This window comes from Podarcis pityusensis (genome assembly GCF_964106645.2).
Source record: "Podarcis pityusensis genome assembly, chromosome: 1".
Lineage (NCBI taxonomy): Eukaryota > Metazoa > Chordata > Lepidosauria > Squamata > Lacertidae > Podarcis > Podarcis pityusensis.
In genome coordinates, this window is record NC_138028.1 from 114,189,591 (window position 1) to 114,254,616 (window position 65,026).

The 65,026-nt window shown below is 44.0% G+C and overlaps 2 protein-coding genes across 7 annotated transcripts in view; one reads left to right on the forward strand and one right to left on the reverse strand.

Annotated features, from left to right (window-relative positions):
- Positions 1–2,545, forward strand: part of PDE1A (phosphodiesterase 1A) — a 135,888-nt gene extending 133,343 nt beyond the window's left edge. For all 5 annotated transcript variants that reach the window (XM_081024168.1, XM_081024172.1, XM_081024170.1 and 2 more), the window contains 2 exons: positions 800–914; positions 2,384–2,545. In XM_081024168.1, coding sequence (XP_080880294.1) covers positions 800–870 — 71 coding nt within the window. In that variant the 3' untranslated portion in view covers positions 871–914; positions 2,384–2,545. The remainder of the gene's footprint in view (positions 1–799; positions 915–2,383) is intronic.
- Positions 2,546–18,677: 16,132 nt separating this feature from the next.
- On the reverse strand, positions 18,678–59,920 carry PPP1R1C (protein phosphatase 1 regulatory inhibitor subunit 1C). 2 transcript variants are annotated; one of them, XM_080973232.1, is made up of 5 exons: positions 59,402–59,920; positions 56,231–56,288; positions 39,481–39,521; positions 35,241–35,312; positions 18,678–19,909 (listed from the first exon to the last, which is right to left on the reverse strand). In XM_080973232.1, exons 1-5 carry the CDS (start codon positions 59,480–59,482, stop codon positions 19,895–19,897), a joined length of 267 nt encoding a protein of 88 aa, XP_080829358.1. In that variant the 5' UTR covers positions 59,483–59,920; the 3' UTR covers positions 18,678–19,894. The 2 variants fall into 2 exon arrangements, with proteins under 2 accessions (XP_080829358.1, XP_080829357.1); XM_080973231.1 differs by having other exon boundaries at positions 35,252–35,312; positions 59,402–59,911.
- Positions 59,921–65,026: the final 5,106 nt, after the last annotated feature.

Sequence of the window (65,026 nt, forward strand, 5' to 3'; positions counted from 1 at the left end):
GGGAATGGACAGACAAGTCCCAGGTCCCTGTGGGGCAGTGTGAGGAGGCAACTCTCTTTGGGGCAGGGAGAGGACAGCTCAGAGATCGGGGCAGCAGTAGCGGCTGCCCAGAGGACTTCCAAGGAGAGGGGAGAGGAGACTGAGGGAACACTCCACAAGGGAGGGTGTTCAAAAAAGGGTGAGAGCCTGTCAGTTCTACAGGTGAGGAGTGACATAAATGGACTCCTGAGCCCCACAGGGCTGTTGCAGAAAGAATGTAGTTGGTCAAGGGAGCATGGACTCAGAAAGGTTGAAAACCTCTGTCATATATGATGGCAGGTAGGCATGGCTTGGCCAATATGGCCTATGGGCCAAATGGAGAGGTCTGCTGGACCTAAATAGGCCTGCGGACCAGAGGTTCCCCACCCTGATTTGCCCACTTACCTGGGAGTCAGCCCCATTGTGCTCAAACGGGATTTACTTCTCAGTAGACGTGTATGGAATTGTGCCATAGATGTGCTTAACTGTGTCTGCATCTCCTGGTTCTCAAGGCTAATGCAGAATTTAAGTAGCATATACAGTTCTCCACCCACCACCACCATTTGCAGCCATCTTGTGAGGTGCATTAGGCTGAGAGGCCCTAGGCCAGCCAAGAAGTTTCATGATTGATTGGGAATTTGAACCAACCCAGGCTTTCCTGGACATAGTCCAACACTTCAACTGCTAGGCCACACTTAGACAGTCAAGGCCACATAATAGCTGGCTCACGTGACCTATGTGGAGACTTTTTTTTTAAAAAAAGCTTTGTTTTTCTTTCCAGGTGAGCCTAACCTCAATAAGACCCCAGAAGTGACCCCTGAAGAACAGAAGCAGAAGCTGCTCCGCAACTAGATGAGCTGCATCCTCAAATGTTTCTGCTGTTTTGAGAAGCATAGGTAATTGTTTTCCTACCTGGTTTTCCCCTTGCGACAGAGCCCTGAGAATTAAGTTGCCACGGGGTCGCGAAATGGCTCCAAGTCACATTAAAGGCTTTGCATCCCATCACTCTGTTTTCTGTATCTGGGTGACTGTTTTATCTGAACAGTTAAAAGAAGAAGCCTCATAAAGTTGTAATGGGATGGAGCGTGTCCAAGAGAAGGAAGTCCGGTTGCAGGAGAGACATGTATCTCAATTGCTTGGGATCCAAGTATCCCCATGAGGCAAGTTAGCGTTGACCGTGGGGGCCAGTTTTGCCAATGCAGTGGCTCGAATTATCAGGAGGAGACAACCGACGACACTGTGTGGAATTGTTGCCCATGTGTGCTGAGGCTGGGAGTGAAGAGGGAGAGGTGGCGCTAGGGTACTTTTTTTGGTATTACAATTCATCACTGCAACTTTCACATTTTCAAAACTTTGGAGAAAAACAGGAAATAGGGCGCTGTTTGCCTATCGTGCCCCCTTAGTGGAAGGATTTCTGCTTCTGCCATGGGACTTTCTCCTCTCTCTTCCCTCTGTGTGTGCACCTCTCACCCTCCCCGAATCTGCTCTGCAGGATTAATGGAACCCATGGAACAGATTTAGGGGGTACACTGGGGGAGGAGAGGTGGGGGGGACCACTCTGTTGCACAAGCAGAAATCCTTCCACTGATGGAAAGTTCACTCGGTACTATGTTGGATTCTGCACATAGCCAGTCATGCTGCCTTTGTTGGAATGAAGCCACAGAGTTTCCCTTCTGACTCCAGTGTTGCTGCTGCTTACCTGGATAGGACTGGGACAGGGCACAGTGGTGATGGTGAGGTTGTTCCCATGGTACTGCCTTCTTCAGCACCCTGCTTGGCTTAGCTCTGCCCAGGTAAACAGCATCAATACTAACCTTGGGAGGGGGACCTCCATAGCTCCACACACACCCCCTTCACCACACCTGGAAATAACCCACTGTACTTTCATGTCCTTATTGTTGTAGCATGTGGCATACCTTTCGATTTTTAAAAATCCACTCTTCAGTCAGTGTGGTGTAGTGGTTAAGAGTGGTAGTCTCGTAATCTGGTGAACCGGGTTCGCGTCTCCGCTCCTCCACATGCACCTGCTGGGTGACCTTGGGCTAGTCACACTTTGTTGAAGTCTCTCAGCCCCACTCACCTCACAGAGTGTTTGTTGTGGGGGAGGAAGGGAAAGGAGAATGTTAGCCGCTTTGAGACTCCTGAAGGGGAGTGAAAGGCGAGATATCAAATCCAAACTCTTCTTCTTCTACTTCATCAAGCAGGTGCTACTTAATGACACTGGGAGAATCAGCATCCTTCAGTGTGTAGTCCATTCTCCTTTGTAACCTTCAAAATGTTCAGTTTCATTACTCCACAGTTAAATGCCTTGAGTTTCGCACAACAGCAAATCTCAGCCTCCTCCCTCCTCCATTTCTGTTTACAGGATGAACAGTGCAGCACTAAGACATCTCCATTCCCCACGAGGCTGTTACCTTCTGTGCCAAATCATCCTTGGACCATCCTATCTATAGACGCAAAACTGATGGATACTGAAACATTAAACGCTACAAAGCCCTGAGCTGGTAACTCAAGGCACTTAATAGCAGCGCTGGATATGTGGAATTATTTTGTTCCTTCTTCTGGTCCTGCTACCCCTCAGCTTTGCTGGAATGCATTTCCAGCCAATTTCCTTTGAAATCCATGAACGAATGTTGCCATGTGCAATGTGGGCTGAAGACTGACTGGCTAGCAGAGACTTCTGGACAGCCTGCTTGGGACAGAAAGCACAACCACGGCTTGTAGATGACCGAGGGGTGCAGTGGGTGGGTGGCATATCAAGCTGAAGTCGCTACAGACAGCCGCAGCCTTTCCTTCTCACAGCCCTGTTGCATAATGACGCTCATGTCTGCATTTATGCGGGTCCTTTTCTTTTTCAAAGCGCGGGAGAGAGATTCCGAAAAGCTGTACTGAAAAATTCAGGAGTCGCGGAAAAGCCTCTTGAATGAGCAGTGAATGTATTGTTGACACCATTCTGTGTTTAGGTGGTGGGAGCAGGTGTTTTATTTAACCAGCTTTTTTAAGAGAGAGAGAGAGAGAGAGAGAGAGAGAGAGAGAGAGAGAGAGAGAGAAATGATCTGTTTAAAGGTAGTGAAATAACAGTAGGTCACAAGTTCAAAGTGTTGCCCTTCTTCTTGGGCTCTAGCAGACGAGGCATTGCCTGCTGGTTAAGCATGTGCTATGCATGCAGAAGTTCCCAGATCTAATTCCCTGGCACTTCCAGTTTAAAAATGAGCTGTGCAAGGCCTCTGGCTACAGTCTTGGAGAGCTGCTGCCAGCCTGAGTAAACATTACTAGGCTAGATAGGCCAATTGCCTCCTTAAGGCTGCTTTATATGTCTGTTGTTCAAAACTATCTTGATAGATATGCCATGAAATTGCATTGTGTTTTTTTAAATATATACATATACAGAGAGAGAGAGAGACAAAAGAACTACCAATGATTGGGGTACGTGGTCTTAACTTGCTCATAAACCCCAGGCAAATGGTCTGTGGGCACCACTGAGGAGATAATTCAGTCAAAACCTGTCTGTTGTACTGAGGACAGCACAGTGACTCTGCATGCTATAGCAGTTCCTCTTCTTTTTTTCAGGCCTCTCTCACATTTTGAACTGGGTACATTCCAAAATATCAGGGATGGTATAAGATAATACCAAGAAGTCATAACAGATGCCAGTTGCCATGGAAGCCATAGCAGATCTGCGCAGTTTTAGTACGGATTATTTAATTTGGGGTGGGAGTGATGCAAAAGATTTGGGGGTGGGGTGGGTGGGGTGGGAGAGAGAAGCATTTTAAGATATTTTATAAGGGCCAGAGCTTGCCTTCAGCATGGACTTTTGTGTACAGTACCGTAAACAAACAACATTTCAAAGAATAAAAACGTATGATATACTGTATAATGCAACTTGCGGTTTGGCTACTCTCACTCTCTTTCTCTGTGGGTGCGCATGGGAGCATGTGCACATGCACAAACTATGGCTGCCAGGTGACTCCCAAGAGTCTGTGCCCTCATGTCCTCTTGCAGAATTGCTTCTCCATTCAAATAACTGTCACCGTGAATCATCTGCTTTAAAATGGGATGCGAGAGGTATATCCAACATGTGTGTGTATATATAATTGGGCTAGTCTTAAGGAATTACTCAGGAAAAACACCAGAAGCATTCGAGTCCAGAGCCCGGGGTGCAAAAAGAAGCCATGATTTATCTGCACTGAAGTGAGTGATATGGACTTTACAGCAATGAGAACTCAGTGAGGACAAAGCACCCCAGCCTGCCTACAACAAACCATAAATCTGTGGGACACTGATTTTCCAGTGTGTTAAAGATCTAGGAGAAATCCCTTACACCAACTCTTTCTGCAAAAGTACGCTAGCTTTGTGCTTGCATTCGGCACGCCTACAGATGAAACTCTGCAGTCTGTGAGTCTAGCCACCAGCCAGAGATCTTTGGGCTGAGATTGCCAAGACTTTGGGCTGAGATTGCCTCTTGTCAGTGCTAGGAACTTGGCTCTGGTGGGTGGAAAGCAGGGTTTGCTAATGCCTTTTTGTGAAGCAGCAGACATAGTATATGGACTGCAGATTTTGGAACTGGTTGTTTGAAAATGGAAGGAATTCAATATCGTGCTAAGGCAATCGTTCTGCAAGGCAAGTATTTCAGCTTCCGGTCAGAACAGCCTCCCTCCTCTCCCCTGCTTGGGCTGTTCCATGGGTTCTCCTGGGTAGGGGTCATATCGGGAGGAGAGGAGGGGAAAGCCCTATTGGGCAACTGGAAGTCCTTGCGCAGGATTTCCACCGACAGGGCTCCTCGTTTGAAACCCACCCAATGAGACCAGGCGGCATTTTCAAGAGGTTTAAGCACCCAAAGCAGCTTTGAAGGTGGAAAATTGCATGAGAACCTGTCAGCTCATGCAAACAATGAAGCCAGTGGAGGACAATTGTGCATCCTCCTTTTACACTACTTGTATAGTATTCACTGCTATAAGTGGTGGCAGAAGTGGGTTTAAAACTCCTAACAATCACTGGCCCACCTGAGGACAAATGCAGGTGAGGACAGCTCTGGGACATTTTCCACAACAGGAGGGATAACATCATCTACCAAAGCACCAAGGCAATTTGCAGGCCATCTTCGCCCTAGCAAGCAAATGAGGTGATAACGAGGCTTTCAAGTTTTGCTACGGTTTGTGACGTGAAGCCATAGAATCTGTTGAGGTTGCTTTGAAAAATAAAATCCCTGAAAGCATGCCTATTGGGGGGGCCTCCTGTTGAGCTCAATCCTATAACTACGTACAGTGGTACGTCTGGATACAAACGGGATCCGTTCTGGATCCCCATTCGCATCCTGAAGCGAACGTAACCCACGCCTGTGCTGGTCGCAATTCACCACTTCCGTGCATGCGTGTGACGTCATTTTGACCATCTGCGCATGCGCGAGCAGTGAAAAACCCAGAAGTAACATGTTCCATTACTTCTGGGTCGCCGTGGAGCACAACCCAAATGCGCTCAACCTGAAGCATATTTAACCCGAGGTATGACTGTACTTCAGAATAAGCCCCACCAAAATCAATGGGACTTGCTTCTGAGTAGAGAGGCATACATTTGCACTGTGTACTCACAGTACAATAGAACTATTTGGCCATTTCTGGTGCAGGGAATGCCATTTGACTTTAAGGACTGAGTAAAACTATGTTCATGCGATACATAGTTTTCATGTTGTGTGTGTGTGTGTGTGTGTGTGTGTGTGTGTGTGTGTGTTGAAAAAAACCCTAACCAGTTTTAACTACTTGCGTTACCATTCTAAGCACTGTGGAAGCTTTCAATCTGATGGTCCAGAGAAGCAGGCCTTTCTTCTGCATGTCTTCTCCCTCCCTCTCACAGAGAGAGCAACTGAGACTGGGAACACATAGACACCAATCACTTGGCTTTGCAATGCTTGGCAGCAGGGCTGGGGAACCTGGTGCCCTCCCTAGATACCAGCCTTGCATACTGGCCATGCTGGCTGTGGCTGAAGGAAGTCTAACAATATGGAGGCCACAGGTTCCCCAGCCCGACTTCACAGAGCATTGCCTCGCCTGCTCTTTCCCGTGCACACGTATTCCTCATGCACAGCCACCTACAGGGGCGGCCTTGCAATGAGGTGAGGCGAAGCCATTTGCCTCTGGCAGCAGATCCAACCCACTCCCACCCTCACCACTGAACCATTGCCCTCACCTCTGTGCCCGTTGTGGCTTTGCTGCTTCCTCTGTGTCACAGCAGCAATGCAGGCCCAACCGCAAGCGAAGTTGCAGTAGTAGGGTTGGTGGCAGCGCGAGAACAATGGCAAGGGCGTGGAGGGGAAAAAACACACCAAGAACTCAGGCCAACGTAAGTTTCAATAGTGGGAGTGGTCCCTACTCACAAGTCAATAGTCAATAGTAACAAAAACTAATCCATTCAAAAGTATGTATTCTGACAAGAATTGCAAACTCAAGTAGAGATTACAAACTCAAACTCATAAAGATATGTATAACAAAATAATTCATTACAAAGATTTTCTCTTTTTCACTCGACAATAATGTTGATCCTTATAATTTATCAGCTTGCAGATGGAGACTCAGTTTCAATCACAGGGCCCTGTTTTGATGTATTCACCTTCATCAGCTAGAAGTATCAAATATTACATGAAAATACATTTAGATTCTAAATTATCATAAATTATAAAACAATATTATATACCATTTGATTCCTTACCTAATTTTTAAAGGGTTGTGTTACTATTTTTGTTACTATTGACTATTGACTTGTGCGTAGAGACCACTCCCACTATTGAAACTTACATTGGTCTGAGTTCTTGGTGTGTTTTTTTCTCTTGGTATATTTAATAACAAGAACTCCAACTTATTTAAGGGCATGGAGGGAGCCTGGTTCTGTAGAGGGAGAGGTTGTGGGGGCGGGAGTGGCATCAGCATGCTGGAAACCAACAACAAACATTGAGATCTTGCTCATCTCCCTGCTTTGTTGTTGTCCGTAGGGATTATGGGGAGCTGAGCAGCAGCATTGCAGAACTACAACAGCAAAGTGCTGGGTAGCGCTCATCTCTTGAGTGAGTAGAGGCATCTCTTCCTTAAGAGACATCCTGCTTTACTCTGTGTCTGAGGGAGAAGCCAGCTGGAAGGACCTTTGATTCCCAAGCGATTTGAGTGCAGATCAGATAATAACAATCAATAATAATTTTATTCTTTGTACCCCATCCGTCTGACTGGGTGCTCCTAGCCGCTCTGGGCTGCTTCCAACATATCTAAAAACATAATAAAACATTCCACATGGAAAAGCTTCCCTCTACAGAGCAGCCTTCAGATGTCTTCGAAAGGTCATATAGTTACTCATCTCCTTGACATCTGAAGGGAGGGCATTTCACAGGGTGGACGCCACTATCGAGAAGCCCCTCTGTCTGGTTCCCTCTACAGATGTGTATTGCAGATGGCTCAGAGCAACCGCACACTCAGACACAATAAACAGCCAATACAGATCAGGCCTTGGTTTAGCATTCCAAGTTTATATGTCAAATGCAAACTAAGTGGGGATCACCAACAGAACTGTTAACTACAACTCCCAGAATCCTTTGGAGGAAACAAGGACAAGTCACAGTTGTATAAACACAACATACATTTGTAATATATCTAGGGCCTTATAAGGATGCATATGTCCATAATGTCCCAAGGGCCTGTTGAAAATACCGTCCAACAATTATTTTGTATATTTATCTTGGGAGAGCAGGTGTTCCCTGTAATTTAATAATGGGTTATGATTTCTGGACGTTTTGAATTTTCAATTTTCAATGTGGCAAGCATCATGGGATGATCAGGGTTATTTTTTTCTGCTGTACTTGCCTGCAATAAGAAGGCGAAATAAATTATATTGGAAAGTAACGTTTGTAAAATGTTGACATGCCTTTGAGATATATAATGCAAAGCCTTTGATCACTGCCTATAGCTTTGTTTGGCAAAAACTGATGCACCATAAAAAAAATATGCCATTGATTTCTATAGCTTGTGATTCTGTAGTTTCTGGTGTTTCCCCCTTTCTTCTCCTTGCCTCCCAGTGAGGAAAGCAAACACACCTTGTGCTATGTCTCTTTTTTCTCCTGGGTTCTTTCCCTCCCCAAAAGAGAGTGCAGTATAGATAGGTAGGACGATCACTTAGGCCTTGCCAAAATATACATCACAAATAAAGTAGATTAAAGAGAAGCCCAGTCTGCATACAATGTGCACGTGCAAATTTGTATTTCTAGATCCATATTTAAGAAACAGTAATAGGATAATATTAACAGAAACTATAAGCTCAGTTGAGTTTTGGGTCCTGAGATGCTACTTTCAAGACATGTTGCTGCCTGAATCTGAGCCCCAGTGGCCCCTCCTGCTAGGGCCAATATTTGAAGAAGTCTTGCTGTACCATTAAGACATTGGTTTCTGCCTTCATCTATCTCCTGACCTCCCCCGGTCCTGCCTGAAGCAGGTTACTTGGACTTGATGCACAACAGAATCCTAGCAACTCTAGAAAATGCCCCCTTTATGAGAGAGAGAGGTAGAGATCCTGTTTTCTGGGTCTGGTCCCTATGGGGAAGCACTGGAAATTACTTTTAAAAAAAAATTCAAGAGGTGGATGTATCCTGTCTCTCTAGAGTATGTGTATGCCTGTTAGGGTGGAAATCGCTGAATGTCTGGACCAGGCATAGGCAAACTCGGCCCTCCAGATGTTTTGGGACTACAATTCCCACCATCCCTGACCAATGGTCCTGTTAGGGATCATGGGAGTTGTAGTCCCAAAACATCTGGTGGGCTGAGTTTGCCTATGCCTGGTCTGGATGTATGGCAACAACTTTGCCTGAAAAGCTAAACAGCTTTTGTGTCCCCTTTCTGAAATGTGGCAACCCTGTGTCAATGCACGTACAAGACCAGTGGCAGATCCAGGGTTTGGAGGGGTTTTGACTGCCCCCAACCATCTTTGATGAGCCTGCCTCCTCTCCAGCAGAATCCTTAGCTCTTCCTCTTCTGCCTCACCATTGCTGCCACCTGCCTTCACACCAGGCAGAGAGCCAATGAGCAAGCAGGCATTGGCAACGACTGCTTCTCCTCTCTCCACCATCATTGTCCAGGGCTGGATCTATACTGATTAAAAAAAAAAAAAAAGCTATAGAAGAAAACGCCGTAAAAGCTCTCGATGCAAAATCCCATCGGTGACGGAACCACTGCTCTACATTGCCATCTGGTGCCACATGTTTATAACACAGTTTGTTGTTTAGTTGTGTCCGACTCTTCGTGACCTCATGGACCAGAGCACACCAGGCACGCCTGTCTTCCACTACTTCCCGCAGTTTGATCAAACTCATGCTGGTAGCTTCAAGAACACTATCCAACCATCTTGTCCTCTGTCGTCCCCTTCTCCTTGTGCCCTCCATCTTTCCCAACATCAGGGTCTTTTCCAGGGAGTCTTCTCTTCTCATGAGGTGGCCAAAGTATTGGAGCCTCAGCTTCAGGATCTGTGCTTCCAGTGAGCACTCAGGGCTGATTTCGTTAAGAATGGAGAGGTTTGATCTTCTTGCAGTCCATGGGACTCTCAAGAGTCTCCTCCAGCACCATAATTCAAAGCATCAATTCTTCTGTGATCAGCCTTCTTTATGGTCCAGCTCTCACTTCCATACATCACTACTGGGAAAACCATAGCTTTAACTATACGGACCTTTGTTGGCAAGGTGATGTCTCTGCTTTTTAGGACAATTCATGTAGCTGAGTCTCAGGGCAGATTAAGAGGCAGATGAACAAGCAATTTGTTTCTTGGAGTCGCAGTGGCTTCCGGTGAGCACCAGGGGCAGGTGGGACGCCATCTCATAGGATTGTGCCACCCAAGGTGGCTGTTGCAGTCTGCCTCATGACCAGGCCAGCCCTTCCTATCAGAACAGTCTAGAAAGAGGCTACAGATTTCTAAGCTAACTGAAAGCCACTTCCCAGAACATGTGCACACTTTTTCTGTTGCCGCACAGTAATCGCTGCACAAACAGGGTGGTGTTTTTTAAGGCTCTGTGAAACCAAGCAAACCCAGTGAACAGAGATGGCAGGAGGATTTATCTATACATATTGAACAACGGAGGCTCTTACTATACAGCTCTTAGCATTCTGAACTGGGTGGGCTGAGAAGTGTCAGTCTCCAGTTTCATTTTCGCTTCCTGCAGCAAAAACTTGGCACCTCTAAAACTGTTTACACTCTGTGACTTATATCAAGACTGAATGCGATTAGCTGCTCCAAATATCTAAGAAGATACTTAGCAAAGAGATACAGAACTTCCTGTTCTCTCGAAGATGACAGAAGTCTGCATTGTTCATTTGCATGAAATGAACATTTTGTTTCTCACTTGCCAGAGAACTTCAGCTTAGCATCAGCAAACTGATGAGCAACTCTCTCTCTCTCTCTCTCTCTTTTGCACCCTCTTAATGGTAAATGACATTCTGAGAGATGATTGACATCCTGAGCAAAGTAACTGGATCACTGAGAAGCCACTACAGTATTAGCTTATTCTCAGGTTCATTTTGCAAATAAACTGGCATTATTAAGAGAAACGAACATTGTGACTCTTGACTGCCCCCGTCTGTTCAGTTGCCAACTTGCGGAATGTAAACTGCATAGTAACACAAGAAGTAATCTCATTTAAGGCCATTATTACAGCAATCACGACAAACACTGGGCTGGGAATCTCAGCTGTTGCTTCTCAACAGCTAAAGGGGGGGGGGGAGTGGAATAATTTGCAGAGTGGTTTGGTGCATGGGAGAAGGGATGCTTAATCCTTCCTTTGCTGCTGTTTTCCCCCTCCCTCAACTAGGATTTACAGATACATATTTGACATTTTAAAGGGGGGGAGGAGCTGCACAGAGATAGCAACAAAGGGTTAATTCTTAACTCTCCTGTTGCTGTTTCTCTGATACAAAATAATTCACTTCTTCCAGTTTACTGGGCGGGGGGACTGTCTGTGCTACATTAAAGAAGACACTCCCCGCCTCCAAATATTTATACTGATATAAAGCCTCTAGCTTCTGTGTTGTGATCAGAATACATTTTATTAGACTTAGCACTGACATACTGCTCTACAGCACCATCTTGTACACATTTACTTAGGGATGAGTTCCACTGAATTCCTCCTTAGTAAAGTTTCACAGGTTTCAAAGTCTTAAAAGTGATATTTGCCAACTAGGTGCCCTTGAGATTTGTCCGGACTGCAACATCCATCATCCTAGGGCCACTGGCTAGTTGGGACAGAGCGAATGAATCTCTACAGCTGGGGAAGGCTACCTTAGAAGGTTAAATCTATCATATTATATATCCATGCAGGTCTATCAATTTTTTTATTTAATACCTTTAAATTTTGATTTCTTTTAAAAGAGGAAGTGTCTATATAACATTTTGGGCAAGTGTAGATGATATTTGCAGACATGGCTACTCCTTCTGGAGCAGGGGAGAAATCCTCCCAAATTTCAAATGATTCCCTGTGGGCATGACTTGGGGAAATCCAGGGCTTTCTTGACACAAATCCAGATGATCCCAAATCAGTCTGATTCAGTTCAGGCTTCAGCCAAATCTGGAGCACAACCCTACAAATTATGTGCATAATTATGAAGTGCAATAAATCCAAAAAGTGAGTCCTCTCCAGCATTCTGACAGAGAGAGAGAGAGAGAGAGAGTACACACACATACAAGAGGAAAACATGAACGAGCCTTTCAGCTTAGTTAAAATAGAAATTTAGATGGACTTTCACCTCATATAGCAAGGGAATTTTGTATGGAAGAGTTACGTTACTGTAGTTAAATGATAACTCTACTGTTATCAAAGTGAAGAAGAATTGGTGTGTTTTCATTTAGAGTTTTCAGTCTACCTCAGTGTAATCTCTGGAAGTTTTATCTGCTCCAGAGCCAGAATAAGGAGGCATACAAACAACCCCATCACAAACTAGTCATAACAACATAATGATTCCAACTGCATTTATTAGATACTATATATACCTCCCTTTTAACAAATAGTGAAAGCAGATATCAGCTACTCTTTTGTGCTGAGAAGAATAACGGCTACATATCCTGTTCCAAAGACATGAGTCACTCATTAGATTGTTGCAGAGGTCAGATCAATGAGTGACTAAGTATGCATTACCTCATTAGCCAATCTGGCCATCTGTCAGCTCAGGATCCCACCTCAGTTCCTAAATTCTGCCTGTTGATTTTTGAACCATAAGCTTTAGACCTGCATTGACTGTGGGGTTTAACAGTAGTTTGCTAATGAAGTGCGCTAATGATGTCATGTAGCCTGTAGACATATGTTGGCATCCCTCACCAGAGATGAAAGCCATAATGGTGAAGAATTTTCAGGCGCAAGGGAAGGGATCAATTACACATATAGTCACATGCACAAACCCCTATCTCAGCGGTGTCAAAATTTAGCATTTGAGACACAAGGAGATGCAAGCCCATTGGACAGGGAAGCAAGGTGTGCAGGCAAGAATGCGTTTCTCCCCTCTCATCTAAAGATCTGAGAGGACAATATAATCAAGAATATTATGTATAAGTGTATCCATTCATTTCTGGTTTTTTTTTTTTTTCCTTTTCAAAGCTAAGCAACTGGCTTATAAGGCCTACTGGCAATAAGGAACCTATCATCATTTGGCATTGCTGATTAAGTTCTGCCTCTGACAATAATGAAAAAAAGTATAAAAGTAAGGGGTCCGAGCTTACAAAAATAGACTTGATTGTTGGACACACAGACCTACCACTGAAAACAGCAACAGCAGATCAAGTTCTCCCTCATCTCCCTATAACAAGCCAACATGTGTGTGTTACGGCATCATTACACAATGTTTTTCCCTGGCTGGGCCCGCAGAGTGGCTAACAAAGGCGACGCCAGGAAATGTGTGGGAAAAACACTGACAATTATGCCTAAATTCTACTGCTAAGCCAGTAAGCAAAACCAGCAAATCAAATGGGGCTTGTTCGTTTTGTCTAATTAAAAAACACACACAACCCAACCAAGAACCAACCTCAGACATTTTGAAATTGTCTCTGGAGGTTCACGTTATGGCTACGTCTTTTTAAATGCTGGGGCTCATTGCTGTGCTCCTTTCCCCCAGGAAGCAACAAGGGCTCCTACTTTTGTATCCGAGGAGCTATATCCTGGGAGAGAAAACTATGCATCTCCTCCAACTTCTGTTCCCCAGCTACAGCCCCACCAAAATGGCCTCTTTGTGTTTCCCCTCCTCATCCACCTGAGTGCCACTCCACTCCTGAGCCCAGTAAAGCCTTCAGCTTGTATCAGCTTCTCTGAACCTGGGCCCCTGCAGATGTTTTTGGATCTGAATTCCCACCACTCTTGACTACTGGCCATTCTGGTTGGGGCTGAGGGAAGCTGCCACCCTATACATCTGCAGTTTGTGGAAGACTGGCTTCTGCAGCACACTGTCCAACTTTTCCAGGTCAAAAACTGGGACCCACGTCTTTCAGGATGCGTTCCCAGGTGTGTCATGTGCCCCACGTTACCATCTCACCCCCAAAAAAGCACTTGGGGGGGGGGAGTGTGATCACAGTTTTTTTCAGAGTGAGAACATGTCAGATTGTGACACCTAAAATGGCCGCCACAATCCCATGTGAAAAAACAGAGTGTCCCATTCCCCCCCCGGGACACTTGGTGGGTATGATACAGCTGATAGTATGGAGTTGCGCAGTGGGCCGTTTTGTGCAGTGTTGCCTTGCATCTTGTCTCATAGCCCATGATGGCAAACTATGTGGATTTGTGCTGATTTGGTTTATATCAGTAGCAATAAGATGAAATTGGCTTTAGTCCCCAGCCTTGTGGCTTAATATGGATGGGTGAGCCTGATTATCCCGCCACTATGTCATGTTTTACCTAAATGTTTTCTGTTCAGGCTCTCGCTGGCAGCTAATGACATTCTCTGCGTCGTTCCTAACTTTGATGAGCCCTTTAAAATGTAAAAGACATTGTTCATTACTGACATCTCTGGGCTGTGGGATGAATTTCGTCTCCCAGGGATATTGCTTGTTCTGTTCGCTGGTTTGACAGAACGCTCCCACGCAATATAAAATAACACTTTGCTTCCGCAGAATAATAAACAGTAATTTGGAATATCAGCTCCACGCTTCACGGCTCACAAAGCAATATGACGTTGTCCGCAGGCCTAAACAGTGGCTTTTCATTTTATTCAGTAATTAATCGCAGCACAAAAGAGGACATTTGTTGCAGATAATATCTTATAGTAATAAAAATGCTGTCAATAATGGAGAGGGGGAATGTATTTGTCAAATATGCTCCTGAGGAAATTGCAATGATAATAATAAGAAAAACTTCTGCTCTAAGCAAAATGAGATACAAGCCTAACAAATAAATAAATAAATAAATACTTAGGATACAATCTAGTCCCACTTTGGGTGCAGTGCTTACATCTAGACTATTTCCATAGGCTAAATAAATACAGGAACCCCCAAGTCACATCAGGACTATACATTTAAACCAGCATCATACCATTTTAAACAGTCACGGCTTCCTATAAAGAATTATGGGAGTTGTTTTCAGCTAAGAGTTCTGAGAGTTGCTAGAAGCCCCTATCCCTTTCACAGAGCTACAGTTCTCACAGTAGTTTAACAATCATCCCATCTTCACAGGGAACCCTGAGAATTGCAGCTTTGTGAGGGAAATAGGGGTCTCTTCACAACTCCCAGAACCCTCAACAAACTTGGCGATTCTTGGGGAAAGCCATGGTTATTAAAAACGGTATCATAGTACTTTAAATGCATGATGTGAATGAGGCCTTATAGTACACAAGGGCAACATACCCCACAAGTGTCCCAGATAAAATGAGACTTCCCATTTTCTTGTGCGATAGCGTGGCAGCCATTTTGGTTGCCGTGATTTGGCAACAAGATTTCGCCCCCCAAAAGCCGTGATCTTGTACAGTACCTCAAAATGCATGTTTTTGACCCACTTATGCCTTTCCCCTCCTGCATAGGGCAAGTTTCATGGGTGTACAAGTTGACAGCTTTTTTTCTGAATTTCAGCAGTTTTTGAAGGAGGGAACATCCCCAGCCCTACCTACAAACTGAACCTAGAACTTCCCCTACAGAGCCATGGGAATTGTAGTTTGGTGAGATCTGTGTTGACCCAGTGTGCTATGGCCATGAAAAAGACAAATTCCATGCTAGGGATCATTAGGAAAGGAATTGAAAATAAAGCTGCCAGTATCATAATGCCATTATACAGATATCTGGAGTGCAGAATAGGAGAGAGGAGGAGGTATGGAAATAAAGGTGGTCTGTGTGCAAGGGAGAGTGGAAAAAAAGATGGAGGAGGAAAGAAAAAGGGAATGGGGGTGATAAGGGTATGCAGGGCTTTTTTCCCAGCCAGAACTCACTGGAACTCAGTTCCAGCACCTCTGAGGTGGGTTCTGGCACCTCTCAGGTGGGTGCCATTGCCATTCTACGAGAACAAGGTGAATTCCAGCAACTCTTTTTCTAGAAAAATAACACTGAAGATATGTGCGTATGCAAAGGTGACTGCAGAAGAGGTGAGAGGATAAGGCATGGAAATGGGGTAATCTGTGTGCAAGGGAGAGTGGAGAAAAGTAAGGACAGTGGAGGAAGAAAAAGAGAGGAAAGGTAAAAATGGAGGTGCCAAAAAGGAGGGAGCAGGTGGCATGGGAATGGGGTTGAACATGAAAGCAGGTGTCTGAAGAGCGGATGGTGGCTTAGTAGTTGCCAAGTGTGGGCAAGGAAGATGCAGGGGGGTTGCCATGTGGGTGGTTTGTGCGCAAGGGAATTCGGCCAGAAGGATTACAGAATTGCAGAGTTGGAAAGGGGCCCTGAGGATCATCTAGTCCAACCCGCTGCAATGCAGGAATATGCAGCTGCCCCATACAGGGATCGAACCTGCAACCTTGGCGTTATCAGCACCACACTCTAACCAACTGAGCTATCCAGGTTGCTGTGTTGCGCAAAAGGAGGGGTGGGGAGAGGCATGGACACAGTGTAAAGGTGAAAGCAGGGGTGCAAAGCATAGTAAAGAGGTGGCTTCAGGTACCGGGTTCGAAAAGCAAGCTTACTAGTTCCATGGGGTGGGAAGGGGAAACTCTAGGGGTTTAATGTGGGGGGAATGCTGCGGGTTGGTGAGTGGAGAGAGCAGCAGCAAAGCTCCATGTATTATATTGTAGCCGTTACATGGATATATTAGAATAAGCTTCAAGTTTGGGGGCGGGCGACAGCAACCAAACACCCATCTGCAATCCAAATGTTATTTATATTTATGATTGGTTGTTGACCTCCATGTCAGTTTCTTAATAGTAAGTCTGCCAAGAGTTTCGAGAAGCAATTAAAAGGCCCATATAATGTTGAAGCCCTTGATAAATGCAATAAACAAATGACATATTCAAAGGGTGGAATCAGTGTCCCATTAGAACCGGAGGAGAAATATGAGAGAGACATATGGCAGTATAATTAGCATGATTAGAGAGACACAGGAGAGAAGAGTTTATGCCACAGGGAGCATGTAAGAAGAAACCAAGATATCTAGTTCACTGCTAAAAAAACTATAAAACCACACTTAAAAAAAAAGAGGGCAAAAAATTGAAAATACACCAACCAGCCCAGTGAAACACTTCGAAGTTCCATTGATTTCAGTGGGAGAGACTTAAGCAGATACTTAACGTTCCATAGAAACAATGGAAATATATTTCCTAAATCTCTACTGCAGCCCTTACCCCATCCATCCTTAATATGTGCTGAGCCCAACCATTTCTTCCAAGAGCTCTGTGTGACCAGGAACCCTGAGTGTGTATGCTGCCAGTTGTGTGATCAGCTCACATGAACACAGCTGTATGCACATAGGCTTTCTTTGCAGTTGTCATCGCTGAATGCATAGAGGTTGGGAAGCAGGGCCAGGAGGTGCACAGATGTCTGTTTCAAACCAGCAGAAGAAAGGTGAGACATCAACAGCCCCTCTCTCCATCAGTCTGTCTGGAATACGTTGCCTCCTCCCCTCCCAGAAATTACTCCACCAGCAACCAATGTGTCTTCATCAGGGCGGTTCAGATGAACCACACACACACACACACACACACACACACACACACACACACACAGTGTTCAAACGTGACTCTGAACAGATGTGTTTCACTCCTATCTTATTAATCTCTTATCTCTTATCACTTAGCAATCTCTTACCTATCCCTAAATTCTCTCTAATCAGTCTCTTATCTCCGATCTCTTATCAATCTTGTATCTCCTATCAATCTCCTATCTCTTATCTAAACTCTTATCACTCTATTATCTAGGGTTGCCACACGTCCAGAATTTCTCATACATAGCCAGAATACCGCAGGAGGGAGCAGTGTCTGGGTGGAAATTGCTAAAAATGCCTGGGGAAATCCGGACATGTTGGCAGTGTCATTTTTGGCGATTTCTCTTAAAAATAGCTGGAAAACTTCATTTTTTTGCTCAACAACTTTGGCTAAAAACAAAAGGAAACTCAACAACTTTTGTGTTTAAATTTTCAGTTTTTGAAATATGTATATCCTAACTCTTTTCTCTCATCAATCTGTTACCTCTTAACAACCTTTAATCTTATCCCTTAACAATCACTAATCTTATCTCTTATCTCTTATCAATCTACCATCTCTTATCTATCTCTTATCTCTTATCAAAGACAGCTGGAGACCCAAGTTTGGGAATCCCTGCTCTACTGCATCCAGCTAGAAACCATAGATAGCCCTCTCCTCCTCAAATTTGTCTAATCCCCTTTTAAAGCCCTCTAAGGTTAGTAGCTAGGGACACGGGTGGCGCTGTGGGTTAAACCACAGAGCCTAGGACTTGCCAATCAGAAGGTCAGCGGTTTGAATCCCCGCGATGGGGTGAGCTCCCGTTGCTCAGTCCCTGCTCCTGCCAACCTAGCAGTTTGAAAGCACATCAAAGTGCAAGTAGATAAATAGGTACCACTCCGGCAGGAAGGTAAACGGCTTTTCCGTGCGCTGCTCTGGTTGGCCAGAGGCAGCTTAGTCATGCTGGCCACATGACCCAGAAGCTGTACACCGGCTCCCTCGGCCAATAAAGCGAGATGAGGACCGCAACCCCAGAGTCGGCCACGACTGGACCTAATGGTCAGGGGTCCCTTTACCTTTACCTAAGGTTAGTAGCTATCACTTCCATATGTGCTGCGTGAATATGTCCTTCATCTGTCCTGAGTCTTCCAGCATTCAGCTTCATGAGGCCTGTGCTTCAACTCCTCTGTCAGAGGCAGTCTGTCTCTGAATGCCAGCTGCTGGGAAGCACAAGTAGGGAAAGTGCTGCTGTGCACAGATCCTGCTTCCATATTCCCCATAAGATATCAGCTTGGCCCGTGTGAGAACAGAATGCTGGACTAGATGGGCCACTGGCCTGATCCAGCAGACAGGCTCTTTTAGTGTTCCTTTGTGGATGGTTCTGGACCGTGGCTGCTGATGCTTCATTTTCTTCAGAACGAAAAGGTTGAGAAGCTGTCCAGGAAATAGCCCTTTATGGAGGACAGATGGACCAGGTACTGTGTTGAGAGTCAGTGTGGTATAATGGTGAGAGAGTCAGACTAGAACTTGGGTCGACCAGGGTTCAAATCCCCACTCAGCCAGAAAGCTCACAGATGATTTGTTAATTATTTTTATTTGATTTATGCTGCATTTATGCGATGTTCTATTATGTTACTGTTATTTGTTGTTTGCAAGCCGCTTTGAGATTCATTGGAATGAAAAACGGCATAGAAATACAATAACTCAAACCAAATCGCTTGGTGTGGCCTTGGGCCAGTCACTGCCTCTCAGCATAATCTACCTCACAAGGTTGTTGTGGGGATTAAAGGAGGAGCAGAAAAACTATGTGCACCACGGTGAGCTTCTTGGAGAGAAGGTGTGATATAAATGCAATAAATAAATAACAAATATTTGGGCGTGGCCACTTATGGAACCCCCAAATTCAATGGCAATGGAATATGTACCTCTCCATTTCCCCTCAAAAAACAATGCCAAATGTCTCAATGCTTACAAGATCAGAAAAGCGGCAACAAAAGCATCCCATTATTAATAAGCCACAGATCAATAAAAACAGCATGAAAACAGTGAGGCAAAACACATAACCTAAAAGCGTATTCATAAAGGCCCAATCCATAATAGTATCCTCAAACAGAAGACCACTAACATTGTTGCCAAACATGATTCAAATGGAAGACTGTGGCAGATTAAGCCCTGTGGAGGCCCCAGGTAGTCGAAATCTCGGGTGGCCCCCTGTGAGACACCCTAGTGGGCTAATATTGGCCTAAGAAGGCTTGGTTGTAATTTTCTTTCAAGATCAAATCAATATTATTTTGATTGGTTGTCATGGGGCCCTTAAAAGGCATGCTCTGCCTATTTAGCACAGTTTTGTAGCATTCGAATTTATAATATTTACAGCTGATCTTCTAGACTGCAGCTCACATTCAGAAATTAAGCAACAGCAGCACTAAAGGACTCGACATGTTTGCAAACGACATATTTGAAGTCATTAAAAACAAATGCAAGGGGGAAATGGCTAGAAAAGAAATGGAAGAAACCGTTATCTTCAGTTATGAAGTACCACAAGGCAGATTCTGCAAATTGCTGTAAATTCCACCATGAAATCCTCCTGCTGTTGGGTACTGAGGTGAAGACAGGTTTGGGTCAGGAAGACAAGCAATAGAGTTCCACGTTAAGTACAGAAAGTTTAGCAGTTCAGTTATTGACAATAAGGGCTTTCCCACAGATGCTCGGAGCCAGTTAGGGGCTCCACTCCTCATCTCTTTCATTGACTCCTTCATCCTCCTCTGGGAAGGCCACGTCATTCTGGTTTTTTAGATGCTTAATCCCTGTAAATATAAAAGAACCACATTTAAGGCCACATGCAGTCAAATCTAAAATCTTGCCTGTTGTGCTGAAGGAAGAAATCAATCAGTGACAATGTTGCTGTTTTATTAACAACTGTTAAGGGTGGCAGCTTACAATAACATGAACGGTGGGTTTCCATTACATCGGCAAAATAAGGGTCAAACGAAATATGTTGCTCACCAACCCTGCCCACCCCCCACACCCTTGCCAAACCCCCATTCTTTACACCCCATGCAAACCCCCCAACACTCCTTCCATCCCATGAGGGTGAAAGCCTTTCTCCTCCTGATTCCCCTTTCCTCTGCTACTGGCAAAGGGATATATGAGATTGCAGGGAGCTGTGAAGGGATGGGGGCAGTTTGGGGTGAATTGTGGGCAGTGGAGACCATGGTGATGGGGAGTGCATGAACACCTGCAGGTCTGCCTGGGCCAGCAGCCTTGGGCCTCCTGCCTGTTTGAATCCCAGGTTTCCCTGTTGTGCACACATGCAAACAGGCAGGCAGCTGGTGGCAGTGGTGACACAGAACATGTGAATGCTGCCTGGGCCACACAGCTGCCCACTCGCTTGCTCTGCCCACATGTGATGCTGGCCTGCCTGCTTTTATTGCTCCTTCCAACCATGATTTTTTTTTAGAGGGGGAGTTGTTGAGCTTAATTTTTTTTTGGGGGGGAGAGAGGACATTATGGGGGGAAGGCTTTTGTTGTGGGGGGAGGCTTCTGCTGGGGGAGGCAGAACCTCAGTTAATTGGCCCATCACCTCCTGGGAAATAGAAGGGGAAGAAATGGAGGCAGTGAGAGATTTTACTTTCTTGGGCTCCATGATCATTGCAGATGGTGACAGCAGTCACGAAATTAAAAGACGCCTGCTTCTTGGGAGAAAAGCAATGACAAACCTAGACAGCATCTTAAAAAGCAGAGACATCACCTTGCCAACAAAGGTCCGTATACTTAAAGCTATGGTTTTCCCAGTAGTGATGTATGAAAGTGAGAGCTGGACCATAAAGAAGGCTGATTGCCGAAGAATTGATGCTTTTGAATTATGGTGCTGGAGGAGACTCTTGAGAGTCCCATGGACTGCAAGAAGATCCAACCTATCCATTCTTAAAGAAATCAGCCCTGCGTGCTCACTGGAAGGACAGATCGTGAAGCTGAGGCTCCAATACTTTGGCCACCTCATGAGAAGAGAAGACTCCCTGGAAAAGACCCTGATGTTGGGAAAGATGGAGGGCACAAGGAGAAGGGGATGGCAGAGGACGAGATGGTTGGACAGTGTTCTCGAAGCTACCAACATGAGTTTGACCAAACTGTGGGAGGCAGTGGAAGACAGGAGTGCCTGGCGTGCTATGGTCCATGGGGTCACGAAGAGTTGGACACGACTAAACAACTAAACGTCTAAACAACAACAGCAACAATGCTTTTCAATACTTTTTGAGGATTTGGAGAGCAACTGCCCCCCCCCCCCGGCAATGCCCATGCTTCCACCTGTTGTGTCATGCTGCAGTTTGAATGGCTGCCTATATCGAAAGCTACACACACAGATATGGGTTACATGATATCATTCTATTCCTACATCGCCTCCACCCTCCCATTCATTTCCCTGCTATAATTTGAAATGGTCCTCGGGTTGCTGGCTCCGAGGGTGTTGTGTTCTGCTCACACCCTTTGTCTGCTTTCAAGTCACTCTCTTCATGCTTGGCTACACCTTTTGTGTTCAACTAAGCTTGCCTTCCTCATTACTGAGTTGAGATCTGTATGCCCAGGCTGAGTTCCCCCCTCTGAATCTCTGCTTTTGTCTGCCAGTGTTTCTCCTCTCTTGCCATCTGTCTGATAGTAAGGCTCATCTATTTCTCCTCACAATGTAGCAGTGATTTCCCTGGGTCTGTATTTCTTTTTTTACCCAACAGAAATCAGTTTGTACCCTTCAGTTCACCTGCTCCAGAGTTGCCTTCCGTCCCTTGATGTCACAATGCGAGGAAACATGCATACATATTTGACTCTTATTTTTGTCTTCCTTCTAAAGTTTGCTGTTTTCTCCTTTCTCCTTTCCCTCAAAGGCTCTGATTTCACTGCAGGTAATTTAATTCAATTAATGTTGACGAAGAAAGCCTGAATGCCAAGCCATTTTCAGTAAGCATGTACTAATACGCTTTGAACTGGTAATGCATTTTAGATTAAATCATCGCCTCAAAGCTTATTTGCAGATTCAGGATAAATTATCTGTGCAAATGAGGCAACTTTCTGACATTTCCACAGTCACATCATGAAAATCTCCTGTGGGGAAATGAAAACTTGACATCTGGTTTAATCCATCCAAGCAAAGTAGAAGAAATTTGAAAGCAGATACGTATTCAACAAGGTTCCACAACTTTGCAAAATACTTGTGGGGGATTCAAACATTTAACATGCATCCATGTCATGGGTCAATTTAATAAATTCAAGTTGTCCATTTAGAATAATAGAATTGCAGAGTTGGCAGGGACTTCAAAAAGACCATCTACTCCAACTCTAATGATGCAGGAAATCCAGTTCTGCAATATCCCTGATAGGTTGCTATCCATTTAATGCATTCTAAAGAATACGTCCACCTTCTTCTAAGCTTGTATCACTAAGGAAATCTTCCTTCTGTTTAGTCAAAATCCCTCTTTTTGTCATTTGAACCCATTGGTTCAGGCCCTGCATCAGAAGACAAATTATCTCCATTATCTCTGTGATAAGCCTTTCACCTATGCGAAGATGGCTACAGTACTGCATCTATTCTGCAGGCTAAATGTACCCAACTCCTTCAACCTTTCCTCATGAATTTAGTTTTCAAGCCCTTCACCTTCTTTACTGACCTCCTCCGGACACTGTCCATACGATACACCTCTTGTTAGATGCAGACAATCTGATCTAAAGATTTATTATTGGTTGCCAGAGTTCTAATACACATATGGAGCTACCCTGCTTATCATTCATTTCAATGGAGGAAGTGTGTGCATTGCATTGCATTGCATATGGGGGTCTATTCCCTCCATTAAAATGAATGGGACAAGCCACACCTACAAGAGCACAGAGAAAGCTCTAAGCTGTGATATATATATATAATGCTTAAGGTCGTGGCTAAAGTTAACTCGGATTCTGCCTTATTGTAGATGTTGCATTTCCTTTGAATGATGCAGTTTCTAGAGCAGGTGTAGAAGAAGAAGAAGAAGAGTTTGGATTTGATATCCCGCCTTTCACTCCCTTTAAGGAGTCTCAAAGCGGCTAACATTCTCCTTTCCCTTCCTCCCCCACAACAAACACTCTGTGAGGTGAGTGGGGCTGAGAGACTTCAAAGAAGTGTGACTGGCCCAAGGTCACCCAGCAGCTGCATGTGGAGGAGCGGAGACTCAAACCCGGTTCCCCAGATTATGAGACTACCGCTCTTAACCACTACACCACACTGGTGAGTGGGTACTGGTGATGAGAGATATGTTCCTGCCCTTTTGGTCTATGAGCTGATTTTCAAAATCGCAAGAATCCCACTGATCCTGGGATTGCACAACACCAACATGAACCCGGGTGATTTCATGCTCTCCACATTTCAAAAGCTTTCCACATCTAGAATCCTAGTTAATTGGGGAGGTGGTGAGACTACAGCTGATGCACGAGTATGTAAATACTGTGGATGGGGCACAGCCATCCTAAGACTTGTGCTATATTTATACGTTATGCATATAAAGGTACCATTCAACTGGTAAATTGGAGCAAGCTTCTGATGCTGGTGCCTCATAGACAACAGATCCCAAGGCTGCTGGCTGAAAGCCAATGGGACATGCCTCTGGTTCCCCCAGGTTAGCAAAACCTAAGGCAGGGACCCTCACAGGTGTTGTTCCCTAAACCTGACTCACCAGAGGAATCGAGTGGTTTCCATGCTACTGCACCTGCCCAATAGTAAAGGAAGCGTGACAAACAGGATTCCACAGAAAAACAAGGAAGTGCTTTTTTGTGCAGGTCATGGGGCTGGCCCTCACCTTTAGGACAAGGGATTCAAGCCTGGGAAAATGGACAGGAGGAAGAGGCTTATGAGACAGCAATTCACCTACAGCCTTTGTTCACTTGGAGCTATCCATGGTGCTGTAAAACCGCTGAACTGGCTTGCCCCCTCATGAGTACCTGGTGCAGATAAGGCGAGACCAGTACCCTCCAGGGACAACCCTGATTTAGAGAAGCCGTCCCAGTTTCTGATTTGATCCCAGAATGTCCCGCTTTGCCTTACAATGTCCCCATTTTCATTGGAGAAATGTTGGAGGATATGGAGTTATCCGACCCCCGAGCCGTCTGAAGGCAATCCTGTATAGGGAAGCTTTTGTAATGTTTAATGTTTTATTGTGTTTTTATATATGTTGGAAGCTGTCCAGAGTGCTGGGGCAACCCAATAAGATGTGTGGGGTGTAATTATCACGATGGAATGGGACGTCCCTGTTTTCATTGGAGAAATGACATACAAATGTCAAAGAGGTCCATCTATCCAGATTCATGTCCTATTTATGCTTCTTCGTTCAGATACTATTATTGGATGCACATTCCCAGCTCTGTACAGAGAGAGGGACATCTCCATCTGCTTATGGGAATGTTATATCTATGCTTATGCACACAATGGAAAAAACATAGCCTGGGACATTGGCCCTGAGTAATCAAATCTCCTTAGATAAAGCATTTTAAAATTTCAACCTTGCTATATTAAGGTTTGCCATGAAATAGTTTAAAGGGTCAGACAGTGCTGGGTCAGTAAGTCAAGCAAGAGAAAGGAAAATGTTGATCTCTCAAGGGTCTATTTTTATCCTTTTCTTGATTTCTTCTTAAAATAATCATCCTTGTCTATATGTGCAACTTATTCTAGGAGGGCCAAGTTTCTGCAGCAGGCTAGGTGGGTGGTAGGTTTCTGCATTACTGCTTATGTTTGAGCAAAACTGATCAGTGTTTATATCTGTCGTTCTTCCAGATTTGCATTGCTTAGTTTAATATGTATATATATTATTACAAATAAAGGTAATATACATATTAGATGATACTGAAAGAGTCTTAAGTAGCTTTTAAAAAGACCTATGTATTTTCTTATCTATTTGTAATTGCACTTTTGAAACAAAAGAACGGGAACCCAGAAAAAAGCCCAAATTTCAGCATTTGAAACTCTCGGTTGTTTAGGTTACCTGGGGAACTTTGAGCTCATTTGGGTGTATCAGTTTCTTGTTATCAGAATGAGCTTAACTGATAATTGGGTTCGTGCTTTCTCCCTCCTTCAGTGTTGATGTTGTTCACTGTTTCCTCCAAACCCAAACAAATTAAGGTTTGCCTTAGCTACAGTTCAAGAGAGCAAGCCAACTTTAAACCTTGGTATATGAAGCTGGTTTGTTTTAACTAGACATAGTTATGTTTAGCCACAGTTTAGGGTTTGGATGTAAAGCTAAACTGTGGTTAATCAAATACAGAAGCAAAAGCTCATGGCTGCTCTGGAGGAGTGGGAGGGAGGGAGAAGTGTGTGAGGTTAAGGTTTGATCAGGCTTGTTTAACAATAAACCCTACATCAGAAGGCAGTCTGTGCACAACCCCTTCGACTCCATAGAGAGAAAAGCCAAGAAATAAATTAGTAGCAATGAACTAATCATTGCCCTCCAATTTTCCTACTTTCCTACTGAAAGCACAGATACGGAGTTACAACTCAGAGTCAATAAGCCACTGTTTACACTGTCACCACTCATCAGCCATGAAAACAGTAAAAGGCTGTGTTCAAAATAGTTGGCTGCTTTCCAGTTTATTATTTCATATCACACGACTTCCATTCCCTTTTCCCTTTCCCACATTTAAAAGGTGCAAACAACAGCATTGGCTCAAGATCAGTGCAGAGAGATGTTTCCTCCACACAACTGTGCTGTCACATCACTGCCTCCCCCCACCCTGACTGAACAAAGCATGCTTTCAATGGGAGGCTGATTTCGCTAGTGTAGAATCACACCCTGTAGAAATCTTCTGCTGACAGCATCCCCCCAAAATGTAAGCAGCTTTTGTAGTTCCAGGCAAGCCTCACTAGCATGTAAACATTTCAGATTTGCTGATTCCTTAAGTCTCTCCCTAGTCTCCGACTAGAACTTGTCAGCCAAATCAAAAGACTTCAGATGAAGAGCAGAAGCCCCTAGAAGTCAATTCGACGACCACAGTTTCGGTCTCCAATCATCACAGTTTATCTTCTTCTTTTGTAAAATAGCAAAATAATAAAATAAAATAATGATTTATATACTGAAAGGAAGGTGGTGTTTCTGAAGGGATGTTTCAGGTTGTGCAAAAGCTTTGGGTGGGCTTCTCTTAGTAAGGGAAGGGAGAGGGAGAGGGAGAGGGAGAGGGAGAGAAAACCTAGTTTATGTGTAATTAAGTTTGGCACAGTTGCGTCAGGGACTGGCTGGATGTGAAAGAATGGTGGGAGCCACGCACCCAAGAACCCACCGTGGAGGACACAGAAGATGACGACTTAGATCCCAGATCATGGTGGTGGTGGTGGGATGCTGAAGAGCAGTCTGGGGAAGGAATGAGCTGGGAGGCGCTAGAAACAGGGGATTCGAGGAATCAAGGTGGGGATCAGGAGAAGGAAGGCCTTCCAGGACAGGTTAGAGGCTGAGAGTCACAGTGGGAGTGCAGACTCAGACACAGAGGAGTTAGAGGTTGCCTTTTCTACCCAGCAGCAGGGAAGTCTCGGTCCTGCTGGCTCTCCTCCCCCTCTTACACCCCGCTCGAGGAGAGTCCTGTACGTAGCTGAGCAATAGGGCAGGCAGGTCCAGAGGAGGAGGAGGAGACCACCCCCTCAATGCAGGCTTTGTCTGCTTTGGGAGGGATCCAGAGCGAGAGGCTAGAGGGGGAAGGGCGGGGCTAGTGGTCAGTTTCAGCAATGTCTTAGCTGGTTTAAGATGAACCAGAGGACTGTGGCGATCACACAGGGTCCCCAGACGTTTCACCGTCTATTGATCTCTATGCCACCACTTTATTTCTCACTGCCACCACCCAGGCCCTACCTGGGAAATTCCTGAGTCCAGTCAGGGTTAAATTGGAACATAAACTTCTGTGTATTTATTGCAGTTTAACAAGTGTGTGGTTTCATAAACAGTCTCAGTCAATTACAATCATGGGGTGCCTATCCAGACCTATAACTTCCGCTACCTGCTCTCACTCACTAAACCACCTCTCAGGTATTTACTTGTCTTCCTAGTTCCTAACTGTTCCTGACTCAGCTTATTTCGCTACACTAACTCAGCCTACCCACAGACTCTATCCCAATTCACTCCCGCTCCAACCAACCAACCAACCAACTCCCAACGAACTCTCCCTCATCCCCTCCCAGAGTTGGTTTTATAGTCCCTCTGACTCCACCCCCTGGGTTCTGATTGGGTAACCTGTTTAACTATTTCGCCTCCAGCACTCTCATATGTTAACGTCACAAACACAAAGCTAATTGCATTCTATGCCTCCTGCGTTTCCCTGTCCTGTGGTTCACATGTTGTCACATAAGAGCGTAAGGAGCTGCCCGATAGCTCCTTCAGGCTATTTGGTCAATCTATTCCCGGACTGTTTATTCTGACTGGCTGTAGCTCTCCGGAATCCACAACTATCATACTAACAATGTAATAATAATTTTATTATTTATATGCTGCCCATCTGACTGGGTTGTCCCAGTCACTCTGGGCGGCTCCCAACAAAATATAAAAAACACATGGCTTGCTTCAACCTGAAGAGTGGAAGGGGATAGTTTACTGCCTACCAGAAGATGAGTGCAACGACAAACTTCTTATGCAACTGTTGAGGTGGAAAAGAAAGAGATGAGAAAAGGGCTGAGGACTGGAAAAACGAAGGTACTAAAAAATAACTAATGTTGTGATCCTATTGACCCTGGGAGGGCATCCTAGAACCATAAAGGTAAAGGGACCCTGACCATTAGGTCCAGTCGCGGACGACTCTGGGGTTGCAGCACTCATCTTGCTTTATTGGCCGAGGGAGCCGGCGTACAGCTTCCGGGTCATGTGGTCAGCATGACTAAGCCGCTTCTGGTGAACCAGACCAGCACACGGGAATGCCGTTTACCTTCCCGCTGGAGCGGTACCTATTTATCTACTTGCACTTTGAGGTGCTTTCGAACTGCTAGGTTGGCAGGAGCAGGGACCGAGCAATGGGAGCTCACCCCGTCACAGGGATTCGAACCACTGACCTTCTGATTGGCAAGTCCTAGGCTCTGTGGTTTAACCCACAGTGCCACCAGATCAGGAGAGAGAACACTCCAAACTTGGTGAGGGAGATCTGATGTTGCAATACCCCTCCTTGCCACCATGGGAATGTCTAGGTTCCTGGCCCTATGGATCTTGGAGCCCCAATGTTTGTGGAGTAAAAGAGGGCGTATGCTGGTGTCTATTGGAAAAGGACCAGAAAAAAGGTTGGAGTCAAAGAATTCAATGACCCGGGAGAATCGCACCCTAAATATGGTTTGCAGGTGAATGAAGAGAGTTGAATGCAGAAAATAACACTGTTTCGTAGATTTGTTTGTTCCCTTAAAAGGTACCAGGGGAATCAAATGATATAAATCAAGGCTGACAGATCTCAGAAATCACCCCACGAGTGCAGTAAAACAACCCTCTGCCTTTCTTACCAGCCTGCCAAAAATAACAGCCACCATTGTTCTCTTTTATTTCTCCCTATAAAGCGTCCTTCCCGAAGATATATTTGCAGAGCCACTTGCAATAAACAGCAATGTCAAAAAATAAATGTATACAGTCAACATAAATAAAGTGAGGATCATTCCATTCCCGTGGTGGAAACCAAATATTTATCTCAACCCATGCTTGTATATCTGCCTGGGTTTTGGGTGGGAAGGGAGGCATGAAAAAAATCCCACGTACATTTATGGAAGAGGACTTATTTTAAAAACATGGGATTTGGGGTTTTGCTATGTTTGTACTCAACACAATAGGGCAACAGAGGGTGAGTAAATTAATTCCCATGTGAGCCAGAGGAGGAAATGTCATGGAAATCTCTGTGTGTGTGTGTGTGTGTGTGTGTGTGTCCATGCTCATGGGGGACATTTCTGTCTGGACAATTCAATGAATACTGTAACATGCAGGGAAGTCTGGACAACAAGCCAGAAGCTGCCCTGATTTATCCCACATACACGTCATAAATTGCAAAGGTGTCGAGTCCATGGCAAATCATATCTTGGGTGGGGTCTTTTTTTCCATATCTTTTTTATTAAATCTTTTTAATGATGCAACAAGATAAAAAAACTAATCTGTATAAAAACAAAAGAAGAAAAACCCACACAGAGAGAAAGGGGATGATGACCCTTCTGTTGTGCTACTGTGTACCCTGTGCTTTTCTTGTGGAGACCATTTTTTAATTTTTGAGGGGTGGGGCAAAGTGTCTCTTAAGTGCAGTGGAAGCTCTTTTTTAAAGTTTTATATTTATATTTTTCAAATTTATACATTTCATGAATTTTGCAATCCCTTTAACATTTCAAAATCTGACTTCCTTCCCCCTCGTTCGGCGGTTCCCTAAATTTATTTTTTCATATCTTCTGCATATCCAAATTCATTTACCTTACTCATTTAATTATCTACTGTAAATGTATACTCTTATAAAACTGCAGGTTACTGCAACAATCCTGCTAATGTTTTTATCTGTTTACAATTTATCTGTAGATATTCGATAAACCATTTCCATTCTTTTATAAAGAGTTTGTTATCTTGATTTCTCATTCTTCCAGTAAGTTTCGCCATTTCTGCATATTCCATAAGTTTTTGTATCCATTCTTCCTTTACTTGGGACTTTGCTTCTTTCCATTTTGGGGCAAGTTCAGCGGAAGTTTGACTTGTGTTATCTTTAGTTAATTTTTTAAAATGTCCACAGGCACGTGTCGCTCACATTTAAAGCAGATCTGATGAAAGATCCATCAGTCAACAAAGGTTTGGGTTCTTTTTGTGAGGGGGGGGAGCAGGGAGAAGAGCAGAAATCATACTTCCTGTGTAGTATACTTCAGTGTAGTATACTTGGGATACGGGCTGTGATCTTAAACCTCGCATAAGCAGAAAGCAAATTCACATGAGCTCTCTGTTGCTGCCATGTCGCTTCCACATGGCCACTCTGCTACTGAGCTGAGCAGCACTATAGAGCACTGGGCTTGCAGGAGGAGTGGCAGATTAAATTAATGGACTATGCCGAAATGGGAAAACTTACTGGAACAATAAAAAGCCAAGAGGAAAAACACTTTATTAAAGAATGGAGGAACATATGTGGAAAATCTGAAAAGTTCTTGTCCATGTGTAAGTTCGTTAGCAGGATTAACTTAAAACCAAGCAGTTACAATTAATGTTAAAAGAAAACCAGGGAGTAATTAATAATTGGAATAATGAGGGAAATGCAGTGCTAAGAATTAAAAAATATAAGAAACCACAAAAGGGGTGTGGTGGGGAAGTCTAAATATATATGTTTGTTGGGAAAATATTGGATTTGTATGTTTTTAAAAAGAATAAGAAACTGAAAATTTATATATATATATATATATATAGTCAAAGCTCTCATGTTTGTCTCTTTCTCTAGTCCATCGGGCTATCGAGAGGCAGGAACTGGAAGTGCAAAAACACACCCTTCAGATCCACTAGAGGGAGCCTTGTTACTAATAACAAGTTGCTTCAAAACCAAGCAGCGGGAATCCATTTTAAGAGTACTTGAGTGCTGTCATATTGATAGCAATGAAACAGAAAGTAATCTTGAAGCCTGAGCTCCTATATTTAACAAAACATTTTATCAGCTGTGTAAGTATCCTCTCTGCTCAGAGTACATCCACACAGAGCATAGAACTGGGGCAACTGTTGAATTTCCTACACCTAATAAGCAATCGGTGAAAACGCCGCATATTGATAAAAACAGTAACTTTTCAGTTGACATTAAATAGCAGCTGATAAACCTTTCAATTACTTCAGACTTTCCCACCCACTATTTTAAACACAAAGTTTATCGCTGGCTTTATTTTGTCAGTTTAAATCAGCAATCCAGTTCAAACCCAACAGAATGAATTCAATCCAAAGATCTCATTCCACTCACGGAGGTGTCCCTCCGTTCAGGAAGAGAAATGATTAAATTCAATTCAGTGTATGTTATCTCTGCAATATCCCCCGAGTTAGCTTTAATCCACAGATTTGTGAATTTTTGTATCTACTGCTAGAATTACACCCGGTTCTTTATCAATTCAGGAACACACTGCCAAGGTGACCTCTGCTTCTGAAGGGAATCCTTTTGTTATCTGATGATGGCTGTAACTGACGCAAATTATTTCCTGGTTGGACAGAAGGCAACATGTTTGGGATTGTGCAAGCATCCTGCTAACCTAAGCCCATTGGCCCATCTAACTCATTATTGTCTACACTGACTGGCAGAAGCTCTTCAGAGTTTCAGACAAGAACTATTCTCAGCCCTACCTAGAGAGACAATGGATTGAACCTGGTGCCTGCAAAGTATGGGCTCAACCATAGAGTTATTTCCCTTGCTTTCTTTGAAGTAAAACCAGGGTGCAATTAAGGGACAGGTAAGGATTGTTCCTGTTTTCTAAAGCATAATGTCACAAGGTAAAGGTAAAGGGACCCTTGACCATTAGGTCCAGTCGTGGCCAACTCTGGGGTTGCAGCGCTCATCTTGCTTTACTGGCCGAGGGAGCCGGCATACAGCTTCCGGGTCATGTGGCCAGCATGACTAAGCCCCTTCTGGTGAACCAGAGCAGCGCACGGAAACGCCGTTTACCTTTCCGCCAGAGCGGGACCTATTTATCTACTTGCACTTTGAGGTGCTTTCGAACTGCTAGGTTGGCAGGAGCAGGGACCGAGCAACAGGAGCTCACCCTGTCACGGGGATTCGAACCGCCGACCTTCTGATCGGCAAGCCCTAGGCTCTGTGGTTTAACCCACAGCGCCACCCGCGTCCCATAATGTCAAAATGATGCTCTTTAATACCTTTGAGAGACTAAGCTGCTGTGGAGGATGACAAATGAAGAGATAGATGAATGAAGCAAGATGGCATTCCTCCGCCATCTCCCTAATCTGAGCTTGTATAAGGGAGGAAAGGCTTGCAAAAATGCATATATAGGCTAAAATGCATACAGAGAGAGAAACAGAACATGACAAATTTGTGCCTCCTTTAGTTTTTAGTGAATGCGGGCTTTGCAACACTTTGTCCCTTTAGCCACTAAATGTGGCTAAAAAGCCAACGACTGCAGCCACTGACAAATCATGTTGACCCAACATGACAGTCCAATTAGAATCTCCTGCTTTAAACTTTAGCGTTGCCATAGCCAATCCAGCTCAAATATTTAAATGGATAACCCACCAAACGGGCTTAAACACTGAATAATTTCCCCATGAGTAAAACCAGTATCGTACCAGCGCACTCCTCAGGGGTAAAGGAATCCCCACTAAGGAGTAGCAGCCAACAATGCTATTGCCCTACCACCTTGACCGCTTTTCCCCCTGGGTAAATCTGAGGAACCTCAGGCCCAGCAGCCAAGTGTGGCCCTCAAGGGCCTTGGGATCTCTTCCCCAGGCCAGGCCCCTTTCCAGCCATGTTTTGCACCTTTGCTTGAGTGTTTCTGCCTGGCTGGCATGTGTCTTTGAGCTCTGTTTGTGCTTCTTGCTTGACTAGATGGAGGATAAAGAGTAACATGTGTGGAAACTGGCCTACTGTACAAAAGGTAAGAATCACATAAATATATGTGAATCTTACATTTTGTACAGTAGGCCCATGATTGCTAATCTTCCACTGCTTTGTGGATTATCTTCTGGAGAAGAAAAGGTTAAGGATTACAGTGGCATAGCGCAGGTTGCCAGAGCTTGTAGCAAGGCAAGTATTGTGCCCCCTCTACAGTGAAAAAAAAAACCCCAAACACACAAATGTATACCCCACGCATTCCTCCATACGGGGGGCAGGTTGGCCAGTGAAGCTGGCGTTCAGCTGTCCAAGCTATGGGTGCTTTCTGAGGTGCAGCAGTGGCTCAGCAGCTTTGAGGGCTCAGGGCTTTTGTGCCTGGGGCAACCACCCCTGTGGCCCTCCCCACGCGATGCCACTGATGGAGTAAACCCTACACAAAATGGAGTGGAGTCTCTAAGACAACTGGATGGCATCTTGTATGCCTCCTTCCAGCAACTCCTGCAGCCAAGCTGGTGTCAAAGGGGTGCCACCTTGAATAAAACATTGGGGGGGGGCTGTGACGTTAACATATGAGAGTGCTGGAGGTGAAATAGTTAAACAGGTTACCCAATCAGAACCCAGGGGTGTGGAGTCAAAGGGACTATAAAACCAGCTCTGGGAGGGGCGAAGGGAGGAGTTCGTTGGGAGTTGGGTGGTTGGTTGGAGCAGGAGTGAATTGGGATAGAGTCTGTGGGTAGGTTGAGTTAGTGTAGCGAAATAAGCTGAGTCAGTAACAGTTAGGGGCTAGGAAGACAAGTAAATATCTGCGAGGTGGTTTAGTGAGTGAGAGCAGGGAGCGGAAGTTATAGGTCTGGATAGGCAGCCCATGATTGTAATTGACTGAGACCGTTTATGAAACCACACTCTTGTTAAATTGCAATAAATAAACAGAAGTTTATGTTCCAACTTAACCCTGACTGGACTCAGTATTGTACCAGGTAGGGCCTGGGTGGTGGCAGCGAGAAATAAAGTGGTGGCACAGGGATCAATAGGCGGTGAAACATCCGGGGACCCTGTGTGATCGCCACAGGGGCAAGTAAGCCCTGCCCTGCATAATGCACTTGACATGGTGCATGGACGCCATTTGAATGGCAATGCTCATCAACTTGGAGGGGCGGCCCTCTCAAATATTTTATTGGGGGGAACGGAGACCCCTTGGGCCCTTCGAGCAGGCTCCTATGTGCCAAACGTATTGCTCTGCTTTTCTTTGGACCGCATCCGTGAGGCTGGTGTGTGTGTGTGTGGGTCTTGTCATCTGGGCAGCCCAGGATCTCCATACAGACTGCCCAGGCTTGCGCCCCAGGCAGGTCACCTTGGTGTTGCTAACGCAGCGGTTTGACTTCACCCCTGGATGCACACTCCATTGTCTCTCAAGACAGACAGATGCCAACAATGTTGCTTCTGGTCCCTCCCCTGCTGGCATGTGGCCCTGGAAGAATGCCCAGAAGGGAAAGTGCTGAGAAATGTTTCTCTCCTGCCTTAGTTCATGAACAAATCTTCAGCTCCCTCTGGGGTTAATGAAGGGAAGTTTGTGCATTGCCTAAGACTACCAGATCTTCCCAGCATGCTGTTCCATATTAATCCATTCAGGTACATTTCAAACATCTGAGACAGTGCTGGAAAGTGCAGCCCTGATCGATTCCCCTTGGCCACTCTCAGGTGAGCTGGGTGTGCTTTACGGACAGCAGGTTTTATCCCTGGCTCTGCACCAGCGCATCACAGTTTGCTCGTTCAATTGGCCCCGTGTCTGTGTTTAATGGAGGGTTATCTGATAAGTGACCAGAGCACAGGGGAAATGCTCCTGTGATGAGCAAATCCAAATCAAGAAGTGTCAGGATTCCCAATCTGCGATTTTGCTTACCACACAAGTGCGTGTAAGCATCACTCGGGAGATGCGAACGATGGAGGCTCTTCAGATGGGGAGAGTGTCTCCCAACATCCATTAAGCACAGAAACATAAGCCTCACAAGGATCCTGTGCCAAACGGCTCTCTTGGCTGCTGTCTGCCTTGTTCTGGAGATAGCTCTGCAATCAATAGCACTCGCATTGATTTTTCCAGTGCGCTGCATTCCAGTAAAACACACATACATAGCTGAGTAAGCCATTTCCTGCTAGAAGGGCGAGTGGATGATGCCTTGGAAAAAGTGCACAGGAAGGAAATTTGCTTTTTGGGGGAGAGGGAATTTATGCTGTCAGTCCCACACTAGCATGATATTGATGTCGTAGAAAAGCTATATTGCAATATTTAAGCAGAGAGGAAACATTGCATAGAGTCTGGAGGGTCCATTTTTTAGTGGCAGAGGATTTAGAATAGGGATTGGGTGCTGAATATGGCCCCCAGGTCTTCCTTTATGGCCCTCAGAACTCTCCTCAAGTAATCCCACCCCCTGCAGATACAAGTGAAAGAGCAGTGTGCTGACAGTCTTTCAAAGGTGTGTGGATCATGGCCATGTGTCTTTTCCACTCCATGTCATTATAAAGTTATCCTGTTAATGAGAGCCCAAGCTGGGAGTTACTGTTTAGTTTTGGGGTTTTGAAAGATGTCATGAACAACAAAATAGACATTATTAGCATGGCAAGAAACAGTACCTGCACAGTACCTTTCATGGCAGGAGGCGTATAGACGCTCTGCTTCCTCTGTTTGGGAGAAGCATTCTGTGTCTAAGGATAGAAAAGAATGATGTTTCAACAAAACTAAGAGCAAAGCAATAAAGTCAGACAATAAACTAGAGACATTTCTTCCTATTAGCAGTTTTCTCATGGTACCCTGAATGCTTTATATTTATGGCTTAGTTACTAATATTGTTTGTTGACACCGCTTATTGATCCTGTATAGACAGTTATATTAGGTCTGAGCTCTTTAATTAAAAGGGTATGTTTGAAGCAAAAAGTATACACACACACACACACACAGAGAGAGAGAGAGAGAGAGAGGAGAGAGATTTTGTGGGGACTGCTCTGAAATAGGATGATAGGATGATCACCCATTCAAAGTGAGAGTGCTGCTGATCTAAGAAGCATGTTTCACTCTCGATTGGCTTGGTGGTGTCATCATCACATAGTCAACTATGATAGGGTTGTGACGACATCATATTTATTTTGTGATCTCCAGTTGGCTAGGGTCATTCTTCCCAAGAAAAAGAAGACCAAGTTTAAATAAATTTTATGGGCTAGACATTATCAAACTACAGTTGTTCCACCTGTTTCTGAATGGTTAAGGAAAATAATGGATATTACTCAAAAGTGGAAAAAAAGAATGAAATTTTATGAAGATGAAACGTGGAGCCTAAAATATAGCTTGGGATTTTGAAGGGAAATGGATTCTTTTCAACTCTTGATTATGTACCACATTTTATAGTCCATTACTTATTTTTTATGTTGCAGATAATCATTAATTTAAAAAGCCTGACTACACTAGAAAAACATGCCATTGAATGATGTCAGTCTTGCAGCATTCTAAAGGGTCTGCAAAGTTCACCCTCCTGTACTCCAACACAGTGAAATTGTAGAAGTTAGTACTATATTTAAATCTTCACTTAAAAAGCTTTACTCCATTTCCCTAGGGGCTTAGATCTAGTACGTAAGAAGTATATTTTTAACATACCTAGCCTAATCAATGAAGATTCAGTAGCTATGTAAGTTGGCCTATAATATTTAAAGTGGTTCATAATAGTTTAAGGTAATGGATGGAAAGATGATATTTATGAATAAATTATTGGGTACATTCAGAGAGTGCTAATTATATTTATTGCATGATGGGATGTTGATGCTCTTCACTGAATGCTTTTAAATGTTTGGAGCTAAATCTGAAGGGGAAAAAAATCAATAGTGTTCATTGCTATTTAAAGCAATGCTGGTTTGTCTGAAACGCCAGCGAAAATGAGAGAGATTCAGGTCATGGAGAAGGAGCACACAAAGGTGGAAAAAAAATCTCATCTCTGATTATGTTGGATGTAATTTCCCTTATTTCCAAAGTTCAGATGCAAATGTAGATAGGAAGCCAAAAATGGCACCATAAGAGGGAGATATCAGAAGCCTTGAGGAAACCCCAAGGTTTGTGCAAATGAAATAGATCTATTTTCCCCCCCAATCTAATAGGAGGGATGCTAAAAATAGCCCAGTGAGGACTGGGCATGCAGAGCGGTCATAACACTGACTGATGGAGGCGGGGAATGGAAAACTGTTGGAAAAACACTGCAAGGGAGCCCTCCATGCTGCAACATATGGTTGCAGTTCCCTCTTGCTTTAAGTCTGAGTTTACACATTTAATATGAAACAAGTGATACTGAGCTCAGAGGGACTCAAAGTGTTAGAAAATACAATTAAGAGCACAGCTTTCCCACATATCTGATGGTTGTATTAAGAATTGGGGAATGCTTCACTCTTACATCCAAAAAGGTATGAATGTGTAATAATCCTCTGCTGACAAAGAGCCCACAGCTCCATGTTTTGCTATTCTGAGTGTGCCATGTGAATGCAAGTTCAAGGCAAGAACTCATGCAGAGATGCAGCAGGCAGCCTTCTTTGAAGATAGGTATCTGCATCAGACTCCTGCCAACCTAGCAGTTCGAAAGGACATCAAAGTGCAAGTAGATAGGCCGAAATATTGGGAAATTTTGGAGCAGGAAGGAGACAAATTGAAACTGCAGAGTTTTGAGAAACTAAAAGATAAAGTGCGAGATTGGCTTCACTATTATCAAATAAGAGAGGCTTATAATTTAGACAAAAAAATTGGCTTCCAGGTGGAAAAATCAAAGTTGGAAACAGAACTGTTAGATCCTAAAACAAAGATACTTTCAAGAATGTATAACTTGCTGTTAAAATGGAACACTCAGGACGAGACGGTTAAATCTGCCATGATTAAATGGGCACAGGACGTTGGACATAACATTATGTTTGCTGACTGGGAACAGTTGTGGACCACAGGTATAAAATTTACGGCATGTAATGCCCTAAAAGAGAATATTATGAAAATGATTTATAGGTGGTACATGACACCAGTCAAGCTTGCAAAAATCTATCATTTGCCCGATAATAAATGTTGGAAATGTAAAAAAACTGAAGGTACATTCTTTCACCTTTGGTGGACGTGCCCAAAGATCAAGGCGTTCTGGGAGATGATCTATAATGAAATGAAAAAGGTATTTAAATTTACCTTCCTGAAGAAACCAGAGGCCTTCCTCTTGGGTATGGTCAGCCAATTGGTGCCAAAGAAGGATAGAACTTTTTTTATGTATGCTACAACAGCAGCAAGAATACTTATTGCAAAGTATTGGAAGACACAAGATTTACCCACTTTGGAAGAATGGCAGATGAAGGTGATGGACTATATGGAAATGGCGGAAATGACTGGCAGAATCCGAGACCAGGGAGAAGAGTTGGTGGAAGAAGATTGGAAGAAGTTTAAAGACTATTTGCGGAAATACTGTAAAATTAATGAATGTTAAAATGATGTTGGACTGAAAATAAGTGGTTTTGGTAATAAGGTTAATAAGAATATGTAAATATTGATAGTTATATGGATGAAAATATATAGTTATAATAGGTTAAGATACAGAGTAAAGATAAATGAAAGAGGGTAAGGATTTGCTGAAAGGATTTTGTAAACGGGAATACAAAAAGGGGAGGTGTGAGGAAGTCAGGGAAGTAAGGAAATGAAATGTAAGGTATGGAAAGATCGATGTGTTTTTTAAGTGTTTTTTTTTTATCTTTTTTCTGTAATTTGTATTTTTTCTTTTTCTTTTTATTTTCCTTTTCCTTTCTTTTTATCTATGTAATCTTTTCTTTGAAACTTTAATAAATATCATTTTTAAAAAAACAAAAAAACAAAACAAAGTGCAAGTAGATAAATAGGTACCGCTCTGGCAGGAAGGTAAACGGCGTTTCCATGCTCTGCTCTGGTTCGCCAGAAGCGGCTTAGTCATGCTGGCCACATGACCCGGAAGCTGTACGTCAGCTCCCTCGGCCAATAAAGTGAGATGAGCGCCGCAACCCCATAGTCGGTCACGACTGGACCTAATGGTCAGGGGTCCCTTTACCTATCTGAATCAGGAGTGAGTGAATGAGCCAGTCACCAGGTGAAATGAATCATTCCCAAAGGAGACTGAAGGAGCTAGTTTAAGAGCAGTGAGCTGTTAATGCTGCAATCCTATACACACTTACTTGAGAGTAAGTTCCACTGAATTTAATAGGCCTTACTTCTTGTAGATTGCTCTGTCACAGACTTAACAGAGCATAGCATTTTGGACCAGTGCCTGCAATTATTTTAATTAATATATTTTTGATTCACTTTCATAGTTCTCTCTCTACACACCAGTTCATCCCTGAAGGAGCATCTTCACTCCCATCATTCAACCCAGACACTGAGGTCCCGCTCCGAGGGCCTTCTAGCGGGTCCCTCACTGCAAGAAGTGAGGTTACAGGGAACTAGGCAAAGGGCCTTCTTGGCAGTGGCGCCCGCCCTGTGGAATGCCCTCCCATCAGATGTCAAGGAAATAAACAACTATCTGACTTTTAGAAGGCATCTGAAGGCGCCCTGTTTAGGGAAGTTTTTTATGTTTGATGTTTTATCGTGTTTTTAATATTCTGTTGGGAGCTGCCCAGAGTGACTGGGGGAAACTGCCAGATGGGCAGGGTGTAAATAATAAAATAATTGTTGTTGTTGTTGTTGTTGTTGTTGTTGTTGTTGTTGTTGTTACTACACAATTTAGGAAGTCTTGCTCAAGTCCACTGCAGCATAATCATAAGAATAAAATAACATGTTTCTGAATGATTGTTAGACAGCAATTTATCAGCAATTTATCAATTTCTTAAAGCATAATGAACTTACATCATCTTGGGAGTTGTTGTTCATTCTCTTCTCATCTATTTCTATAAGACAGAAAAATACAATTAGGAGACTGCCAAGCTCCTATTTTCTAGACATAGCCCAACATGATAAGATACAGGAATTTAATACTGACATAATCATTGTTGGCTGTGGTCTGCCAAAAGAGCCTTTAGTTATACTGCTTGGGTATCTTAAACGAGCTGTACCTCAAAAATATATTGAGATGAATACTCATTTATTAATGGCAGCCTGCCAGGAATGGGGTGGTGGGAGAGAGTGGGGAGCTGACCTTCCCAGAATGGGGGGGGGGGGGGAGGATACAGCCTATATGGCTAAACTGATAAATATAGTAAGGACCAAAGAAGGCAGTCGATAAGATAACAGGTTTGTCAAGAAATGGAGTTTATTGATAGTTGCTTACTACAGAAAAAGTCTTGAAGTGAATTATAAAAAAATTAAGAGACAAAAGAATAACAAAAAAGTCAAAAATTACAGTAAAACCACTGCCATCAGCCACAACATAGAAAAGAAAGCCTCTTCCCCCACCCCAAATGAGTGACAAATTGATATGAAGGTGTAGAAATGTGAGAGACCAAAAAACCCCCACCCCTCCTTCATTGCTCGAGATGTAAGTTTCACAATGAATGAAAACTGAAATGAATGGGCCCTGTTCACGTCAAGTTTCCATTGGTTCAGAAATGAATGCAACTCTCCACCCCACCCCCTACAAATAATTATGAATGGTCATCATTGGCAATTTTTATGAAATGCTGCTTATTATAACATGCAAAATGTTTTAACCTGGAATACTCGTTAAATTACAGTAAAAGTAGCCATATCTGCTACCTCAGAAGAATCCCTGACCATCACCACAACTCTTGCTCTGAGTAGACTTAGAAGCTCTCAGCGAAACAGGATATATGTGAGACCAATACTCTTTCTCTCTTACTCTCTCTCTCTCTCTCTCTCACTCACTCACTCACACACACAGCCTTAAGTTAAAATGTTCATCTCATTAAACATTGGCTCAGTAGTTTATCACACTCTCTTCTCAAATTATTGAGTGTGTCTTCTTTTGTTTTCACTTATCAAAGGAAACTTTGCCACAGAGGTGCATGTAATTACATATAATCACCAATGAAAAGGGTCAGGATTGGGCCCACAGAGCATTAGCAAGGGGTCCCTGTAAACCATAAAAGATCCTCTTACTGCAAAGGGGTAGCTAGAGGCTCTTTTTCATTATTATCCCTGCGCTGAGAAGGCACTAAGAACCTGATATTTCCGCAGCTTTTTACATACTAATCCACATCTAAATCATTGGTTAATCCTTTAGGGAACTTTAATGACGAGAACAGAAGAGGAAGTATGATTAATAACAGCAAAATATACACACACAGCACTGTAATAAAATAGGGAAAATACTATCTCTCTGCCCCTTCTCCCCTGCCAGCCCCAACATTATGGCTCACAGTATTGGGTCTAAAGTCTAGCTGAGACTTGGCACATAATTTGATGACATTGATTTATGGAGGAAACAATCACATCTCAAATTTTCTCACCCATGCTGGATTTTTTTATTTCATTTTTTAAGACCCCACATATAATAGAATGATTTCCCTTCCCTTTCCTTTTCTCATAATAGCTTTCAAAAATGGCTTTGATTCTGTTTTGGAACCAGGATGATGCCTCAGACATAGCCTCTTTTAAATTGTTTGGAAGGAAATCTGAAAAAGTTGAATGCCCTTTTTGAACAAAAGGTTACTAAAAAGACCTCAAAGTAAAGCCAGCAAGTTTTCAGTTGATAAGCCTGGGAGTGAGGGAGGGGAACCAAACAAATCATCATCATGAACAACAACAACAAAAGAGATAACAGTATAACCACATGGATTTCTATGCTTTTCTCTCTTTTTTTACATAGGCAATAATCTAAAAAAAGAGAGCCTTAATTAAACCATGGACATGAAAGCTGTGGCTCTCCAGGTGCTATTGGACAACACTGCCACCAACTCTACAGGGCCGAGTCCTCAGCTCCTTCAATATTTATGGGGAGTGGGCCCAGCCCCCTCAATGCTGAGGGGTTGGAGGAGGCTGAGCACGGTGTGGCTTCAGTGGTCGGATCCTTCTGAGCACAAGAAGAAGAAGAAGAAGAAGAAGAAGAAGAAGAAGAAGAAGAGGAGGAGTTTGGATTTGATATCCCGCTTTATCTTTTTATATATATATATATAAATTTTTATTGGTTTTACAAAATTTTTAAAACAATACAAACATATAAAAAGACATACAAACACGTATAGTTTCATGACTTTTTTTTTTTCATAAACCTTCTTTCTCGGACTCCCCCATACCTCCCCTTTCTGCATCCCAATGTCCAAAATTTTCCAGCAACTTCTAAATAGTTCTGTCAAACATATATCTTCTTAATCTTTCCTTCAGTCTAATCTTATATCGCTGTAACCCTTTCTTTCTCAAAACCTCGACATTCTAACATTCATCAAGTTTATAATAGTCCTTAAGGTAGATTTTAAATTTCTTCCATTCTTCTTCCGCCGTCTCCTTCCCCTGATCGCGGATTCTGCCAGTCATCTCAGCCAGTGTCATATAGTCCATCACTTTCATCTGCCATTCTTCCAGAGTGGGTAGGTCTTGTGTCTTCCAATACTTTGCGATGAGTATTCTTGCTGCTGTCGTAGCATACATAAAAAAGATTCTATCTTTCTTTGACACCAATTGGCCGACAATGCCCAAGAGAAAGGCCTCTGGTTTCTTCGGGAAAGTACATTTAAGTACCTTTTTCATTTCGTTATATATCATTTCCCAGAAAGCCTTAATCTTCGGGCACGTCCACCAAAGGTGATAGAAAGTACCTTCAGTTTCTTTACACTTCCAACACTTATTATCAGGCAAATGATAAATTTTTGCTAGCTTGACTGGGGTCATGTACCACCTATAGATCATTTTCATAATATTTTCCTTTAAGGCATTACATGCCGTAAATTTTATACCGGTGTTCCACAACCATTCCCAGTCAGCAAACATAATGTTATGACCAATGTCCTGTGCCCACTTAATCATAGCCGATTTAACTATTTCATCTTGTGTATTCCATTTCAGCAGCAAATTATACATTCTTGATAAATTCTTGGTATTGGGTTCTAACAATTCAGTTTCTAATTTTGATTTCTCCACCTGGAAGCCAATTTTCCTATCTTGTTTGTAGACCTCCATTATTTGATAATAATGGAGCCAGTCTCGTACTTTAGGTTTCAATTTCTCATGACTCTGTAATTTCAATTTATCTCCATCTTGTTCCAAGATTTCCCAATACTTTGGCCATTCGGCCTCCATATTGAGTTTCTTCAATGCCTTAGCCTCCAAGGGTGACAACCATCTAGGGGTTTTGTTTTCCAGCAAGTCTTTATATCTTATCCAAACATTAAATAACGCTTTTCTGACAATGTGATTTTTAAAGGCCCTATGCACTTTGATTTTATCATACCATAGATATGCATGCCAACCACATGTATTATTGAAACCTTCTAAATCCAAGATATCTGTGTTCTCGAGGAGCATCCACTCTTTCAGCCAGCAAAACGCTGCTGCTTCATAATACAGTTTTAAGTCCGGCAGGGCAAATCCCCCTCTTTCTTTTGCATCTGTAAGTACTTTAAATTTTATTCTGGGCTTTTTGCCCTGCCAGACAAATTTCGCAATGTCTTTCTGCCACCTCTTGAAACAGTCCATCTTGTCAAGAATCTGCAAAGTTTGAAACAAAAATAACATTCTAGGCAATACATTCATCTTAATAACTGCAATCCGGCCTAACATTGACAATTTCAAATTTGACCATATTTCTAGATCTTTTTTAATTTCTAACCAACACTTTTCATAATTGTCTTTATACAAGTTCAAATTTTTAGATGTCAAGTAAACCCCTAGGTATTTCACCTTCTTAACCAGTATATCCGGAGGCTTGAAAATATATGCTACAACACTTTTTCCAATAGATACTCTTTCAGCACACTCCAATATACTGTAACAGTAAAGTCTTAAAACTTTGTATCACACAAAACTTCAACCATGTAACTTTCCCAAAAGTTTAAAGACAGTTCAGTGTCCTAGTGTCTTATTTGGCAGTCCGTTTCAGGGTATTAAGACAGCGGAAGGCTTTTTTCTTTTAGATAAATCATGCAGGTTCCTAATGTCCCTTCTTCTTCCCCTCTGCCCTGCTTGCTAGAGGGGAAAACTAAATCCAATGTCAGGTTTAAATAATCCAAAAGTACTTCATACAGATGCAGCTTTAAAGTTCCGTTGCTTTGGCTGTCATGCAGTCGGGGGAAGGCAGACTTCCTTAATTTTCACCTTCCCCGTTTTCAGCCGAATTTCAGATTTAAAATTTTCCAAATTGACGTTCAGTCTTACTCACAGGTTTTTCAGTCCCAGATTTACAGGAAGGAATCGGCGCTCTCCGTTCATGGCGACGCGGCTTCACTCTGCGGGCTGGGTAGCGACTCTCAGCACCGCGCTCTCCCGATGCCGTTCCGGAGCCTTTAAAAAGGCTCTTTCGCAGTAAGGGGGGGCGCTTCTGGTGCCCACCGAGTCTCCTTGTTCACAGGCTTCCGCGCCTGTGATTTTAGGGGTCCCCCGCTTGCCGTAGCGGGTCAGACCCGAACTCGCAGAGCAGTCCTCCTCCGGAGCTCGGAAAGAGGACCGCCATTAACGCTGGCGCCGACCGGAAGTCTGATATCCCGCTTTATCACTACCCAAAGGAGTCTCAAAGTGGCAAACATTCTCCTTTCCCTTCCTCCCCCACAACAAACACTCTGTGAGCTGAGTGGGGCTGAGAGACCTCAGAGAAGTATGACTAGCCCAAGGTCACCCAGTAGCTGCATGTGGAGGAGCAGGGAAGTGAACCCAGTTCCCCAGATTACGAGTCTACCGTTCTTAACCACTACACCACACTGGCAAGAGAGGAGGAGCTGCTGGCCACTGAAACCGTGACATGCTAGGCTCCACGCTTGGCCTCCTCCTGGTGATGCAACATGTGTATGACATCACACACACGCAATGCACTCCAGGCCCCCTCAATCTTGGGCATGAGTCGGCGCCTCTATTGGACAACAGCCCCCATCATCCCTGACAATTTGCCGCGAGGGCTGAGCCTCATGGGAACTGGAGTCAAGCAATATCTGGAAGGCCACAAGTTCTCCAACCCTGATCTGAGTAAGTACCGGACCGAAGGCATCACCAGGGTCTATTAGTGAACCACTGGCTACATTCAAAAGAACCAACTGATGCCTCCTGGTCAGGGCTGGCCCTCTCATAAGGCAAGGTGAGGTGACTGCCTCAGGCAGCAGGATTACAGGAGCAGCAGAACTGGCATTGTTGGCCACCCTAGGCTCCCTTCCATCTGGCCAATTTTCTTTGTCACCTTTGAAAAGACAGAGAAGCTGGAGTTGTCTGGAGACCATTCCTCCAAAAGCTACATTTTCCTGAATTCCTGGTGAAGGGGGATTGATTGTTAAAACACTGGGAATCAATTGTAGCTTTCTAAGGGAAACAGAGGTCTCCTAACAACTCTCAGCACGCCTGACGTGATCACACCAGGTAGGAAATTCTTACCTATCTATATTAAAATGTCCTATAGCAATTTGCAAAAATAAGCAAGAATATTGATTTTGGTAAACAAGTCACTCTCTTCTCAACAGCATTCCGTATTTGTGGAGCTACTCTGTGCCTCTGTAGAGATATTGCTTTACCTCATGATAAGAGGGACTCAGAAGATAACAGAAGCAGTCTAGGTGCTTATCAGTCCCTGGCACCAAAGCCTTTAGGACTATTGTAACAGGAAACTATCTGTATTGAAAATGATGTGTAAATAATTCCCTGGAATTGAGGAAGCTTGTTTCTATGGTGCTGCTCTGAATGGAGCGACGATCAGAGAAAGGATACAAGGTTCAGTTATGAAATTATTGAGCGTACTTTCAGATTTCTCCATTTACAAAAGCACTCTGACACACCCAGAGACAATCAAAACCAATCTGTTGTTTAGAGGCTACAACACTACAGCCTGTGGGAGAGATTTATGCCAAAGATGAATACACTGAAAGTATGAATTTCACCCGTTTTTGAACCAATGCATTGAGTCAGATGCAAAGTGCAGAACTATGAGATTGATTTTCATCACAGAAAAACAAATAAAACAAAGCAGGCTGCAATCCTATAGCCTGCAGAGGTTCAACAAAATGTCCCTGAGGCCTAAGTCTAATAGGAGGTGTTGTTCCTTGAACACATCTCTCTCACACAAACAGTGACACCTCAAATAGGATACAAGATGCATGTTGTTTGGAGCATTTCCTTGTTGAAAAAGGAATTCATAATTTTTTAGAAATAAATAAATACAGTGGTACCTCAGGATAAGAACTTAATTCGTTCTGGAGGTCTGTTCACCTGAAACTGTTTTTAACCTGAGGTAACACGTTAGCTGCCAACCTAGCAGTTCGAAAGCACCCTCGGGCACAAGTAGATAAATAGGGACTGCTTACTAGCGGGAAGGTAAACGAAGTTCCGTGTGCTGCGCTGGCTCGCCAGATGCAGCTTGTCACGCTGGCCACGTGACCCAGAAGTGTCTGCGGACAACGCTGGCTCCCAGCCTCTAGAGTGAGATGAGCGCACAATCCTAGAGTCTGTCAAGACTGGCCCGTACGGGCAGGGGTACCTTTACCTTCACCTTTAACACGTTAGCTAATGGGGCCTCCTGCTGCCGCCAGTGCACGATTTCTGTTCTCATCCTGAGGTAAAGTTCTTAACCCAAGGTACTATTTCTGGGTTAGCAGAGTCTGTAACCTGAAGCATCTGTAACCTGAAGCGTCTGTAACCCAAGGTACCACTGTAAATAAATACATATTTCATATAGAACAGCAGAATTTGTCCTTTTGACCCCGTGCCCCCCAGGCTGCACGGCAGGACCATTACATATTTTAAACCTGTAGATTCTATCCGAATTTTTATCCATCCAAAGGGACCATTCAGACGTCTCTCCCCATACGCACAGCCAGCCCTACCATTAGGCTGAGTGAGGCAGTTCCTTCAGGCAGCAGCTGCTGAGGGGTGGCAGCAAAGTGTTAGAAAGCACAGAGGTGAAATTGTGTGTGAGGAAGGTGAGCCTGCAACCTGGATTCAGGAACTAAAGTATTTACCATCACAGAAGAATGGCCAGACTGCCCAGGTAATGCAAACAGTGACCATTATCAGGTATCCTGGCAGACAGGATTTCTGCTGTAGACCACCTCCTTCTGTGATGTATGTATGATGTTTTGGGGTGGTGGTCTACAGGGTGGGCAATTTCAAAAGTCTATCTAAGGGCTTGCGCACCATTGTTCAGGGTTCTCCTCTCTCCTCCGTGTGGTGAGTGGGGACCCTGTGGCAACAGTTCCTTAAATAAAGATCAGGCTTACTAGCTGCTTTGCTTCTCAATATACTCCGATTGGCCTCTGTTATTTTCTCCTACCGATAGGGAAGCCACTTACGGACTCTATATGGGCTATAGAATACCCCATAAGGGAAAGGGAACAGTTTTTCTTATAGCAATACCATGATGCGCCCAGCCTAGCTTCATTTTAACACACAAAGCAGTGACCTGATCAAGTTTGCATATAAATGGTGTCAGGTTCAATCCTAGTGAAAAGATTTCAGGAAACAAGACTGGGAGAGTTCTTTGCCTGAGACTTAGGGGAGCCAGTGTCTGGCCTCAGTGGTTTGTCTCAGCAACGGAGACTCCCTTATCTTCTTTCTTCTATAAACACCCTTTTAATAACATTTGCTTTATAAATGAAAGGAAATGTGTTAACTAGTAGCTAAATATTAATGCCTCGGGTGGACATTTCCATTGTGCTTTATTTCATGTCGATGACGTCATGGGATAATGTCCCCACAACTGACCTTATCTTCTGCAAAGTCTCGTAAAGATAAAGAAGTTATAGGGAGTATAAATTGCAGCTAACGCGCCAATTAGAAGCGCTCCGGCTTCCACGATCAATAAACCACCCACTGGGTAATTAAATTTAACAAAATAAATCAGCTAGCCAGAGAAAGGGAAAACAAAGTGAGATCGCTGAGATGAAGCTCTGATGTTGAGATGTGAGATACATCCCCTCCCTGCTCTGTTTTGGAATCAACGACTCCCAAATACAAACCACATTCAGACCTTACAAGTTTCTGCTTCTGATAGTTCCTTCTTTCCTACATTAACCCCTGCAAGAGCAAAGCCTTCAAAATGATATTCCTGACAAATTAAATCTACTAGTGCATCTTGAACGAAAACACCCACATACTGTTCTCTGTTGCTATAGCTAGTAAGAACTATTCTAGCCTCTCCTAGGAAATATTGACATTACAGGGACTCAAGGAAGTGATTTTCTACTGTCGTCATATATGCAAAGGGTACATGATTGATGATCCATTTACAAAGACCACGTGTACGCGGGGGGGGGGGGGGATGGAGCAGAAAATTGGCAGAACCACTATTGCCCCTGACGACTGCCTTGGAGTTTTTAAGAAAATGATGGTGTTTGTTTCTATGGGTCCTGGAAGGGAAAAGGTATGTATAGGTTTCTTGATTTACTTTCTAATGGAGCTTATATATCCATGAATGGTCTAAACTTAAATTCTAAACTAGGGATGAGGGAACCTCAGGTTGGGTTGGGGGCAAATGCAGCTCACCAAGTCTCCAAGGACCCTAATGTCACAGACTGGTTGGATGCAGAGGAATGATGGAAGAAACCAGCTAGGGAGCCCCCAAGGGAAGAAGGCTCAGAGCCAGGGGATTGGTGATGGAACAACAACGAGTGGTCAGGAGAAGAGGGAGAAGACTGGGAAGAGGAGGTGTCAGAAGCTGAAAAGGGAACAGGGCTTAGTGAGCAGGAAGAGGCTGTGGCAGAGAGCAGTCCAGAATCAGAGGCAGAAGCTGAAGCAGGAGAGGTGGAAGGCCGAGAGGCAGAGATCAGGCCGGCTGGGGAAGAGGCACAGATGTCTCTCACTCCTGCTGCAACAAGCTGCCCTCCCCCTGGTCTCCAAGAACCAGGAGAGGCATGAAGAGGGTGAAAAATTAGCTTCACACAGGTGCAGTCTCAGATTGCTTGAGAAAAACCCTGGAGAGGACGAGACTTAGGCAACTGTGGGAACGCGAGCAACTGCTCCATGGGGACAAGACCTGCTGGAGATGAGTTGCTGTGCTCATTCATCCTGACACTCCTGTGCCCTGCTTTTGCTACTATAGAGTTACCTCCAACTTGCTTGGTGTGATTTGCTGTTGGTTTGCTCCGTTCACCTTCCCACAACACACCCTTTCCCCAGCTGCATCACCTGCTGACCTTGCACCAAGCCCTCCTTGGGTGTTTTTACCTGACTGGAATGTGTCCTAGAACTCTGATAATGCCTCTTGCCTGCCTCAATGGATAGAGAGGGTTGTGTGAGTGTGTAGAAACTAGCCCATCGTACAGAGATAACATTTGCATCTCTTCCTCTGCCTAATTTTCCCTATGGCCTTGTCCACCGCAAGGCACGTTGCCCCCCAGAAAGTTGCTCAGATGGGAATGTGACTGTCAGGGTGAAAAAGGTTCCTGGCTTCTAGTCTAAATGAACTGAATGGTGTAGAATCTCCTTGGTAACAATATCTGCAACTTTGGCATTTTGGGTATATGCACCACACACATGTCAGCAAGAATTAGAAGACCGTCAACAGAGCGTGGGAACTTATCAACAGACTGTGACTGGAGAAAGCAGGAAGGGTTGCTAATCACATCAGAAGCCTTACAGATATGTTGAGAAAGGGGGTTAAAAGTGAAAATTGAAAGTGTTGTCAAGCTGGCATGATGAAGTCTGTAAATATTAAAATGCAGGAAGTAATGCATAAGGAGTCTGCAACCAGCATAAATTCAGAATTTGTTTTTATTTTTAAAAAAGCAAGTATCTCTGGTGGAAAAGATGCTGTGTGTCAGATTCCCTGCACCAGAGGTTTTCAACCTTTTCAAGTCCACGGCTCCCTTAACCAACTATATTCTTTCTGCGGCACCCCTGTGGGGCTCAGGAGCCCAATTATGTCAGCCCTTGCCAGCAGAGCTGGCAGCCTCTCACCCTTTTTCGAATACCCTCCCTTGTGGAGTGATCCCTCAGCCTCCTCTCCTCTCCTTAGGAGTTTTTCGGGCAGCTGCTGCTGCTGCCGTCCCTGGTCTCTGAGCTGCCCCCCTTTGCCACAAAGAGAGGTGCCTCTCAGCTGCATCATTTGCCTGCGGAGCTTATAGCCAGGGCTGCTGCAACAAACAGCCATGCAAGCCTCTGGGAGGCAGAGATGCGAGAGGGCATCAGAGGGAGGGAAAGAAAGAGGGACAGAGGCCAGTGTTGCCCACAGCGCTCCTGACCATCACTGAAGGCACCCCAGGGTGCCACGGCACACTGGTTGAAAACCACTGCCCTACACCATATACAGTGGGAGTGTCACAAAACAGACACAAACTGCTGTTAGCAGCAAGAATGGCAACAACTACGCACTGGCACTGCCCACTGAAAGGATTGGCTGCAACCGGGTATGATAAAATTTGGAATCAACTCATAACAGACAAGTTAAGATGTGTCTGAGGACACACGGAGTAGCAGATCAGCTTAAAAATACTTGGGAGTGGTTCTTGAACTCTGCAGATATGATAACGCCTGCTACTGTTGAATTATTAGCCTATTGTACTGTAAATGGTAAAATATATTGTTTGTTGGACTCCTGCCTCCCCACCCCACTGCTGTTTCTGCCATAGATTTTGCCCCAGCACAAGCCAACACTGATATGTGAAATTTGACAGATGCCAGTCAATGCTGGATGCCGCTACCATAGTATGAGGAACATGCATGCATGAATCAGCTCAGGGGGTTGTGCACATCCATCCTTCACAATAAACAAATCTGTACCAGCATTTCCAGGTGTGCATTTTGATTCAGTGCCATATCATTTAATCAAATATTTCCCACACAGAGAGAGATATGATAGATTATAAGCCCTGAAATCAAGTTAAAATTAAACTTAAAAGTCAAATAAACAAACAATGAACTGTAAAAATTGTATAGTACAGTAACAGGGAGAGAAACAGCCATGTAGTTTTCTTCACATACAACCAGTATGTGGCTGTTGTTTTTAACTGATGTGTGGCTTTGCCCAGAGATTTTATGTCTAAGCCATAAGTACAAATTTGAAACTGAAAGCATCTGTTTTTGGTTTTCGCTAGCGACTGCCCTGCTCTGCCAAAAGATGCAGCTCTGCTCTCTTGAAAATGAAGCTTGAAGTTACGTGATACATCTTTCTAAATAACAACCCTCGCCACCACCCAGGGTTCTAAGAGTGCTTTTCAGAAATGCCACATAGGAAAGATTTTACATATCACAGCCAGATGGTGATATTAAGACATAATTTAGAAAAGACTTTCCTCCCATTCTTTCTACGCCATTGTCCTCTGTGGTTGCAGCCGACCAGTTTGGGACCTGATCACGACTGTAGCCAAGTGCGGGGCAGGGAGGGGCTACTGTTCCCCCCTCCCCAAATCCATAAAAATCAATAAAAATACATAGCTAACTGAGGTTCTGCCTCCCCTAACAAAAGGCTTGTCCCGCCCCCCCCCCCCCAAAATCCTGATTACGCCCATGGACCTTATTACTTCCCAGATGAGCCAAAATGCATCTAGACTCCCTGCTGCTCTCTGGCTTCCTGTGACTACAATCCCAGCTGCTTGCTACAGAGGATCCCAACAAGCTGGATTTCAGTGACCTGAATATAACTGATCTGCAGAAAGGACTTGATGAACTGAAAATAGACATGATGTACTTACTTTTGTAACCCAAGAAAATCTTCAATTAAAATATGTGTGTGTGTGTTTTCCATCTGCAAATCTTCTATTGTAAAATAAAATGCACTTGTGTGTGTGTTTAAGTGTAAATGTGAGTGTTCTTAACATTCCAGAATGAACATCTTCCTTGTGCTTGTTTCTAAGATTGCCGTATAGTGAGCCTTAGAAAAAAGTGTCAACACAAACAGATTAGTCATAAACTCTGCCTGTGTTGCAATGCTTCTTCCACATCTGTTCTCGATAAAAATTTGCTTCAGCACAGAAAAACTTTCCTAACAATGGAAATAATATTTTGGGGAAGAACCAAGGGGATATCCAGAAACCACCTGTTATATTTCAGACAGCTGATCTTTGGGATTTCTTGGAATTGTCTTAGGTGCTATTTTTGAAATTCCATTCCTTGGAGCAGGGAGGGGACGAACAAATAGTTTCCTGTGGGATCAAGGAGTCCTGGTCTTTCCTTGTCCCTGGAAACGGATTAAGCATTGCTAGATGGAAACGATCCCTTTTTAAATGATTTGTCTCTCTTACACAGGGAGGCTTGGGCACTTATTTTTTCATTGTGGCAACCTCACTCTTAACATTGTGGTATAGGCTGCATTCCTAACCCCCATGTGTACCTAGGAGTAAAGTCCCATTGAATTCAACAGGACTGACTTTTGAGTAGACATGATTCAGATAGCACTGTTAGAGGCTAACTAAAGCTTCAATGGCCAAAGTGTCCCATGAGCAAAGTTCTGTTGGAATGCTCCAGAAGCCGAAGGGGAGGTGGCATTTTCCCCTTGTCCCTGCAGCCCCGCTACCCATCAGCAATGTTCTCCAGAAGGTTGGTGGGCCCTCCAGGACAACATGGAAGGTGCTAGGGGTTGCAGGGGAAAGGGGAGATCAAATGTTGCTCCACTGTTGTCTTCCAGTGGGAACCTAGTTCCCCCCATCTTTCCTCTGCGCCCATCATAGAAATGAAGTGGACTGCTAAAGGAAGAAAGCCCCCTTCCACCATAGAAAGGAATGGGCCATAGCTTAATGGTAGCGCATCTGCTTTGCATGCAGGAGGTCCCTGGTTCAATTCTCAACATCCCTAGGTAGTACTGCGAATGTATCCCTTGTCTGAAACCCTGGACAGCTGCTAGTCAATAGGCACAATATTGAGCTGGATGTAATAATGGTCTGACACAGTACAAGGCAGCTTCCTATGATCCTAGAAATGCAACTCTTCTGCCAGGCCTCAGCAGCAGGCTAATAAAATTCAAGGGAGGCTAGTAACTTTGTGTGACCTTGTTCTCAAATCTGGGAGAAAAGGCATACAAACACCAGCAAGCAAATCAGAATGAATGCTGGAAGAATGGTCATGGCCATATAAGTTCCCCTCAAACTAATCAAACTGAATGCTCAATAAAGATGACACATAGTGTGACCACCACTAAGGTTTGCACAAACAAATGAGGATGAATGCTCAATAAGTAGGTCTTCTGGAGGAAGCCTCCCTTCCCCACTTTTGCAGGGAAGGGAAGCCACCAATTGCAAAGTTCTGGTATGGGCAGCATCACTGCTGATGCTTTCCCCCTGAATATTTAACTCTTTCTTTACACTCATTCCCTCCTATAAATATTTCCACTAAGAAAGTGCCACAGCTGATTGCATATTCCATGGCAAATTAGTGGGCCCATCATGCCTTGTCATTTAGCCATTTTTAAAGTGCAGAGGGAAACCTTCCAATCAATGTTTCGCCAGCACACTGAGCACATTTCTCGAAGCCAAATCCACTGCCGGTCTCTAAATCATTTAGTGCGCTCTGATGTTCGGCGACCCCTTGGAAGCAAAGGTGGAGGAAATCAGGCAGGCTGCTCTGATCACTTCTGAGAAACTGCCATTAGATAAAAGATTATTTAGCTGGGGGCAACTGCTCTGCTTTCCATGCAGCCTTGGAAGAGGCTTGCTTGCTGATGATGATGTCAAGAATAATAGATTCCTATTACTCTTGGGATGAATGAAGTGCCTCTGGACACAACTCTCCAAATCCAAACATTTAACAGAGCATGTGCGGTCTGGTAGGGTGGCAGAGCTTCTGCTGGAAGGGAAGAGAGGGTCAAATGTGATATTCTGCTTGTGCCTCTGCTTCTATCCTCCTTCCAGACAAACAGTGAAGCAGAGCCCCATCCACTCCTTCTACAGGAAAACTTTGCTTTAGATGGCCCTAAAGTTATATGGCTCCCCAGCAGTTTTTCAGAGCTCACTGGGAATCCCCTACACATGTGCACACTTCAAAAATTCTCAGAAGGGATGGGGCACATAGATGGAAGGCGAAATGCTTCTGAAAATATTTGCTGGGGGGGGGGGGATAAATACTGGAGAGAAAGAATTGGCAAAAACCAGAGAGGCACTTTCCATCAGAACTCATGGTCCAAATGAGTCACGTCAGTCATTGTTCTGAACCTGAGTTGATCAGAACAAACTTCTGCTGTAATGTTGAAGCCACAAACTCACAAACTCCTCTTCTCTTCCATACATAAACTGGGCCATTTCAAAAATTGCAGTCTTCCACTTTGGCGAAGAGCAAGATGCAATCTCACATTACTTGGTCTGATGTCATGCGAGCACACCACTCATGTGAGCAGAGTTTATGCATCTGAGAATTTATGTCCTATCCGGCTGATGTGTATGCATTAAGCTGGGCATCTTGGGGGAATCAGCCACCACTCAGGGCAATGTGGTTGCATACTGAGTTGTGTGCAGACCAATGCAGCTGTGCACCCTTTCCCTCTCTCTCTTCATATCACCACCCTGTTAAAGCAGAGAAGCAGCCTCACTTGTATAAATATGATTTCTTCTGGCAAATGAAGACCATTTGTTTCGAAGTGAAGACAATTAAAATGCCCTGTTGTTTTGTTGTTCACCTAATATGAAACATTGCTTACTGCCTATGCAAGAACAACTGGGCGGGGTGGGGGAGGAACCCCTCTGTAGTCTAATATTGCTTAATGGATATGAAATGCTGCAATGCTTTTACAGAAAATGGAAAAGGAGCATCAGTAACAGAGAGGGGGTGGGTACTTTTCAAATGGCTTTTAAATGGTCAGTGGTGGACATTGATTGGGAAACCTGTCGATGGCATTACTTTGAGCGCCCATTAACAGTGTGTGGAACTAAATTTGGATTGTCCACAAGCTGCTGCGTGCCACAGATGGAAAGTGCCATGCAGTAACACATTAAAGGCCGCTCTACATTATAGCTTCAGGCAGAGCTATCAGCAGATGCAGACATCAAACTCCCAAACAGAAAGCTAGAATGCCCTGAAGCATGAGCCTGTTTGTTTTGTAAAGTCTCATTTGTTCATCTTTAGATATGTGATACTTCGTCATATGCTACAGCAATGTTTTCAGGGCTTCATCTGTAGGTGGGCATTTTTGAAATGAGCTGCAGTATTCCGTCATTACTGTTATTTTTCAACTTTAGGGGTGAGTGAGATTGGAATGGAGTACCTTGGAAAAGGGCATGGCTGGCAGGCAGGCTGGCTGACTGGCTAGAACCCAGAAGGGGAACCCTCTACACGACAACAGCTCCTTGCAGGTCTCACTTGTACCATCATCCTTCTTAAAGTGCAGCATCTGAATAGCATTTGAAATGCTTCAGATACATTCACCAGTTGTAATCCTTACATGAAATAATGTAAAAAACAACAAGAGCAGTAAAAGCAGGAGTGGTGGTGGAGGAGAGTTCGGCCAAAGACATGATGTAAGTGGATAGTTTGACTTCCTCTCTGGAAGTCTGGCAAAAAGAGCCAGCTCCTCTATCCCATTGGTAGCCAATGTAGCACCCTCTTCCAGATGTTTTGGACTACAAGGCCCATCACACAACTTCCTGACCATTGACAATACTCCCTGAGGCTGATGGGAGTTACAACCCAAATCATCTGCATGGCCCCATGGTTTGCTACCCCTGATCTAAGGCTTCCATGGTTTTGAGCCTCAGTTGCTAGCCATTACCTGTCCTTCCCTGCTGTAAGCGTCAGGAACTGAGTGGTCACATGGAGCAAGGTAGCCTTGAAGGTGTGAGATCCCAAGCCATGCAAGACTTTTTATAGGGCACCACCAGCACCCTAAATTGTGTCAAAAGATGAAGTGCTAATCGAAGTAACAGGTTAGCTAGCTAATCTAAGTAACAGCGGAACAGGTTGAATTCATACATGTCTCTCTCAGCACTTGTTAGGAGACATGCATTCCAGGGAGTTGGATTCCTTTGGGTCCTTTCCAATTCTGCAGTTCCATGTTGCCATGTGTTAGTCTTCTGCAGCTGTTGATGCTTTTGAGTCCTCTTCATACGATGGAGAGAGCCTGGCAAGACTGCTCCCCTGATGTTCAGGTGCCAGGCTAGGATCCATGGACAACCCTGTCCCCACTTGGAGCAAACACATTGCATTGTGTGACTCCTCTGCAAAAATGCCCATGGGATCGGGATTTGGAGAGCCCTCAGGCAAGGCCCCCTCAGTGCGTCCTTCCAACCTTGTAGAATCTGCACATGGAAACCAAGATCTTCTTAGGTACTCTGTGCAAAGTGGACATGGTGGCATTGTTATGTAGGTCCTCTGCAGGTTCTGGAAAATGCCCAAATATGCACCTCCCTGGAACCAGCCCTGTGTAGGACCTCAGAGTCAATTTCCCTCTGGTGTCCACAAGCAGTGGGGTGGAGAAGCACAAGAGAGGTGCTGCTTTTCATGCCCCCCTTGGTGAGCTCATCTTGAGCCTGTAGTTTGCCATAGTGCTGTAATTGTTTTTCAGTTTCTAACGCCCACCCCCTCGCCCAATAGAATTATTCAATATAGTCATATTGTGCTGATACCCCAGGACTTAGAAGCTGCAGGATTCACTTACCAGGAGGCGAATCAGTCATAATTACTAATGATGCTGGCGTGGGCCTTCTTTTCCTGATCTGCGGAAATATAGGTGCAAGCAGATTTATTAAATGATAGCCACATCCCTCAATCTAGAATACTAGCACAAACTGCCAAACTATTTGTACCCAACATAGGGAAGCCAAAAATCATTCAAACTATTGGGTTGCAGATGATCAAAAATAGAACACTTCCCATGTCTGGTCATTCTTTCCATTTCTGAAAGCTAATATGCCCATTTTGAATTTGCATTGATGCAGTTACCAGCAAATTGTTAAGTTTCCCCCTCTTTATGCCTTTTTCCATTTGCTTCATTAGGCTGGATTTGAAATCTGTAAAGACTGCAATGGGCATGGTCCAATGACCAGGCTGCTTTAATCAAAGAGGATATAGGTCAAGGATCTCTGGAAGCAGTATGAAAATCTGGAGTCTTGTGCTGCTTCCAGCACAGCCAGTTCCTCATCCCAAGTGTGCAGCCCAGAATCCTCAGGAAATCCTAAGGTGCACTTTCACTTTGTGCTTCTGCCTCACCTATGGAACAACAAGGCTTGAGTCAGGCCTGTCCATTAAATCTCAGCCTAATGATAACAGACCTTCCAAGTGTCCCTATTTTCCAGGGACAGTCCCAGATTTACAGAAGCGGTCCCAGTTTCTGATTTGATCCCAGAATGTTCCACCTTTCCTTAGGACGTCCTTATTTTCATCGGAGAAATGTTGGAGGGTATGGAGTTATGCAACGTCCGAGTCAAGGAGATAAGTAATGACACAACCTTTAGAAGATGTCCGAAGGCAGCCCTGTATAGGGAAGTTTATTTAATGTTTAATGTTTTATTATGTTTTTATATATGTTGGAAGCAGCCCAGAGTGGCTGGGGCAACCCAGTCAGGTGGGCAAGGTTTGATGATGATCATGTTGGAATAGGATGTCTCTATTTTCATCAGAGAAATGTTGGAGGATATGCCATAATGTCTGTTCCACAAACCCAAACATTGAAAATGTTGAAATATTTTATTTTATATTGAATGACCTAAAGCTTTTATATAATGGGACAAGATGTGTACTTGGAGCTTATCCCTGGAAACAGAATACAATGATAGGGATTTGGCACACAGAAATGCGATGTGAGGATTTTAAAAGCCTGTTCCATGAGCACAACAGGGAGCGGGAACAAGAAGGTGTATCAGACTTTTCTTCGTCCCTCATCCTGTGTGACAAACTGCTTTTGATACGGAGGGATGTTTCAAAAGCAGTTTGCGATCGTGGCATGGGAGGTCCAGAGTTTTTTAAAAGGTGGCCGGGGGGGGGGGGTGATGTCAGAATTCTACTGGTCAAGGATGAATCCCTTGCAACTTGGGATTCCAGCCTGCAATGACACTGGAACAGGGAACCAGCATGCTGTTCCACTAGCATCCGCATGGCCTCTTATCTTCAGCATTCCTTTGCCACTGGAGAAAGGCTATTGGTAGGTAATGAAGATAGTGCTTTATTTCATCATCTCTTCTGCTATCAGAGACCATTTGGGGATGCTTTACAGCAGGGTTTCCCAAAGCTGGGTCTCCAGCTGTTTTGGGACTACATCTCCCATCATCCTTAGCTAGCAGGACCAGTGGGGATGATGGGAGTTGTAGTTCAAAAACAGGTGGAGACCCGAGTTTGAGAAATCCTGCTTTAGAGGAAACTCAGGCCCTTGGCCTACTTTCTTGCCTGCAGCCTGCAAAGATGGATGACTAGTAAGCACACACAGAGTGTTCGGGTGGCAAAGAGAGAATGCACTATATAAAATCCTGCCGTCACCCATTTTCGGCTTTTGGCTCCACCCAACGTTGCTTACAGCCACCAAATATCTTTTCCCATGGGTCAGTAGGAAAAAGTTCCCCACTTCTGCTACATGGGATGTGTACACCGGACAGCACAGGGAGATGGCGCAGTAGTATATTGCCTAGGTTCTAGCAATATCCTTGTCCGGAAACAGTGAGATAAATCAAGCAATCACGGGAATGAGATATTTAACATTTGTAATGGAATTACATGAAGGGCACCATCCTTTATCTGTAGCAGCCATGACGCACGTTGATTCAATGGGATATGTCACTCAGATAATGACTTCAGATTTTCACCTTCAGCACAGTATAATACGCTCAATGTTATACATTAGTCATGATCATGAACAGCTACATTGTATTTTTTGGAAGGACTTGCTCTTGATAATGTCTTTGCCAGTGATGAGGAGACAGCGCATTCTAAGCAGCCAGAGAGATGAACTTCATCAAACTGTGAATTTAATTCACTATTTCTTTATTTTCTAATGTTTTGCATTGTTACAGAGGGCCAAAGGTCAGCTCAGAGAACAGCTTACTAGAATGAAGTATTCCAAAATATAAGTAAATCCTTGCCTGTTCCCTCTGCACGTGTACGCACGTGCATATACCCAGTGCTTTTTTCTATAAAAAATAAATAAATGTTTAGGGGTACTCCCATTTTCCTACTCATATTGAAATATTGCCCCTCAATGAGGCCAAGCTTAGATTCACAAAATATGTAGGGGTATGCATACCCCTGCGTCCCCCCAGAAAAAAAGCACTGCATATATCTAAGTATTTTAAGTGTGTGTGCATACACATATGAACACACACTCGGAAAGAGTTGTATTTAAAGCAGGAGTTTGTTTGTTTTTTAAGCCTTATTTTGTCAATATTGAAGAGAACCCAACATCTTTTTAAAAAGCCTTTTAACTTCCTTACTTGAATAGCTATCTACTTGATCTGTTGACATCTCTCTGTTTCAACATCCACCCAGCTATGTTTGTTTAACAGAGATAGATACCATTTTAAGTAATTCCATCTGTCCGTCCATCCATCCATCTGTCTATCTAGTGACATAGAAACACTGATAAAAGGCACACTATTGCTACTGGAAAGCATCTGTTCTTAAGGAATGAAGACAGCAAATGTTTGCTCTGAAAAAATGGGTGTGAATGTCACCTGGAACATCCAAAAGGACAAACCCTCCTCCGTCCTGTCAGTGCTTGGGACACTTTGTGGAATTCCCTAGCTGAAGCTGAGTGGCAGTTACATTTTCTGATCTGGCTGCAACGCCCTCTCAGCCCCTTCCCCCGCCACCCAGACAAGGAGAGAAGATGAAACTAGCTTACCTGTTCAGCTGCTTCAGGGTCTATTTGACTCTGAAATAACGGCACAGCAAACTGTATCTTTTTGGGGCTGTTTGGCTCCATGGCAGCAATCAGGACGCAGAAGAGAAAAGAGCCCCGAACTGCCTGAGAGGAGAAGCAGACAGTTGTTCCCGCGATTATCCTCTGGCACGCTCCCTGAAGCTGCGCCAAGCGGTCCTTAATAACAGTAGTTAATTCCCCGAGTTAGCAAGCAGAGCTGCCTGGGCTGAGAAACTCCCCGATTCCACATCCACAGCAATGCCTCTGGCTGGAGCCACGACTGTATTCCTCCTCCGGCCCTTCAAATCTTCGCCGCACGGAGCTGGAAGGAACAATAAGCTAATTGTGCACCGATTCCCTTCTGCATATGCCAAGCGTTCACTCAGAAGCTAATTGAAAATGCAATACTAGCCTGGCTTGGCCTGGTGCCCTGGGATTTGAAAGAGAGGATCTCTCCGCTGTACATTACTAGCTGGCTGCACCAAAGTGCCGGGTAAGCGCCCTTCGGAGTCTTGCTGATGGCTCGTGAATTATTGATAGGCACAGAGATCAGGATGTTTTCAGGTTGGAGGTGTGGAGGTGGCCGGCTCTGGGAGCAGGTGGGGTGTAGTCAGCCGGCCCCCTTAGAAGTGTTCACAGAACACTTCCTCACCTAGTTGGACTGCCAATTCTTCTGGGCTGAATTTTACTGCTTGCACCTCCGAATTCTAGTTCCCAAACTACAGAGCAACAAAGAAAACTTTTGACCAGAGATGTCATTTTGGTTATTTCCCTACTTTTATATATAGATGCGGGTGGCGCTGTGGGTTAAACCACAGAGCCTAGGGCTTGCCGATCAGAAGGTCAGCAGTTCGAATCCCCGCAACGGGGTGAGCTCCCATTACCCGGTCCCTGCTCCTGCCAACCTAGCAGTTCAAAAGCAAGAAGTGCAAGTAGATAAACAGGTACCGCTCCAGCAGGAAGGTAAATGGTGTTTCCATGTGCTGCTCTGGTTCGCCAGAAACGGCTTAGTCATGCTGCCCACATGACCCGGAAGCTGTACACCGGCTCCCTCAGCCAGTAAAGCGAGATGAGCGCTGCAACCCCAGAGCCGTCCGCAACTGGACCTAACGGTCAGGGGTCCCTTTACCTTTATATATAGATGGGGCTCCTTAACCTGGGAAGGTAGCCTATCTAGGAGAACTGTGATCCTAAACTTCCACTGTCTTGCAGGATATCTTTGGGAGAGGAAAAGGCTAAGGAGTAAACCCTACACAAATTCCTAAGATGGTGGGATGGTGCCTTGTACACCACCTTCCAGCAACTCCTGCAGCCAAGCTGGTGTCAAACTTATTGCTCTGCTTTCCTTTGGACTACATCAGTGAGTCTGAGAGGGGGGCGTCTTATCATCTCAGCAGCCCAGGACCTTTGCTGTAGCTAGACTGGTGACTGGGAGTGGCCGCCGAGATCATATAACACCAGTCCTGAAAGACCTACATTGGCTCCCAGTACGTTTCCGAGCACAATTCAAAGTGTTGGTGCTGACTTTTAAAGCCCTAAACAGCCTCGGCCTGGTATACCTGAAGGAGCATCTCCATCCCCATCGTTCAGCCCGGACTCTGAGGTCCAGCACCGAGGGCCTTCTGGAGGTTCCCTCACTGTGAGAAGCAAAGCTACAGGGAAGCAAGCAGAGGACCTTCTTGGTAGTGGCACCCACCCTGTGGAATGCCCTTCCATCAGATGTCAAGGAAACAAGCAACTATCTGACTTTTAGAAGACATCTGAAGGCAGCCCTGTTTAGGGAAGTTTTTAATGTTTGATGTTTTATTGTGTTTTTAATATTCTGTTGGGAGCCGCCCAGAGTGGCTGGAGAAACCCAGCCAGACGGTCAGGTTATAAGTAATAAATTATTATTATTATTATTATTATTATTATTATTATTATTATTATTTATACACATTGCCCAGGGTTGTGCCCCAGGGAAGTCACTTAGGTGCTGCTAATGCAGTGATTTGACTTCAGCCAGGAGACACATTTCCTTGTCTCTCGAGACAGATGTATACCAACAACAATATATTTAAAGCATGCATTGCTTTTGTTGTTGCTGTTGTTTCAGCTGTCATTTAAAGGTGGGCGCTCTGCTCAGAGACACTGAAATATACTCAGAGTTGCTATATAAGCGATACTCAGAGTCGCTTCCTTGCTATATCAAAGAAGGCAGTAAGTATTTCTGAAGAAATAACCACTTGTGAAGTGATTTCATGCTCTTTATTCAGCTCATAGTGGTGAGGAGGAATGAATGGAAGTCCCCTCAAAGTATCTGCTTTATATACATTATTTACACAATGGGCTGCACATGATTGGCTAATTCTGGAATTCTACTGTAAGCCAATCAGGTTGTGGATTCACTTATATCTGGAGCATGATTGGGTGGTTCCTGCCAACCAATCATACTGCGGCATTGTTCTAGGACCAAACAGACTGCTGCATTCTGAATCCTATTGTTCTAGGACCAATCAGACTGCTTGCAGTTTGGATCCTATTCAACTCAGTACATAACAGACACCATGTCACAATCCATCCACTTGCCTCTTGACAAGGTGTCACTAGGGTGCAGTGACACCCTAGTCTCCTTGCACCCATATTGCTTACTGGTGTCCAAAACCCACTCCTGCATCTGTTCTCCCACTCAACACGCACACAAGTGCCCCATCAACATCACATCACAAGGGGTTATTTCTTCAGAAATACTTACTGCCTCCTTTGATATAGCAAGGAAGGTGGTTAGAAAATGGCAAAATGATAGACTCCCCCACTGCTGAAAGTTCAGTATGCTTCAATGGTTTTTTTTAAAATCATTTTTATTTGATTTTACAAATATAAGGTTATAACAATACCAAATACATATCCATATAAAGAGATTTTTCTGAAACTTTCGACTTTCCCCCATCCCTTCCATGGGTTCTAATGTGAACATTTTCACCTCCATATTATTTCATAATCTATATTTTATATTCAGCCATATTATCTATAGTACCTGTTATATTACAAGTGATATTAAAATCCTGCTAATGTTTTCCTCTGCTTACAGTGGTCTCCTAAGTAAATTATAATTTTTTCCCATTCTTTTAAAAAGTTTTTGTCTTCTTGGTTCCTGAGTTTTCCAGTCAGCTTTGCCATTTCAGCATAGTCCCTCAGCTTAGTTTGCCATTCCTCTCTGGTCGGGACTCTTCTTTCCATCTCTGGGCTAGTAGCATCCATGCGACTGTTGTCATGTACATTAAAAGTATTTTCTGTTCCTTTGGTATGTCGGTACCTAAAATTCCTAATAGAAGAGCTTCTGGTTTTTTAACAAAAGTTCTTTTCAACATTTTTTCCAATTCATTATATATTTCCCAGAAAGCTTTACCACATACGATAAAAGGTACCTTCTTTCTCTTTACCAGCTTCCTATGTTTCTATCTTGGTCTGCTTAAAAGCTAGGGCTGGGGAAATCTGTTTATTTCAGTTTCTCTCAGATCCCAGCTGCACCGTACCACATTAAATAGTCACGGCTTCCACCAAAGAATCCTGTAGTTTGTTAAGGGTGCTGAGAGTTGTTTAGAGGCCCCTACTTACCTCACAGAGCTACAATTCCCAGAATTTCGTACGAAGAGGGACTGACTGCTAAACCACTCTGAGAAATGCATATATATATTTTTTGCATGCAACTTTGACTAATATTTTCGCAAGCCGTTTCCCCTAAAATAATGCATTGTTGTAGGAATGCAAAATTATTTTCAGGAATGCACACATTCTTCTTTGCATCTCCCCAAGGTAAGCATTTGGGGGGCGGGCCGGGTTGACTACGTTGTGAAATTTTGAGGTGAATCTGAAGAATACTTGTGTCGGTTTGGGAAGAGTGACTTTGGTAGGTTCTCATTAAAATGCAAAACAATTTTATTCCCTATCTATATTTAATGTTGGCTGATTCCTACCTGATTGACGCCTACATCTGCTCTCCTCCAGTGAGCTCTGTGTTTACAAAGTTAATCACAAATCGTTTGTGGGATGCTTTTACAGCCTGAGAAGTTGCTTTTCTAGAGAGGCAAAAAAGAGAGAGGCTGCTTCCAATCCAAATCCAAAGGCTTGTTGTATGTAATTTAGAAGGAATTAAAAGGGGATTAGAAAATTCATGGAGGGCAAAGCTATTAAAGGCATCACTACCTCCAGAATTCAATGAGGCATGTTTCTGAATACTGGTCATTTGGGGGCTGGGAGTGACAATGGGAGCAGGCTATTGCCCTTGTGTCTGCTTGCTGGTTTCCAAGAGGCATGTGGTTGGCAACTACAGCAAACATGTTGCTGGCCTAGAGAGGCCATTGGTCTTGCAAGGCACTTCTTATGTTTAAGCACAAAATATTGGAGGAATTTCGAGGAAAGAAGAGTTTTGGTGGGACATTCCTGCACTTAGCATCGCTCACCATAGCTGCCAACTCCTTGGGGGCCTGAGTACCCACAAAATTCTGCATGAAGGGTCTGGGCACACACAAATTTCGTTGCCAGGGCCATGCACGCTGCATGGCACCCATGGCCCTGGACATCCACAGCCACGAGGCAAAGCTGGTTGCCCACTCATTGTTGGCAAGTAGGGTCATTCCAGTGGCAGCAGAACTGGTGAGATGGCGGTGTCTCAGGTGGAAATGTTGCAAGTCTATTAGAAACCACGTGAAGTCTTGTGATTTAAATTTAGTACAACAACAAAAGCCAGACTGGTTTGTGTGTTTTTTTAAGTCTGTCCTTGTTTAGTAGTTGTACCTTGATCTTCCTTTTTGCAGCTCTTAATTTGCTTGACTTGTGTCATTATATTTCACCTGAGTTTGATAAATCAGGCATCCATCAATAGATTTCACTTTAAGGAGTAGGATGTGTGCCAGAACCAGGGGTGGATTTCAGAGGGCAGGGAGGATAGAGAAAGGAAAAGAAGCATGGCCACGTGTGTCTGCCTGCCTGTTTATCTATGTTTAGATATCTAGCTATATCTAGAGACAGACAGATATATTCCTTAATATAAAAGTGCAAAAATTTAATATCCATCGTTCCATCAAACCAAGCAAATCATGGCAATTCACACAAGACCAGCTTCCTCATCACACCTTTTCCACCCTGCACCCAGTTATAAAGCCACCATCCCCTCTGATTCTGCAGCCCCTTTTTTACCCACGCTTTCATCTTCATCTTTCTGGTCCAAATGGCATCCAAACTCCAGCCCTAGCAACCGCTTTCAGCATTGAGGTTCCTCAAATGAAGCAGGGGTAGCTGTGGTGCCCTTTCAGATGTTGATGGACTTCCAAATCCCATCAACCCCAGCCAGCAGGGCCAAAGGACAAGGTTGATGGGTCTTCTTTTGGAATACTTGTGGACTACAGCATCAGGAGGGCACGATGCTGACTATCCCTGAAGTTGAGGCACAATAAAGAACTGAAAAGAGCCTTTCCTTTCCCAGCGAGAAGCCCCAGCTTGGCCTCTTAGTTAAAAGGCAATCTTTCAAGACTGAAGACCCTGAGAAGCTCTAATGGCCTTCACAATCTGTACTGCACACGTAACTTGAACGTTTAAATTAAAAATTGGTTTCTCTTGATACTTTAC

What these genes read in the sequence shown, in the direction of transcription:
- PPP1R1C (XM_080973231.1), bottom strand. Translation starts at nt 59,482, where the DNA reads ATGGAGCCAAACAGCCCCAAAAAGATACAGTTTGCTGTGCCGTTATTT. An exon ending in ACCCTGAAGCAGCTGAACAG is followed by an intron (nt 56,289 to 59,401) that starts GTAAGCTAGTTT and finishes ATATTTCCGCAG; the next exon opens with ATCAGGAAAAGAAGGCCCAC. An exon ending in TACGCCTCCTGCCATGAAAG is followed by an intron (nt 19,910 to 35,251) that starts GTACTGTGCAGG and finishes TTATATTTACAG; the next exon opens with GGATTAAGCATCTAAAAAAC.